Source organism: Rutidosis leptorrhynchoides, chromosome 2 (assembly GCF_046630445.1).
Source record: "Rutidosis leptorrhynchoides isolate AG116_Rl617_1_P2 chromosome 2, CSIRO_AGI_Rlap_v1, whole genome shotgun sequence".
Lineage (NCBI taxonomy): Eukaryota > Viridiplantae > Streptophyta > Magnoliopsida > Asterales > Asteraceae > Rutidosis > Rutidosis leptorrhynchoides.
The window spans coordinates 492,965,021-493,037,109 of record NC_092334.1 but is presented as its reverse complement, the minus strand read 5'-3'; the positions used below and the strand labels follow the sequence as shown (position 1 = coordinate 493,037,109).

General features: G+C 32.2%; 1 pseudogene; it reads left to right on the top strand.

Moving 5' to 3' along the window:
* The first annotated feature begins 33,428 nt into the window (after positions 1 to 33,428).
* On the top strand, positions 33,429 to 70,293 carry LOC139889472 (protein PAF1 homolog; annotated as a pseudogene).
* The last annotated feature ends 1,796 nt before the right edge of the window (positions 70,294 to 72,089 follow it).

Sequence of the window (72,089 nt, the reverse complement as noted above, 5' to 3'; positions counted from 1 at the left end):
ATCGAGAGAATGATTTTATACACAGGTTATGTGTATGTTATTTTTGTGGACGAGATATGTGTACGGTTACTAAGATTTATGAAAAATGATTTCGTACACGAGAAAGGTGTACTGTATTTAAAAGATATCGCATGTACATTACAGGTGGGTATAGAATTAGGGCCCATTTGTACCATGCAGCATTTAAATCTTGTGGTCTATCAAAATGATGAATTTTATTGTTTTATGATAAACTTATGAACTCACCAACCGTTTGGTTGACACTTTAAAGCATGTTTATTCTCAGGTATGAAAGAAATCTTCCGCTATGCATTTGCTCATATTACATGGAGTCGTTCATGGTATATAGAGGTCAGAACCTCGCAATGGGACCAACTGTTGAAGACTTCATCCAGATGGATTAGGACGGGTCACTACAGAACTCACCAACCTTTTGGTTGACACTTGAAAGCATGTTTATTCTCCGGTATGAAAGAAATCTTCCGCTATGCATTTGCTCATTTTAAAGACATTACTTGGAGTCGATCATCGCAATGGGGCCAAATGTTGATGACTTCGTCCAGATGGATTAGGACGGGGTATGACATGTGGTATCAGAGCAGTGGTCTTAGTAAACCAGGTCTTGCATTAGTGTGTCTAACTGATAGTTGTTTAGATGCATTAGTGAGTCTAGACTTCGACCGTGTCTGCATGTCAAAAGTTTTGCTTATCATTTCGTGTCGAAAAGTACCTACTTATCATCCTTAGGAAATTATCTGCTCATTATTCTTAGTCTAGACACGTTTTACTGCATTGACTACATGAATAGTGTATAGACAAAATTCATATCTTAGCGTATCTGCTAATTCACATCTTAGCGTATCTGTTACTGTAAATTTTGCCCGACATATTCCGTAAATCCCTCCGTAATCTACGAAATCTTTTGTTCTATATATATAGATATTCTATGTAATTAGAATACCATTCGATAGCCGAAAATCATTTCATATCGAAAATCCTTTACCTAACCGTGTAATATGAATTCTGCAACCAGTTCAAGTTCCTCGGATTCCTATATGGATTTCCACTCAAGCTCCGGAAGCAGTGTAACCGGAATGGGTCAACCAATTAGCCATCATAAATTCAGGATGAATTGAGAATGAGTACAAAGTAAACTTAATCAATGGAGATGTGAAGAAGTGATCCCTCCCACCAACCATATTGCCCTCTTGGCAAAGAACCTGAAGCACTTACCGGCGAACCTGTTCGTAATACCATTTTCTCTCTCATTTCCCGAATATCTCACCATGATTATATACTATCTCAAAACCTTATTCACTCGCTCATTCCTACCGACAATCATCCCGGAGTAATAAGTCAACGAGCTTCGAGCCCGAGTTGTAGCCTTGAAAAATATGGTGCAAAATGTACCAGCTTCAGCAACATCACTGGCACCAACAGTACCACCATCAGCAACATTAATAGTACCATCACCACAGCCAACAGCAACATCCACATCACACGTCTCGACATCACAATCTATACCTCGAACATAAACATCATATTCACCATAGATACCAAGGAGTACCAACAACAATGAACGATGAAGTATTGATCCATAACTTCATTGAAGAAATATTCTGCGAAGAATATGTGGTTCCTAATAGTTTTAGAGATTACTTATTCTAGCTCAAACCAAAAATTATATGAGTTTAATGTCTTATTAACTCATTAAATCCATGATTATAGCTGAAGAAAATATATATGTATATATGTTTTCATAAAGATTGTAATTAAAAATTCTTTTGTATAAACTGTTAATGATGAAAATATTTTAACGGGTAGGTAATACCCAAGAAATATTTAGATTCCACATTAATAAGTTGTACTGTACGTTCTACAAATCCGATTCAATAGTCATTTACTATCCTACATACAACCACAGATATACGTATTCGTTCACTAAAGAATAACCATTTTCATCCCAATTCAACTTCATATTCGGATTTTGACCAATCAAAATTCAAGTCAAGATTTGAAAAGTGGCATAATGAAGAAAATAATGGACAAAATAAAATTTACTAGTAACCAATTAATTAATTACGTAAAAATTCCTTCATCATCTTCTAATCTTAAATATTTAAAAATTTTAAGATTATATATCGGACTGTTGGACTACTAACATTGGATTACTAACATTGGACAATTACAACGTATTAAAATATTGATTATAACGTATGAAACTAAACATTTCTTCAAGTTGCCACTAGATTTCATCTTAAACATCCTTTGCATCTTGACGATTACCATCAGCGTTTAATCATCTAAAAACACAATTCTCTTGAAACCACCTCGGATTGATAACCGATGATTCCATTATGGTAGCATTAAATGCAGAGGAAACAGCAAAAATTGTAGATGGTCTAAATGGCCAAAAGTTTGTTGATAAAGAATGAAGTGTTGGGAACGCTCGATAGAAAATTTGGTACAGAAAAGCGGATTATGCAAAACTATGAAGGAGACTGTGGGCAAATACAAGGACCAAACCCTATATTCAAAGAATCTAGGTAATTCTGGATTCGATAAAATCTTTAGAGAATATCTTACTCCGAAGTCATGTTAAAATCTTGCAAAAAATTTTCTTCATCAACTTTCGAACTTAGAAATTCCAAAATATCATCATAAATATCTTCGATATTTCTGAAGATATTTTCATAAATATTCTCGTCCGAAATTATATATCTCTTCATGCTATCTATATTACATCATAAAGGAAACTATTTTAGTTTCTAAGTTTCTTTAAAATTTGAGTTTAAATTATGAATGGTTTCTGGAGAAGTGTTGGGAATTGAAGCATGAGTTAATATAATATAATGACGCCCGGCCAACGTGGTTATATTACAGTAAGTCATGCTGAGTTTCTAATAGAACGTGATGATGGTACACAAAAGATCACACCCTCATCAAGTACCATGTTACATAACTCTTTCATTCTACTTAACCTCTAAAAACATCGAGAAAATATTTCTCTTGATGATTCGGTCTTTTCCGTGATTCTGGTAATTTAACAAGTCAAATCGTACTATTACCATTTCTTTCTTAGAACATTAGTCATGATCATTTAAAATTCAAAGATTTGATCTACGAATCCGAGACGTCTTGATCACTTTAAGTCAGGAAGAAAACAAAAGCATGAAGCTTTAAAATAGAAGAAAGTATAAGATTGGTGAAAATAATGGAACGGAAGAGACCCAGTTATAATGAAATATCAGACATAGTAATTGAGGCAGATTAACGCGTTTAATTAATAAGGATCCTGAATTCCTTAATTACCGAAGAATAAAATCTTATACAGATTTCAAATATTTTCATTCCTTGAATTCCAGAAATCCACCGTAACTACATCAAAAATTAAATCTCTATCTCAATCTTTTATGACAGCTTCACTCGAACGCTCCACATAATCGAATCTTTTTATTTATATTTATCAATAATGATAAAACCCTATTTTATCAACTCATATTCGTCATAAAAACATTTTTATTGTTAGCCATAACGACCACACTCAAATTTCGGGACAAAATTTCTTTAACGGGTAGGTACTATGACGACCCGAAAATTTTCGACCAAATTTAAACTTGATCTTTATAAGATTTCGACACAATAAGCAAAGTCTGTAATGTTGAGTCTCAAAAATTTTGAACTGTTTCATATATTCAATTGATCTTCGACCATTCCCGACGATTCACGAACTTGTACTTGTAAATAAATTATATATATATATATATATATATATATATATATATATATATATATATATATATATATATATACAAATATTATTTCTATATATAAATATTACCATATTGTAATATATATATATATATATATATATATATATATATATATATATATATATATATATATATATATATATATATATATATATATATATATATATATATATATATATATATATATATTAATTATGTGATAATTGTTATTATATAATATATTATGTAATTATTAAATATTACATAACTAATAATTTATAATGTTAAGTTAAAATATAAAGGTTATAAAAAATATTATTATTACTACTTTTATTATTACCATTAATAGTAATACCAATAGTATCATTTATATTAGTATTATTAGTAATATTATTATTATCATTATTAATTATTAATAAACCTAATGAAATTATCTGTATTGTTAATATCATTATATTATTATTATTATCAATATTTTTAAATGTATTATTATTATCTCATAAATAATAACAAGATTATTATAATTAATTAGTATTAGAATTATTGCTAATATATTTATATCATTTATAATTTACAAAAATAGAAAAGAAAAAGAAAAATATGTGCAAATCAGTTTCATATTACCATCAAATTGTATGAATTCTAATTTTCTGTCTTCGAATTGTTTACGAGTTAAATCACGAGATACACCACAAAAATCTGATAGAATCAAAATCAGAAATAATAATTCAATAAGATACAAAGATTGCTAGATATTAATCAGATACATAATCAAATTCTGTTGGGCATCAACATCAATTCATTTACTTTATATTTTCTTCAGTCCTTCTTGTACTTCTTGTCTGCAATTGATTCCAGTAGAATTCACAATATAACAAAATCAGTTGAGCGTCGAATCTACTTTTATTTTCCATCTTCTTCCTGAATGAAGAATCTACCACTGTCACTACACAACAATCGATCATATCAAGTTACAAATTTAATTATTCGATTACCAGCTAGCTATGTACAATGCTATTCCTTACAGCAATTCAAATAGAGGAGGAGAAATAAATCAAACAGACAGAAACAAATTTTGTTAGCTGTCAATAACAGTTAAAGCGTACGAATTTGTACAAGTCATAATCTGACTTATTTATCTTGTCTTCTTCTTCTTGTTTGAAGAACCCTGTCTGTGATCTGTTACATGTCGAATTCACGATTGTAATAAATTATTGTTATAGCATAAATCATTCATTACACTATAAAATCTAATTGCATGAACACAATTAACAAACCTTCTTGATACTCTCTTTCTCTGCTTCTCTCTTCCACCAAAGACCACCTTATTGTACAAACACAATCTATTTCTTGTTGATTACCGTTTCTGTTCTTTTTTTTTCTTTCTTTCTTCAATCTATACATATATCAATCGAGACTTAATTTATATTACTCTTCCTTCTTGTTTCGTTAGTTAGCAATCAAAAGATCATCACCAATGAAATTGCATTTGCTTCTGTTTCATCCTTCTGTCTCAAACAAATCTCGACCTATATCACCACTCATATTTATCTAGAACCCATTTATTTTATCGAAACCTACTACCTTTGGTTCTACTTCCTGTTTTGAGACCACCACTAACTGTCACCTTTGAACACCCGATCACCTCCATCTCTCTCTCCTCTTCTTGATTGTGAACCCCTATCAAAAACCCATTTCATCTCCTATTGTGATTCTTGCTGCTGCTATGGCTGTTTCCTTTCGAGAAAATGAGCAGTACGATGAAGATATATTAAAAATGAAAGGTGATATGCGTGTATATTAGACAACGATATTATTTCCTGGTTTTAACTCACTTGAGTGTCCTTCCTTTTTCTTTAGTAGTCGACCATTAATAAACAAACATCCTCACTTGTAATTACAGCCATATTCGTTTATACAACCGTGTCCTTTTTCCTCATTTGTTTAATGCAACCGAATGTCCCTCACTAGAATTATTAAAGGTGTGATATGATGATAAAGGCGATGTGATAATGATATTGAATTATGGATATTGGAGTGGTCGCTGGAATATTTCAAAAAGGCATCGCCCCTATAATTTTTTTTTCGAATCCTAAGCCAACAAAAGTGTTACTATGGGCCTCGTTCCACTAAGCATGTTACACAGCACATTTTGTATAGGAAGTGATTCTTGATCAAATAGTCTTTACAGATATTAGGATGCGATAATGATACATGGTTGATGATGAGGTGATGATGACTAGAGCATGCGTTTTTTTTGTTTTGTTATGTTTCTTCCATTCGATTCAGGTTACCAATTAAACATAGTTCCCGAATCCTTTCCCTTCTGATTGGGCTACCTTGTTGGGCCGTGATATATTGGGATATTTATCGGGCCACTTATTACAACATGGGCTTTGGGGTGTATTTGGGCCATTACCGATACTAATCTGGTCGATTAAATTAAAACAGACTGCTACAATTGTTGTAATCTGTTTCTATTGCTACTACTATTTAGATGAAGACATCGATAGTGATGATAGATACACGATGAAGGTGATGATGTTATAGATGATAATCATGATGTGATGATGAGCACGATTATGATTACGATTAGAGTTATGAAGATAATGATATAAGATGTTAGATGATATATGATTTTGATGATGAAAATGTTTAAGGTTAGATTATGTTAAGATGATGATGTGTAAATGATGAGAATGATTATGATACATGAACGATAATATATGATAATGATAAAGGAGGTGATTAAAAAGGTGTTTGGTTCGGGTCAATTGAATTTATGAAAGAGAAGACGGTTAATTACGGTTTAAGTATATTTAAGTTACAAATAATAACAAGAAGGATCGAGCAGAGCAGTTGGTTAGGTTATTATCGGCTTAGCGGGACGCGGGTTCAAACCCGGACTTGGGTATTTTTTTTGGGGCTACTCCTTTGAGGTAGTCATTAATAAAACTCTTATTATTATTTCATCATTATTTTCATTATTATTATTATTATTATTATTATTATTATTATTATTATTATTATTATTATTATTAACAATATTATTATTATGATTACAAATATAAAGATTATAGATATAAATATTACTATGAAATGATTAAAATTTCAATTAAGTTACAATATAATGAATTACTAATATTATTATTATCATTACTATAATACAAAAATTTTTTATCAAATAAACAATAGTTATATAAAAGTATAATTTATATATAAAACAAAACTATATTAATATTTTTATGATAAATATTAAGTATTTATTTAAATATATAAAATAAATATAGTTAATTAAGTGATGGAACATTTAATTTATTAATATAAAAAGTATATCACAAATAAAATACAAATTTGTTCGATTACCATTATATGTGTTAATATATATACAAATGATATAGGTTCGTGAATCCGAGGCCAACTCTTCATTGTTCAGTTCCGTCGTATGCATATTTTTACTACAAAATATCGTATTGTGAGATCATTTGATTCCCTTTTACTCTTTACATTTTTGGAACTGAGAATACATGCGCTACTTTTACAACTGCTTTATTAAATGTTTTTGAAATACATTTTGAACTGCGAATACATGAAATGCTTTTATAAATATTTGACGAGATAGACACAAGCAAAACATTCCTCGAATGAATTATGTGGACGTGATAATTGCCACCATTGAATTATGTGGACGTGATAATTGCCGCAATTGATATGAATATTTTTCCCCTGATTATTATTGCTTGGTAACCTAAGAATTAGGGAACATCACTAACTTTGAGAATTAGTGCACGCCTAATTGACGCGAATCCTAAAGGTAGCTACCGGATTTAACACCCTCACCCAGAATGTTCACTAGACAGAAGGGCTAGTGGGTGTGGTGTTTAGTACTTCGAAGTTTATATGAGTATTATACAGACGAGATGTTCTGTTTTGGGGATATTATTATGCGCATTGTATGTTAAGGTCAGTTACCAAGCCAAGCTATGAAAGCAATGAAAAGTGAATGTTATGTATAGAGAGAATGATTTTATACACAGGTTATGTGTATGTTATTTTTGTGCACGAGATATGTATACGGTTACTAAGATTTATGAAAGATGATTTTGTACACGAGAAAGGTGTGCTGTATTTAAAAGATATCGCATGTATATTATATGTGGGTATAGGATTCGGACCCATTTGTATCATGCAGCATTTAAATCTTGTGGTCTATTAAAATAGTGAATTTTATTATTTTAAGATATACCTATGAACTCACCGACCTTTTGGTTGACACTTGAAAGCATGTTTATTCTCAGGTATGAAAGAAATCTTCCGCTGTGCATTTGCTCATTTTAAAGACATTACTTGGAGTCGATCATCGCAATGGCACCAAATGTTGATGACTTCATCCAGATGGATTAGGACAGGGTATGACACCCGTCATCATCTCATCATCATCATCTTTGTTTCGTTATTAGTTCCCATCCTTATAACTCGTCATCAACATCATTCTACGATTTCATCATTATTCTTATATCGTATATACGTTCATCATCATCGTTGGCCTTAAAGATTGTATAAGTGTGTGTTGTCGTTAAATATGAAAGCAGAAATTGATAAATTGTAATCGTGGCCTATGCTGTCTCATGAATCCAGTAGCAGCCCAATACAACACAGATTAGTTGGCCCAATCATTTAGATATATTGAAGCCCAATATAGAATTTTAATAAGTCCAAATAAGATCTTGTGGCCTGTCTGGTTCTTTCCTGAGTTTGACCGGAAGTATTTAAAAGAAAGAAAAAAAATTACCGCAGCTAGTTAATCATCCATTATTCATCACCTTCATTAACATTATAACAATCTTCATCTTCATCATTCTTTTTCGTTTTCATCATCAACATGCTCGCTGCTACATCTCACCCTCACCATTACATAAATAAATAAATAAAAATTGAAAGAGTAGTAGTAGAAAGGTATTTACAGGTTATTGGTTTGGTTTGTTGTTGACATCAGTAACAACAATGAAGATGGTGTCGATGATGGTTGAAACAGAAATAGGGGACAAGTAAATCGCAATAGTGGTTCACGAAGGTGGTGATGAATAGTAGTGGGTATTCAAAGATGGTGGATTTTGGTGATGATTTCGATTGTAAACAGAAGAGTTATAACAACTGCACACTACAAGACATATTGCAGCAGTTAGCAGTGCATTTTGATTGGAGGTTTATGGCTGTTTTGGTGGTGAAACAGTGACGGTTAGGGTGGTTCATAACAGTTGAACAGAAATAGAAATAGAAAAAGAGTGGTAGAAAATGGTGATATAATAAAGAAGAGAAGAAGAGAAAAGGGAAGAGAGAGATAAAATGAGAGAGATAGAGAGTGAGAGAGAGGTGGTGATCGATCAAGGTGTGAAGTGGTGGTTGATGGTGGTCTAGGATGGTTGTATGATGGCCGTGATTTGTGGTGACAAGCAAGGAGAAACGAAAAAACTTTTGAAGGCAAGAAGGAAATATAATGAAGATGATGTACGTTATTTATGAGTGTATATATAGATATTTCATAGTCTTTTAGTTGTAAAGTTGGATTAAGTGAGGGGCTAGTGGAATTAAAAAAGAGACAGTAAAACGTCCGTGATTAAATAGTATTGCAACCATATCCTTGGATTTTCATTACCGACATCTTATTACGGTATTATTTCGTACCCCGTTGATAATTAGTGGCGAAAAAAGTACATAGAAAAATTCCAAAATTTTAAATTAATTATATTTATTTATTTTGGTCATTATGGTATAAAATTCAGTCATTATTTTGTTAAATAAAAATTACATCAACTGTCCCTCTCATTTTTGGGAAAAATATAAAAAGTGTTAAATTTTAATAACTAGGTCCTAAATACATTTTTAGTAAGCCTAAAATTTATAGAACTCATTTTTGAATCATCGTTTATTTTAAAATCATATAAGTTTGAATTTAAATTACTTAATATCAATCGGGACATCAAATGAGTATTACAATCATTTAATATTTATTTTTAATATACTTTATTTATATACATAGATATATTTTAAATAATAATTATTATAATATCCTATTTTTATTTTATTTTACATAATTAAATTTTAATAGCAATAACATATAATATTTCAAATTATATTTTCAATTACCATTTATATATATATATATATATATATATATATATATATATATATATATATATACACACACACACACACACATATCTATTTACAATTAATTGTTCGTGAATCGTCAAAACTGGTCGAAGGTAATTGAATACATAAACATAGTTTCAAAATTTTCGAGACTCAACATTATAGACTTTGCTTATCGTGTCGGAAATATACAAAGATCAAGTTTAAATTTGGTCAAAAAAATTCGGGTCGTCACAATTATTCCCTTGGTTTGGGCATGCTCAGCTGAAATGGCCTGGCTTTTCGTATCCATAACAAATAATCCTAGGATTATTTGTTTTGTTATTTTTATAGGTCATCGGTCCGTAGATGTCACATTTTGTTGCACCATGACCGATTCTGTTACACTTGGTACACACTACAACACAGTACTTCTCCGGATGGTATCCGTCACACCTTCTGAAATGACCCGTCCTAATCCATAAGCACGAATACATTACATTTGGTTACATCGCGAGGTATTTGACCTCTATATGATACATTTTACAAACATTGCATTCGTTTTTATAAGACAAACTTTCTTTACATCGAAAGTTGACATATATGCAAATCCTTATATAATATATCCACACTATGAATGACTTAATATTGATCTTGGTGAACTCAATGACTCGAATGCAACGTATTTTGAAATATGTCATGAATGACTCCAAGTAATATCTCTAAAATAAGTAAATGCACAGCGGAAGATTTCTTTGATACCTGAGAATAAACGTGCTTTAAAGTGTCAACCAAAAGGTTGGTGAGTTCATTAGTTTATCATAAACAATCATTTCTATTATTTTAATAGACCACGAGATTTTCATTTTCATTTCTAATAAATATAATCTCATAGAAGGCATTTCGCACAGCATAGAGGTAAAAATCATTCATATGGATTGAACACCTGGTAACCGACATTAACTTAATGCATAGAATATCCCCAAACAGAACCTCTCGTCTGTATAATAATCTCGAAGTACTAAAGCCATCCATAACCTGAATGGGGGATTGTTAGGCCCAATAGATCTATCTTTAGGATTCGCGTCAATTAGGGGCCATTTCCCTAATTCTTAGGTTACCAGACTTGAAGGGCGATATTCGGTTTAATAATCCAACCATATAATGTAGTTTTGATTACTTGTGTCTATTTCGTCAAACATTTATAAAAGCAGCGCATGTATTCTCAGTCCCAAAAATATATATTGCAAAAGCATAAAAAAATGGAGCAAATGAAAACTCACTATACTATATTTTGTAGTAAAAATACATATGACTACATTGAACAATGCAAGGTTAGCCTCGGATTCACGAACCTATATCATTTGTGTATATATATATATTAATACACATACTCGTAATCGAATAAGTTTATATATATAACTTATTAATGATGTTATTTTTATATTGATAATATATTTATATTTCATATATTCCTTTTATATAATAAAAAAATATATTTTTGTTATGTTATATGTGTTGAATATATATAATTATGTATTTCATTCGTTTATCCAAACAGTAGTTCTAATTATACTAAGTTAATATTAGTAATGATAAAAATAATGATAATAACCTTTTTAATATACTTACATTAATAATAATAGGTATACTATTTTTAAAATGATAATAATATTAATTTTTATGAAAGTACTAATAAATTGTATTATTTTTATAATAATATTAATAATTCTAATCATATTCATAATATTGATAATAATATTAAAATGGTAAGATTAATAATATTAGTATTTACTTTTAGTAATACTAATGATAATATTAACACTAATATAATATTACTAGTAATGATATTGATAATAATAATAGTAGTCATAATTGTAATTTTTACTTGTTAGTAATAATAAATGGTAACTTTTATTATTTTTATCATAATACTAATAATAAACCTAATAATAATAATAATAATAATAATAATAATAATAATAATAATAATAATAATAATAATAATAATAATAATAATAATTATAATTATAATAATAATAATAATAATAATAATAATAATAATAATAATAATAATAATACATATATTAGTAATAATAATAGTATTAATAATTATAATAATAACACTAATTGATAACGGTAATCATAATAATAACTCTAAGTTTCATTATAGATAATAATAATTCTAACAAATAATGATAATATTAACAAATATTAATTTTAATATCAATAACAACAATAATAAAAATAACATCAACAATAATAATAAACAAAATAAAAATAATAATAATTTTTAAAATGATAACTACCTCAAAAGCTCTTTCTAAAAAGAAAACGCCCCGAAATGGGCTCGAACCCCAGACCTCTCGCATACCCGACACACACCATAACCGTTCGACCGTTTTGATTTTTCTGAGATTATATCCATCTGTTTATTTATAACCCGTTATTAAATAGCTCCCTTTATCCTTCTTCATCACAGATCGACCAGGGAACTGGTAATTGTATCAACTATAATCGATTTGTCTTAATAATTATCAACGAACAATACCAATCTATATGGATCCTTGAATTTATAAAAAGAAAATAAAAAAAAAATTATATAATGCTTGCACAGCTGCTGTCGTAGCTTTAAAAAAAATAAAATCGATATCGAATTCAAGAATGTTTTGGACAATGTTTATAACATGAAATAGGTTGAAAATCATCATTAGAAACGTTCCAAATCCTCAATTGATTCTAAAACATCAAATTAAATTCGGATTTTGCTGAAGAACAAATGTTGACTTTTTGTTTCAAAAACGTTGACTCCGAAATTAGCGATCAATTGAAGGAATTAGAGGTTAAAAACTTACAGATAGTTCAGGTACATGATTCCTAACACATTAGCATTTATAGATTTTGATACTTGATCCAGAATTTAGCTTTCAATAAAAAAAACGTACAGAGGTATCCACCTCTTTCTCAGTTTTTCTGATTTTTCTTTCTGACTAAATGTAGTAGAAATCTTATATGGTTCTAATGAATGATTAATACAGTGACAGGATTTGATAGAATTTTGTTTGTTTCATGGATTCGACACTGAGTTCACGAGAAGAACAGAGAAGAAGGAAAAAATAAAATAAATAATATAGTTATGTAATTACGCGTAATCTCTGTTTATATATTATGTTTATTAACTTAAAAATATATTAAATATATAATAATATGTTAATATTAATATTTCTATTAATATTATTAATAATAATATGAATACTAATAATATTAGTAATATAATCAATAATAATATTAATGATAACTAAATTTAATAATATTAGTAAAATAATAATAATATTATTATTCATGATAATAATATTAATATGTATTATTTATGATAATTATAGTAATAATAACAATTTTTAATGATAATGATAATAATAATAATATAACAACTTATACCTATCAATATCATATATATGTATATATATTTGTATATTAATTATATAAAGAAATATAATAATAATAATTATATTAATAATAATAATAACATCAATAATAATACTTGTACATCTCAAGTTTTATCTATCTTTTTATAAATAATAATACAAATATTACTATTAACATTTATAATGAACTAAGGGTATTAGTATAACTTTTATATTTTAACTTGTAAATAAATTTAATCTGTAGAATTTACATCTTATTAAATATTTAATAATTACTAATTATATTATATATCCTATGACAACATTTATTAGATATTGAATATTTATATATCTTATATATTCTATAATATAATACCAATAATTAATAGGAATTCATATATATATACATATAGTTTCATAATAATATCATATACATGTTTATATATATTCATTTTAATTGTACTTAATTATTCTGTTTATTAATATTACATTTTTAATTCTAATTAATTAAAGTGTATTTTTATTTATGCAAAGTATTATATATACACACTTATATAAATATATTTACATATTTATTTACAGACAATAGTTCGTGAATCATCGAGAGTATTCGAAGGTCAATTGAATATATGAACATCGTTTCCAAAGTTTTCTAAACTCAATATTACAATCTTTGCTTATCGTATCGAAATCATATAAGGATTAAGTTTAAATTTGGTCGGAAATTTACGGGTCGTTACAGTACCTACCCGTTAAAGAAATTTTGCCCCGAAATTTGAGTGAGGTCGTCATAGCTAACAATAAAAATGTTTTCATGAAGAATATGAGTTGATATATAGAGGTTTATTCCCATTGAGTAATATGGATAAAATAATTCGATTACACGAAGTGTACGAGTGGAGCTATCACAAAAGAGTGGGATGAAGAAATAAAGATTCGTCTTTACTTTGACGTAGTCTTGGTTGAATTTAGAAAATAAGGTGCATCTTAACTTTTGACGTTGTCTTGGTTGAATTCCGGAATTCAAGGGATTTAGAGGAAATCTTGGTATTAAGATTTGGTTCTTCGGTAATTAAGAAAAATAGTATCTCTCTAATTAAATGCAGAAATTTGTATTGATTTCTTTATTAGATATTTCACTATAAATTAAATTCTTCCGTTCCATTACTTTTACCACTCCTATACTCAATTCCCCAAATTCAAAATATTGTAAAAATGCTTAATCCAGTTCTGATCCTTGTCCTTATCCTTATTATCGCAACAATCATTCTCCTTTTCTAACTTCCACCTGAGGAATCTATTTTCTTCTACTTCGCCCTTGGGGTTATAGTGTTTTTAATTCTCCCGTGTCTTTATATGGCTATACGCATTGATATACATGGTTTGTAATTTATGTGTTTATGATCGGCTTATATTTTCCTTTATATTTCGGAGCTCTATGCTTTTGTTTTCTCTTTTCGACTTTAAATCAAGCGAATAATGGTCCAGAATTCGTAGGTATGAAGTTTCGATTGATCATAATGTTCTAAGCAGGAAGGAACATAATAGCACGATTTGATTTGGTAAATTACCAGAATTAAGAGAAAAGATAGAACTATCAGGAAATTATGTTCTTGATATGATTATATATTAGATAGAATGTAAGAGTCGTGTAACATGGCATATGATGACGTTATAGTCTGTGAATCATCACGTTCCATTAGAAACATAGCATGACTTACTGTAATATAATCACGTTGATCAAATGTCATTATATTATACTAACTCATGCTTCAGTTCCCAACATTACTTCAAAATCATTCAAATTTTAAATTCAAAATTTTTCAGAATTTAGAAACTAAAACAGTTTCCTTTATAATGTAACGCAGATAGCGCGACGAGATAAATGATTTCAGATAAGAATAGTTATAAAAATATCTTCAGAAATAACGAGGATATTTATAATGAAAGATATGATGATATCTTAGAATTTCTAATATCGAAGCATGATGAAGAAGATTTGTTCGTAACAGTGTAAAGTCAGGAACAAGATATTTTGTTAATGACTCCAACAGATACTGAATCATTTGGATTCTTTATTGGCAGGTTTAGTCTTTGTGATTTATCCATAGCCTCCTTCATGGTTTGTTCAATCCGTTTTTCAGTTCCAACTTTTCTAAGCTTTGCCAACATATTATTCTTTATCATCAAATTTACGACGGTTAAGGTTGTTTACGATTGTCTATAGTTTATGCTGCTTCATTCAACTTTTTCAAACTTTAGAGAATTGATTCGTAGACTGGGTACTTTTCAGAATTTCAGAATAGAATATCATGATTCTAAGAGATAAATGTTATATGTATACATATTACTGTTGATGTAGAACGCTGCGAGATTCGGAATAATAATTGATAATTCTCAGTAGTTGGTATGATAATTATTGTTACAAGCTATAGATGAGTACATGATAGGGTTTCAATGAATGTAATGATTTTTTGAAAATTCAAAAATCGATGAAGTTGCTTGGTAAGTTTACTGTTATTGTGGTGGGATGTAAACGGTTCCCTGATAACGATGACGAAGGACAACTTATATATCAAAGTTATAATAAGGCTAATTCGAATGAAAAGTCGAAGTTGTCTTGCTGAAGCTGTGACAAAATAGGCTATTTTGAAAAAGAATTGCATTGTTATTTTCGGAAATAACAATGCCAAAGGAGCTAGTACAGATACGTGTTAAACGTTTACTTAGGTTCCGAGAATTTTTCAGGTGCATAACTATGTGCATAAATCTTTCCTTCCATAGATGAAGTGTGGTTGGTTCATCCTCTCGACTGAGGTGTTTTCAAGAATCATGAAAGATTTGAACGCAGATTGTAATCATCAAGATACAAATGAGGTTTAAGATGAAATCAAGTGGCAAACTTGAAGAATTGTTTAGTTTCATATGTTATAATCAATATTTTAATTCATTTTAATTGTCCAATGTTAGTAGTCCACAGTTAATAATTCAATAATTCATATACAGTTTAATATATAATATTCGAATTAATTAATACGCATCGTGACCCATTGTATACATGTCTCAGACTCGATCACAACTCAAAGTATATATATTATTATAGAGTCAACCTCAACCCTGTATAGCTAACTCGAGCATTACCGCATATAGAGTGTCTATGGTTATTCCAAATAATATATATATATATATATATATATATATATATATATATATATATATATATATATATATATACGTCGATATGATATGTCAAAACCTTGTATACGTGTCCCGATATTTAAAGTGCATAAAATAAATAACAGAAATTAAATGACGATAAATAAAATTACGAGAATATAAATTACGATAATTAAACTGCGATAAATAAAATTGCGATAAATAAAATGTAATCAGTTAGCTAGGAACAGTTAGCTAGGATTTCGTTAGCGTGGATTCTTAACAAAATTTCTCATAGTTAATTTGTTTGTTTCTATCAAATTTTATTTTGTCCAATATTTTCTTCTTTATGCCACTTGTTGGATTCTGATAGGTCAAAATCCAAATATGAAATTGAATGAAAATGGTTATTCTGTGGTGAACGGATTCGTATATCTGTGGATGTAAGTAGGATAGTAATGATTGTTGAATCAGATTCGAAGAATGTACAGTGTAACTTATTAATGTGCAATCTAAATATTCCTCGGGTATTACCTACCCGTTAAAATATTTTCACCATTAACAGTTTGTACAAAAGAATTTTTAATTACAATCTTTATGAAAACATATATACATATATATTTTCTTCAGATGTAATCATGGATTTAATGAGTTAATATGATATTAATCTCATTTGCTTTTCGGTTTGAGCTAGAATAAGTAATCTCTAAAACTTTTTGAAACCACATATTCTTCGTAGAATATTTCTTCAATGAAGTTATGGATCAATACTTCATCGTTCATTGTTGTTGGTACTCCTTGATATCTATGGTGCGTATGATGTTGATGTTCGAGGTATAGATTGTGATGTCGAGATGTGTAATGTAGATGTTGCTGTTGGTGGTGGTGATGGTACTGTTGGTGTTGTTGATTGTAGTACTGTTGTTGCTGGTGCTGCTGGTGGTGCTTGTAACCTTTGCACCATATTCTCCAAAGCCACTACCCGAGTGCAAAGTTCATTTACTTCTTCTATTACACCGGGATGATTGTTGGTTCGGACGAGCGGATAAATAAGATTTAGAATCTGAGATAGTATATAGTCATGACGAGATACCCTGGAAATAAGAGAGAAAATGGTATTGCGAACAGGTTCGCCGTTAAGTGCTTCAGGTTCTTCGCCAAGAGGTGAATTCGAATGATGGAAAGGACCACCTTCTTCTTCTCTCCAATGATTAAGTAGACTACGAACCCATCCCCAATTCATCTAGAACTGATGATGGCCAATTGGTTGATTCATTCCGGTTACACTGTCTTCGGAGATCCAGTGGAAATCCATATCAGAATAGCTGTCGTAATTCGAGGGACTTGAACTAGTTGTGAGTTCCATTTTGTATGGTTAGATAAAGGGTTTTCGATGTGAAATGATTTTTGGATGTCGGGTGATATTCTAATTACATAGAATACTTATATGTAGTACAGAAGATCCCGTAGATTACGGAGGGAATTAAGGAAACGTGTCGGACAAAGTTTAATGTGATGAGGTATGAATTTGTCTGTACACCATCTATGCATTAATTGTAATAAGACGTGTCGAGACTGAAAATGATAGGTAGATATTTTTCGATAGAGAACGGTAAGCAAAACTTTTGACATGCAGACCAGGTTCAAGTCCAGACTTATTACTATAACCTAACAACTACTAGGTCGAAGTCCAGACTCATTAATGCATGCTAACAACTACTAGTTAGACACACTAATGCAAGACCTGGTTCGCTACGACCACCGCTCTGATACCACATGAAACGACCCGTCCTAATCCATAAGAACGAATACATTACATTTGGTTACATCACGAGGTATTTGACCTCTATATGATACATTTTACAAACATTGCATTCGTTTTTATAAGACAAATTTTCTTTACATCAAAAGTTGACATATATGCAAATCCTTTTATAATATATCCACACTATGAATGACTTAATATTGATCTTGATGAACTCAATGACTCGAATGCAACGTCTATTGAAATATGTCATGAATGACTCCAAGTAATATCTCTAAAATGAGCAAATGCACAGCGAAAGATTTCTTTCATACCTGAGAATAAACATGCTTTAAAGTGTCAACCAAAAGGTTGGTGAGTTCATTAGTTTATCATAAACAATCATTTATATTATTTTAATAGACCACAAGATTTTCATTTTCATTTCTAATTAATATAATCTCATAGCAGGCATTTCGCACGGCATAGAGATAAAAATTATTCATATGGATTGAACACCTGGTAACCAACATTAACTTAATGAATAGAATATCCCCAAACAGAACCTCTCGTCTGTATAATAATCTCAAAGTACTAAAGCCATCCATAACCTGAATGGGGGATTGTTAGGCCCAATAGATCTATCTTTAGGATTCGCGTCAATTAGGTGTTATTTCCCTAATTCTTAGGTTACCAGACTTGAAGGGCGATATTCGGTTTAATAATCCAACCATATAATGTAGTTTTGATTACTTGTGTCTATTTCGTCAAACATTTATAAAAGCATCGCATGTATTCTCAGTCCCAAAAATATATATTACAAAAGCATTGAAAAAGGGAGCAAATGAAAACTCACTATACTGTATTTTGTAGTAAAAATACATATGATGACATTGAACAATGCAAGGTTGGCCTCGGATTCACGAACCTATATCATTTGTGTATATATATTAATACACATACTCGTAATCGAATAAGTTTATATATATAACTTATTAATGATGTTATTTTTATATTGATAATATATTTATATTTCATATATTCCTTTTATATAATAAAAAAATATATTTTTGTTATGTTATATGTGTTGAATATATATAACTATGTATTTCATTCGTTTATCCAAACAGTAGTTCTAATTATACTAAGTTAATATTAGTAATGATAAAAATAATGATAATAACCTTTTTAATATACTTATATTAATAATAATAGTTATACTATTTTTAAAATGATAATAATATTAATTTTTATGAAAGTACTAATAAATTGTATCATTTTTATAATAATATTAATAATTCTAATCATATTCATAATATTGATAATAATATTAAAATGGTAAGATTAATAATATTAGTATTTACTTTTAGTAATACTAATGATAATATTAACACTGATATAATATTACTAGTAATGATATTGATAATAATAATAATAATAATAATAATAGTAGTCATAATTGTAATTTTTACTTGTTAGTAATAATAAATGGTAACTTTTGCTATTTTTATCATAATACTAATAATAAACCTAATAATAATAATAATAATAATAATAATAATAATAATAATAATAATAATAATAATAATAATAATAATAATAATAATAATAATAATAATACATATATTAGTAATAATAATAGTATTAATAATTATAATAATAACACTAATTGATAATGGTAATCATAATAATAACTCTAAGTTTCATTATACATAATAATAATACTAACAAATAATGATAATATTAACAAATATTAATTTTAATATCAATAACAACAATAATAAAAATAACATCAACAATAATAATAAACAAAATAATAATAATAATAATAATAATAATAATAATAATAATAATAATAATAATAATAATAATAATAATTATTATTATAATAATAATAATAATTTTTAAAATGATAACTACCTCAAAAGCTCTTTCTAAAAAGAAAACGCCCCGAAACGGGCTCGAACCCCCGACCTCTCGCATACCCGACACACACCATAACCGTTCGACCGTTTTGATTTTTCTGAGATTATATCCATCTGTTTATTTATAACCCATTATTAAATAGCTCCCTTTTTCCTTCTTCATCACAGATCGACCAGGGAACCGATAATTATATCAACTATAATCGATTTGTCTTAATAATTATCAACGAACAATACCAATCTATATGGATCCTTGAATTTATAAAAAGAAAATAAAAAAAATTATATATGCTTGCACAGCTGCTGTCGCAGCTTTAAAAAAAATCGATATCGAATTCAAGAACGTTTTGGACAATGTTTATAACATGAAATAGGTTGAAAATCATCATTAGAAACGTTCCAAATCCTCAATTGATTCTAAAACATCGAATTAAATTCAAATTTTGCTGAAGAACAAATGTTGACTTTTTGTTTCAAAAACGTTGACTCCGAAATTAGCGATCAATTGAAGGAATTAGAAGTTAAAAACTTACAGATAGTTCATGTACATGATTCCTAACACATTAGCATTTATAAATTTTGATACTTGATCCAGAATTTAGCTTTCAATAAAAAAAAACGTACATAGGTATCCACCTCTTTCTCAGTTTTTCTTATTTTTCTTTCTGAATAAATGTAGTAGAAATCTTATATGGTTTTAACGAATGATTAATACAGCGACAGGATTTGATAGAATTTTGTTTGTTTCATGGATTGATTCGACACTGAGTTCACGAGAAGAACATAGAAGAAGGAAAAAATAAAATAAATAATACAGTGATGTAATTACACGTAATCTCTGTTTATATATTATGTTTATTAACTCAAAAATATATTAAATATATAATAATATGTTAATATTAATATTTCTATTAATATTATTAATAATAATATGAATACTAATAATATTAGTAATATAATCAATAATAATATTAATGATAACTAAATTTAATAATATTAGTAAAATAATAATAATAATAATATTCATGATAATAATATTAATTTGTATTATTTATGATAATTATAGTAATAATAACAATTTTTAATGATAATGATAATAATAATAATATAACAACTTATACCTATCAATATCATATATATGTATATATATTTGTATATTAATTATATAAAGAAACATAATAATAATAATTATAATAATAATAATAATAATAATAATAACATCAATAATAATACTCGTACATCTCAAGTTTTATCTATCTTTTTATAAATAATAATACAAATATTACTATTAACATTTATAATGAACTAAGGGTATTAGTATAACTTTTATATTTTAACTTTTAAATAAATTTAATTTGTAGAATTTTAATCTTATTAACTATTTAATAATTACTAATTATATTATATATCCTATGACAACATTTATTAGATATTGAATATTTATATATTTTATATAATTTATAATATAATACCAATTATTAATAGGAATTCATATATATATATATATATATATATATATATATATATATATATATATATATATATATATATATATATATACATATAGTTTCATAATAATATCATATACATGTTTATATATATTCATTTTAATTGTACTTAATTTTTCTATTTATTAATTTTACATTTTTAATTCTAATTAAGTAAAGTGTATTTTTATTTATGCAAAGTATTATATATACACACTTATATAATTATATTTACATATTTATTTACAGACAATAATTCGTGAATCATCGAGAGTAGTTGAAGGTCAATTGAATATATGAACATCATTTCCAAAGTTTTCTAAACTCAACATTACATACTTTGCTTATCGTATCAAAATCATATAAGGATTAAGTTTAAATTTGGTCAGAAATTTACGGGTCGTCACACCTTCTGCATTGAATCTTCTGATTGTTGTTAGCATTGTTGTTATTGAAATTGTTGTTGGGATTGTTGTTGTGGTTATTGTTGTTATTGGGACGTTTGTTGTAGTTATTATTGTTGGGACATTTGTTGTAGTTGTTGTTGGAATTGTGATTGTTGTTGTTGAGATTGATGTTGCGGTTGTTGGGATAGTTGTTGCGATTGTGGTTGTGATTGTTGTTGTTGTTGTATTGGTGACTCTTGTCACTATTTTCCTCCCACTTTCTCTTGACTTGTTTCATGTTGGCTTCTTCGGCCGTCTGGTCTTTAATTCTTCCTTCAATATGGTTCACTAGTTTGTGAGCCATTCAACTTGCCTTTTGTATGGAAGTGGGCTCGTTTGAACTCACATCCTACTGAATTCTTTCTGGTAGTCCTTTCAAAAATGCGTCGATCTGCTCTTCTTCATCTTCGAACACTCTTGGACACAATAGGCATAATTATGTGAATCATCGTTCGTATGTTGTAATATCAAATCCTTGCGTTTGTAATCCTCTAAGCTCTACCTTGAGCTTATTGACCTCGTTTCTGGGACGATACTGCTCATTCATCATGTGTTTGAATGCTGACCACGGTAGTGCGTAAGCAGCATCTTGTCCTACCTGCTCGAGATAGGTGTTCCATCAAGTTAACGCAGTACCTGTGAAGGTATGCGTAGCATACTTTACCCTGTCTTCTTCAGTACACTTACTTATGGTAAACACCGATTCGACCTTCTCGGTCCACCGTTTCAATCCGATTGGTCCTTTGATTCCATCGAATTCCAGAGGCTTACAGGCAGTGAATTCTTTGTAGGAGCATCCTACACGAGTTCTTGTGGCGTTAGCTCCATTGCTAGATTTAGAGTTATTGTTGTTTTGCATTACAATCTGTACTGCGACTATGTTCGCAGTTAGAAAGGTTCGGAATTCCTCTTCGCTCATATTCATGGTGTGTCGAGTAGTCGGTGCCATTTCCTTCAAAAATAGCCAAAAGAATTAAGTTAATCATATAGAATTTTAAGAGTAGTCAATAGTATTTCGTAGCATAATATGAACTCATTTATAAAAGCTTTTTCTTCATATTAGCGTTTTATAATTTATAATTCGGGTAATACCTACCCGTTAAGTTCATACTTAGTAGCTAATATATAATTCAACTACTACAATTCTATATGAAAAACTGATTACAATAATATTTCACGTTCAAACTTTAATACAATATTTTGCAAACATACAATACCGCTATTTTACATACAGGGTGAAATATAGCACACAATAACTTTAATACAAGGCAGTTGTGAAGATAATTCTAGTTAATACACAAGTCGTTCAGCAAAGGCAATAAAGACACGTAATTCATACGTCCAGAAACAAGTCATGCATTCGGGTTTTAGTAATACTATTTCCCATCCTTGGTCTTGTGGAAAATAACGGTTATGTGTGACGACTCGGAAATTTACGACCAAATTTAAACTTAATCTTAATGTGATTTTGACACAATAAGCAAAGTCTGTAATGTTAAGTCTCAAAAATTTTGAACTGTTTCATATATTCAATTGAACTTTGACCATTCCCAACGATTCACGAACAACTATTTGTAAATAGATGTGTGTGTGTGTGTGTGTATATATATATATATATATATATATAAATAATAATTGGATGTATAATTTGAAGTATTAAATGTTGTTGTTATTAAAAATAATTATGTAAAATAAAATGAATATGATATTATAATAATTATTATTTAAAACATATCTATATATCTATATATAAATAAAGGAATATTAAAAATAAATATTAATTGATTTTAATATTCGATTAATGTTTCGATTGATGTTAAGCCAATTAAATTCGAACTTATATGATTTTAAAATAAAAGGTGATTTAAAAATGAGTTCTATAAACTTTAGGCTTACTAAAAATGTATTTAGGATCTAGTTATTAAATTTTAAACTTTTTATATTTTACCTGGGTTCGAGTGCGGACAGTTGATTTAATTTTATATAATAATTTAAAACAATTAATGATCGTTTTTATAAAATAATGGTTAGAATAAATATCTATTTTAAGATTATTTTTAGGAAGACCTTTATCCGCCACTGATGATCAATGGAGCACAATTTTTAGTCCATGAATGAAATAGTAGATGATGGCTAAAAATTACACGTTTATATTCTTTGATTATTATAATATTATTATTAAATTATTAAATGCACACGTAATTTATGATTGATCAATAAGATGCAATGAATGAAACTTAAATCACTGTTTTTAATTGGTGTTGATTGAACTACATGGATCTATCTTTATGTATAATATCTCTCATCAATATATACATATCATATATGCATATCTATATTGCATTTTCATATACCAACCGAGAACAAACATTCTTCTTCTTCAACCATGTATCAACCCACCATCACGAACCATCCTTCACCCATCCCGGCGACAACCATCTTGGATGAAGAACCATTCACACACCATCACCAATCGACAATCTCCAAAAGCTCCATAACCAACCAACCACCATAACTCACTTCCACCTCATTGTTGATAAACCCATTACTTCTTTCTCTTCAAGAAACCCCGACACCCAAGTCATCCTCAACCACCCTAATCACTCCCATCATCAGACACCATTATTAATCACCAACTAACCGAGACCACCATAGAACTACCATCACCACCACACCTTCATCAAATCTCATGATCACTTTTTCTCTCTCTCCTCTTTCTCGCTTGCCTTTCTTAATCGTGAAACCACTAAAAACAATCACCTTCCGAATACAAACTGTAACCATATCAATCTATCTCGGTTTCAATTTAATCTCACAACCTCCATCAAGTTCTCTTGATCACCAAGTTTGACAGCCACCACCTTGGTTATCACCACCCTACCACGATCAAAACTGCCATCTCCCACGACCACTCTTATGCCACCGTTCATCTACCACCAGAGCTCCATCGCCTTCCACCATCGAAAGCGTTTACCACCAAAACCATCCCACGAAGACACCACCTACTGTTGCATTTTTCTTCGGTTCCTGTGCAACAATAACGAAGATGATGAAACTAAGATACATAGATGGTGTTGATGAAATGATAACTGCTGCCTTCCCTTTCATTTTCTGTTTGGTTCAAACTGCCATTTTACCCACAAGGACAACCAAATCACCACCACTAAGCGTTACCTTTTCCTTTTCTTTTTTTTTGGCGACAGATAACAAACATAAATTGCCCCACATGCCAACATTCGCTAGTGGAATTTCAAAGGTGAAATTTTAATACATTAAACTTATACTTAATTAAAGCAAGTAATGATGATGACAGTAAGTATGATGGTAGGGTACATGTATATTGAAAACGAATTTTTGAAGAGTTAGTTTACAAACTGGACTGCCGTATCATTTTATTGTATATAGTGGGCCGTATATATATTTTAAATGGATTTACAAGATGGGATTTGTCATTGGACCTAATAGCTTATTAGTTGGACTGCAAAATTATAGTTGGGTTTTGGATTTGGGCTAATGCTTTTCTGGATTACCTTCGAGACCCATTTAGGATGCTGTAGAAACATGTTATGTTTTAAAGATGATAAGATGACTATGAATATGATAAATTTCGTGTGATGATATGGTGAGTTGCTGATCATGATGGTATTCGATTATGATAATGATAGTGATGATGGATAAGATAGATACTAGATGATGATGTTATATTGATAACAAAGATGGTATGTATGATGATTAAGATAGACGATGTAGGATGATTAGGATAGGATTAAGATGGATCGATGATGAATGTTATGAATATTTATGATTATGATCTCATGTGGTATTGATGAAAGTGATGATGAACGAGGATGAAGATGATGATAAGGAACGAGAGTGAAATTGATGATGATATATTGATATAAAGATGATGATGGATGATCGAGTGATATGTTATTAGGATTATATCGAAGAAAAATATGTTGTTTTCAGCTACTAATTTAACTCATGAATCAAGTATTGGAAACAGGCAATATTATGGGTTAAATAGATTTAAGATATGAATATAAATAGAAAAGCTGAGATGGATGGATGGTTATGGGTGTTGTGAGTTAAGCAAGAGGTCTCGGGTTCAAGCCCGATCTGAGAAGTATTTTTTTTAGAAAAGCTTTGAGGTAGTTTTTTTTTTATTTCCTTATTATTATTATTATTATTATTATTATTATTATTATTATTATTATTATTATTATTATTATTATTATTATAACTATTATTATCATTAATATCACTTTTATTAATAACATTAATTACTATCAGGTATTATTATAAAGTATTATTAGTATTAAGAGTTATTATCAAAAATTATAATTTTCATTGTAAAAATAATACAACTTTTTATTTTATTATCATTATTGTTAAAATTATCATTTTTACTAAAACTATATTTTTATTAAAAATAACATTATTAATAAAATTATCATTTTTATTATTATTTGAATTGACATTATTGATATCATTATTATTAGCATTATAAAGAGATTACGACTTTCTTAATTATTAGTATTAGTATTATTTTACCAAATAACAATTGGTACATAACACTATATTCAAAACATATAACATATAGTTTATTAAAAATAACAAGTATATCACTAATAATATAAATTGTTCGATTTCAATTATATGTATTAATATATATATACCTGATATTGGTTCGTGAATCCGAGGCCAACCCTGCATTGTTCGGTATCGTCGTATGAATATTTTTACTACAAAATATTGTATTGTGAGTTTCATTTGCTCCCTTTTTTAAATGCTTTTGCAATATATATTTTTGGGACTGAGAATACATGCGCTGCTTTTATAAATATTTGACGAAATAGACACAAGTACTCAAAACTACATTCTATGTTGGATTATCGAACTGAATATGCCCCTTTTTAGCTTGGTAGCCTAAGAATTAGTGTTTATTATAATGGCCACTAATTGACGTGAATCCTAAAAATAGATCTATGGGCACTAACAAGCCCCAGTCAGAGAATTTGAACTGCTTTAGTACTTCGATTTATCATATCCGATGAGAGTCTTGGAATGATGGGGATATTCTATATGCATCCTATTAAGGTCGGTTACCAGGTGTTCATCATATGAATGGATTTTTACGGCAGTGAGCAGACCTGCATAGATTGTTTTCGAAATATGAGTATCTTGTGGTCCATAAAAATAATGGAAATGAATATTGATTATGATAAACTAATGAACTCACCAACCTTTTAGTTGACACTTTTAAGCATGTTTATTCTCAGGTATTAGAGAAATATTCCGCTGTGCATTTGCTCATTTTAGAGATATTACTTGGAGTCATTCATGACATATTTCAAAAGACGTTGCATTCGAGTCGTTGAGTTCATCAAGATTAATAATACGTCATTTATAGTTTGGATATATTATGAAAGGATATGCATATCTGTCAACTTTCGATGTAAGGGAAGTTTATCTTTTAAAAACGAATGCAATGTTTGTAAAATGTATCATATAGAGGTTAGAACCTCGCAATGAAACCAAATGTTGAAGACTTCATCCAGATGGATTAGAACGGGTCTTTACAGGTGGTATCAGAGCTGGTTTAACGCCGTTGGTGCGGGTTAGTCATAAAGGAGGTTCTCACAGTGTGACCTGTGACGAAGCATTGGCTCTTACTCCTTGCGATCCCTTACGAGGGTTGGCAGTAGCCGAGAGGAAGGCCCTAAAATCAGTATCTGAGGTACACTCAGTGGTCGCCGAATAGTTAAGGCACTGGGTGGGATGGTGGTTGTCCCCATATGAGTTGCAGGTGGTATCAGAGCGGTGGTCGTAGCGAACCAGGTCTTTCATTAGTGTGTCTAACTAGTAGTTGTTAGGATGCATTAATGAGTCTGGACTTCGGCCTAGTAGTTGTTAGGATACGTTAATAAGTCTGGGCTTGAACCTGGTCTGCATGTCAAAAATTTTTGCTTATCATTCCTAGTCAAAAATTACATGCTTATCATTCTTAAGTCCCGACACGGCTTATTGCAATGATTGCATAGATGGTGTACAGACAAATTCATATCTCATCACATTAAACCTTGTCTGACACATTTCTTTAATTCCCTCCGTAATATACGGAATCTTATGTACTATATATAAGTATTCTATGTAATTAGAATATCATTCGACATCAGAAAATCATTTCATATCGAAAACCCTTTACCTAACCGTACAAGACGGAACTCGCAACTAGTTCTAATTCCTCATATTCCGACAGCTATTCCGATATGGATTTCCACTCGAGCTCCGAAAGCAGTGTAACTGGAATGGAGCAACCAATCAGTCATCACCAATTCTGGATGAATTGGGGATGGGTTCGTAGTTGACTTAATCACTGGAGATAAGAAGAAGGTGATCCCTTCCATCCACCTTATTGCCCTCTTGGCGAAGAACCTGAAACACTTACCGGTGAACCAGTTCGAAACACCATTTTCACACTCATTTCCAGTGTATCTCGCCACGATTATATTCTAACTAAAATTCTAAACCTTATTCATCCACTCGTTCCGACCGACAATCATTCTGGTGTAATAGAAGAAGTCAATGAGCTTCGCGCACGGGTAGTGGCCTTGGAGATATGGTGCAAAGGTTACAAGCACTAGTAGCAACGCCAATAGTACCACCAACAGCAACATCTGCATCTCACACCTCAACATCACAATATGTACCTCGAACATCAACGTCATACGTACCATAGATACCAATAAGTACCAACAACAGTAACCGATGAAGTATTGATTCATAACTTCATTGGAGAAACATTCTACGGCGATTATGTAATTTCTAATGTTACAGATTATTCATTTCTAGTTCTGGACGAAAATCAAATGAGCTTAATATCATATTAACTCATTTAATCCATGATTACATCTGAAGAAAATATATATGTATATATGTTTTCAAAAAGCTTGTAATTAAAAATTCTTTTGTAGAAACTGTTAATGATGAAAATATTTTAATGGGTAGGTAATACCCGAGGAATATTTAGATTTCACATTAATAAGTTTCACTGTACATTCTGTGAATCTGATTCAACGGTCATTTACTATCCTACTTACATCCACAGATATACTTATCCTTCACCGCAGAATAACCATTTTCATTCAATTTCATATTTGAATTTTGATTTATCAGAATCCAACAAGTGGCATAATGAAGAAAACATCGGACGAAATAAAATTTGTTAGAAACAAACAAATTAACTATGAGAAATTTTGTTAAGAATCCACGCTAACAAAATCCTAGCTAACTGTTCCCAGCTAACTGTTAATTCCTTATTACATTTTATTTATCGCAATTTTAATTCTCGCAATTTTATTTATCGTTATTTAATTTCTGTTATTTATTTTACGCACTTTAAATATCGTCGAATAAATCGGGACACGTATACAAGGTTTTGACATATCATATCGACGTCATCTATATATATTATTTGGAATAACCATAGACACTCTATATATGGTAATGCTCGAGTTAGCTATACAGGGTTGAGGTTGATTCTAAAATAATATATATACCTTGAGTTGTGATCGAGTCTGAGACATGTATACAATGGGTCACTATACGTATCAATTAATTCGAATATTATATATTAAACTATATATGAATTATTGAATTACTAACTGTAGACTACCAACATTGGACAATTAAAATGAATTAAAATATTGATTATAATATATAAAACTAAACAATTCTTCAAGTTTACCACTTGATTTCATCTTAAACCTCGTTTGTATCTTGACGATTACAATCTGTGTTCAAACCTTTCATGATTCTTGAAAACACCTCAATCGAGAGGATGAACCAACCGCACTACATCTACAGAAGAAAAGATTGATGCATATAGTTATGCACCTAAAAAACACTCGGAACCTAAGTAAACGTTTAACACGTATCTGTGCTAGCTCCTTTGAAGTTGTTATTACCGAAAATAACTTTACAATCCCTTTCCAAAGTAGCAATTTTTATCACATCTCCAGCCAATCAACTTCAACTTTCATTCGGATTAGCCTTATTATAACCTTGATATATAAGTTTGTCTTTCATCATCATTACCGGAGAACCGTTTATATTCCACCCCATTAGCAGTAAACTTACCAGCAACTTCATTGATCTCTGACTTTTCAAAGAATCATTATATTTATTAAAACCTTATCATATACTCATCCACACCTTATAACATGAATGACCATACCAATTACCGGGAATTAGCAATCAGTATTTTAAAATCTCGCAGCATGCCTACATCAACAGTTATATGTATACGTATAACATTTATTTCTTAGAATTACGATCTTCCATTCTGAAATTTTGAAAAGCACCCAGTCTACGAATCAATACCCTGAAGCTTGAAAAAGCTGAATGAAGCAGTAGAAACTATAGACAACCGTAACAGTCAAAAGTTTGATGATAAAGAATAGTATGTTGGCAAAGTTCAGAAAAGTTAGAACTGGAAAACGGATTGAGCAAACCATGAAGGAGTCTGTGGACAAATCATACACGCTAAATCTGTCTTCAAAGAATCCAAATGATTCAATATCTGCTGAAGTCATTAACGAATACCTTACTCCTGACTCAACACTTTTACGGACAAATCTTCCTCATAATCCATCGATATTAGAAATTCTAAGATACCATCGTATCTTTCATTATAAATATCCTCGATATTTCTGAAAATATTTTCATAACTATTCTTATCTGAAATCATTTATCTCTTCGCAATATCAGTGTTACATCAGAAAGGAAACTATTTTAGTTTCTAAAATTCTGAAAAATTCGAATTTAAAATATGAATGATTTTGAAGTAGTGTTGGGAACTGAAGCATGAGTTATTATAATATAATGACACTTGAATAATGTGATTATATTACAGTAAGTCATGCTGAGTTTCTAATGAAACGTGGTGATTCACATATCATAATGTCATCATGTACCATGTTACACGACTCTTACATTCTACCAAATCTATAAACATATCAAGAACATAATTTCTTGATAGTTCTATCCTTTCTCTTGAATTTTGGTAATATAACCAATCAAAAATCGTGCTACTATGATTTCTCTCTTAGAACGTTAGTCATGTTCATTCGAAACTTCATACCTATTAAATCTGGACCATTATTCGCTTAACTTAAAGTCGGGAAGAGAAAACAAAAGTATGGAACTCTAAAATATAAAGAAAATAAAGAGGATGGATTTATAGTGAAATATCTGACAAAGCAATCGAGACAGATCATCGCATTTAACCAAAGAGAATTCTAATTTCCTTAATTACCAAAGAACCAAATCTTATTACGAAGATTTTCTCGAAATTCCTTGAATCCCGGAAATCAACCGTGACTACATCACCAGTTAAGACAAATCTGCATTTACTAATTTCACTCTTTTGCGATAGCTTCACTCATACGCTCACATAATCGAATCGTTTTATCTATATTAATCAAAAATGATAAAACTCTATTTATCAACTCATATTAGTCATGAAAACATTTTTATTGTTAGCCATGACCACCTTAATCAAATTTCGGGGCGAAATTTCTTTAACGGGTAGGTACTGTGACGACTCAGAAATTTCTGACCAAATTTAAACTTAATCTTTATATGAATTCGACACGATAAGCAAAGTCTGTAATGTTGAGTCTCAAAATTTTTGAACTATTTTTATGAATTCATTTGACCCTCGACTATTCCCGACGACTCACGATACGATTGCTTGTAAATAAATATGCATGTATTTAGAGGTGTATATATATATATATATATATATATATATATATATATATATATATATATATATATACACACACATATATATATACACATATATATATATACATATATATATATATATATATATATATATACATGTATATACAATAAAATGAAATATTATATATAGTAATTGTTAAAATAATTTTTTTTAAAAAAAATAATAATAATACATAAAAAGTATCTATATGTAAATAAAGTATGTAGAATATACAATTATCTGGTTTCGAAGATATTTAGTAAATGACGGTAACGCTCAATTATTATTCGATTGATAGTAAATGAGTTAAAAAGGAACTTACGTGATTTTAGAATAAACGATGATCTGAAAATAGGTTGTATCAATTTTAGCTTTATTAAAAACATATTTAGAATCTATTTTATTAATTTTAAAAATATTTAATTTTTAGTTGGGATCGAGCTCGAATGACAGGTCCATTTTTATGAACGATATTAAACAAGTTTAAGACTCGAACTTATGAGCAGTTGGAATTAAATATTGGTCTATAATTAAGTTATGTAAAGTTTAGATTTAGTAAAAATATTTTTACTTTGATGAGTTGAATTTTAATACTCCGTACAGATTATTTGGAATTAAAAATAAATAGTAGACGCACCTTTTTGATCAGGTTTCAAACATTTAATGGCCAAAATAAATAAATGGACTTAACTTAAAATTTTGAGATTTGTAGGAACAATTTTGTATTTTAACTGTTTAGCAAGGAGCATGATATACTACCCGAATTAACCGTCGGTACAATCAAACAAGAGTGTGACTGCTCCACTATTCTTATCACTGGCTTTATACACGAGAGTGTTTGCTTTCTATTATTTTATTTATTTATTATTATTATTATTATTATTATTATTATTATTATTATTATTATTATTATTATTATTATTATTATTATTATTATTATTATTATTATTATTATATAATATATAATATTATTAACTATTATTAATAGTATATGAGTTATACATAGATATATACTTGCATATGATCAGTGATTCCATTGTCTCCCTACAATCACAATCACCTTGTGTTATTCTCTTGATCGGCCACCGGATAACCATCAAAACCCGCCACCTTGTACCACCTTCGGCCGTCACCTGCAAACACAACCGGCCACACTACCACCCTGCAACACCCACTAATCATCGGCTATGTCCACTACCATGGGCCACCGCCGGAACACCCACCACCATCCGTCGCCACCTCACCATCGCCGGAACCAACTCAAACAAATACCACCATTAATTTTCGGTTTTACTCCATCGTGAACACACCACTCAACCTCACCACCATCGAACTGCCTCATTTCTGTTTCTATTTCAACTTCATTTCGGGTTGAACTAGTTTGTAATGATACGGTGTTAATTATAAAAATGAAGAAGATAATGTCAAAATGAAGGTGATGAAAAGATGAAGTTGAAGATGAACAGTGAAGATGAGGCACGAGGAAGATGATGTATAGTAATCTTAATATGATGATGACGACAGTGCATATTGATGATGATGAAGTAATGTAACGATAATTATGATGATGGTCTCCGTGATGAGTCACGATGTTGATTAAAGATAATGAGGAATGGGAATATAGAAAAAACGATAAAGATGATGATGATGTTACGATGATGTACATGATGATGATAGAATGGGTGATGATAAAGATGATAATACGGGATGATGAATGATGATAATGTTGAAGATGATGAATAGTAATGGGTCACGATGAAATCGTGATTTTATGTCGATGATCAAGATGATGTTATGATATGATGAAGATGATGAAACGAATATGATGATGAACGAGGTCGGTGATGATATCACGATGATTATACGATGATGATAATCAATAAATGGAAGGTGATGACGACTAAAATCGTGATTATGTGATGATGAATATGTTCGGTAATGATGATGATGATTATTAGAATAAAGATGATGATCATGATATGCGTAATATAGAATGATGATGATGATTATGTTTACCGATGATGAAAGATATGATGATGATGTTAAAGCCGGATAATATGATACCGTATGATAAAGACGCGATTATGATAAAAACATAAAAGATTCGAGTATGGTATGATGATGATGATGATGAGGGACTATGATGATGATGATATGGTATGGATCATGATAAGTTGATGAGGGTACAATGATAATGAACTAAAGCTTGTCTAGTCTCTGTTCCAATTCCATCGCACAAATGTTATTTTAGGTATAATATAATTATAATTATTATTATAATAATAATATTATTATTATTACTATTATTATTATTATTACTACCACCACTACTACTACTACTACTACTACTACTACTACTACTACTACTACTACTACTACTGTTATTATTATTACTATTATTATTATTATTATTATTATTATTATTATTATTATTATTATTATTATTATTATTATTATTATTATTATTATTGTACTAATACCAATCTCGATATCATAAGTATTATATTATAAATATCATTAATACAAATATAATTAAGATTACGAATGTTAAGATAAAAAAGATTAAGGTTGTGATCATGAATATAGTTAAAGTAATTACTACTGAGAAGTACAATTATAAGTACGTTTATGAGTAAAGATGAATATAAATACAATTAAGGCGTGATTAAATAAAATTATCATTTTTATTAAGATTATCATTATTATTAAGAATAACATGTTTATTAAAATCATCATTTAAATTATTATTAGTATTATCATTAAAACTATCATTTTTATTAAAAATAATCTTTTTTATTAAATTTATCATTATTAGTAAAATTATCAATATATATAAAATTATCATTTTTATTAAACTTATCATTATTATTATTATTAAAAGTATCTTTACTATTATTATTTTTTTATCATTATTATTATTATTATCATTAAACATGATTTTATTATTATATTTAAAATTATTATTTTTATTATTATTATCATTATTTTTATTATCATTATTATAAGTGTCATTATTTTTAATATATTATTATTATCATTATTGTTATTACAATAAAAATTAATAATATAAAAACATACTTAATAAAACTATATTATAATTAATTATTTAATGTATACAAAATAAATGTAATTATTTAGGTTATTAATGAAACACATAATTAAAATAACAATTATAGCACTAACAATATATAATTTTGTCCGATTACGATTATATGTATTAATATATATACCTGATATAGGTTCGTGAATCTGAGGTCAACACTGCATTGTTCGGTATCGTCGTATGAATATTTTTACTACAAAATATTGTATTATGAGTTTCATTTGCACCCTTTTTAAATGCTTTTGCAATATATATTTTTGGGACTGAGAATACATGCGCTGCTTTTATAAATGTTTGACGAAATAGACACAAGTACTCAAAACTACATTCTATGTTGGATTATCGAACCGAATATGCCCCTTTTTAGCTTGGTAGCCTAAGAATTAGTGTTTATTATAATTGCCACTAATTGACGCGAATCCTAAAGATAGATCTATGGGCACTAACAAGCTCCAGTCAGAGAATTTGAACTGCTTTAGTACTTCGATTTATCATATCCGATGAGAGTCCCGGAATGATGGGGATATTCTATATGCATCCATGTTAAGGTCGGTTACCAGGTGTTCATCATATGAATAGATTTTTACAGCAGTGAGCAGACCTGCACAGATTGTTTTCGAAATATGAGTATCTTGTGGTCTATAAAAATAATGGAAATGAATATTGATTTTGATAAACTAATGAACTCACCAATTTTTTGGTTGACACTTTTAAGCATGTTTATTCTCAGGTATGAGAGAAATCTTCCGCTGTGCATTTGCTCATTTTAGAGATATTACTTGGAGTCATTCATGACATATTTCAAAAGACGTTGTATTTGAGTCGTTGAGTTCATCAAGATTAATAATAAGTCATTTATAGTTTGGATATATTATGAAAGGATATGCATATCTGTCAACTTTCGATGTAAGGGAAGTTTGTCTTTTAAAAACGAATGCAATGTTTGTAAAATGTATCATATAGAGGTCAGAACCTCGCAATGAAACCAAATGTTGAAGACTTCGTCCAGATGGATTAGGACGGATCTTTACATTTATAAGTATATACAAAAAAAAAAAAAAAAACCCTTTAATTTTACTATTTTCTCAAATCTAAATTACAGTGTGCCCAAGAATGAAATATTAAGTATTGCTCTCGAAGATGAAAAACTTTTGCAGGAAGATGTTTTGGTGACACCTATTAAGAAAGACGGATTAAAGAGGAAAGAACGGCCTACGGATAAAGGCATGTCGTGGTTGTTAAAAACGCAATATATATCTCCTATTAGCACCGATGCCACCTGACAGGTTGGTATACTACTTCTTATCTCGACTATTTTGTAATAAACTAGTTGTGGAGCCCTCGCTTCGCGCCGGGGGCTCCGTTTTGAATGCGAGTTTAAAAAAAAGTCTTGATCCATTTTGTAAAAAAGAATTTGTTTCGACATAACATTGAAGGGTTGTTCCGTTTGTGAAAGTTGCTTCTTTTAGCGTTCGGGTTTTATTTAAAAAAAAAAAGTTAGTAAAGTGGGGTTCGATTTGTATTTTAATAAAAGGTAGTGGGTTAAGTTTATGAAATTTGAAAAAACTTTACGTATAAAGTGGGGGTTCGATTTGTATTTTAATAAAAGTTAAGGGGTTAAGTTTGTAAAAATTGAATATTAGAAAAAAAAAAGTTAGTAAAATGGGGGTTCGATTTGTATTTTAATAAAAGTTAGGAGGTTAAGCTTGTAAAATTTGAGAAAAAATATACGTATAAAGGGGGTTCGATTTGTATTTAAATGAAAGTTAGGGGTTAAGTTTGTGGAAAGTGGAAAAATGAATAGTACTATTTATTCTCACTTTACCTTTTAGATATAGGTATATAATATGTGATTTTGTGACATTTATTTGATTCGATACAATCTATAGTCTTTGACTGAAAAGAAAGCAAAAGAACCTCGAGAAATATGTGGACGTAACATACTTGACAGTCTGGATAGCTGGTAAATTATTATATATGAATAATATTTTCAACTTTCTATATATGAAGAAATTGCAGACTAGATTTGGTGAATTAAGTAGCTGTTAGTACAATATATGGTCATTAAGTTTTATGTTAATTATAACAGGGAAAGGAAAATTCAGGGTATCCGGTCTTCATTTGAGGCATGTAAATTGCATCCTGTTCATGCTAATAAAAACAATCTACAGCCAGTTGAGATTTTACCGCTATTCCCTGATTTTGAACGGTGAGTTCTGTTTTTATTGTTGGAAATTTTGGTAAAACAAATGGGTTTTACAAACTTTGGACACATATTAATATATCATAACGTAATATATATTAGTAGATATTTAGTGGGTTTTTGTAGTCCTTGATGAGGACTTTAAAACAAGCTAAAGTATGTCTAAAACGGATTAAATGTGAATGAGATATCGAATCTCAAAGATGCGTGTGTGGTACAATGTGGTCAGTTTTCTTTTTGTTGTAAGTTCGATTACAGTCATGACCCATTACAACTTCACTTATTGGTTATGTCACTAGAATGATTAAATGATTTGTTTAAGAATTACTCTTATCATCAAATCATTAGTGACAATAATTGAATATTATAATAAGTGTTAGGTGTTACCAATTGTTGATTGTTTTCTATATAAGGGATCTTGGGGTACATAATGACATACACCCAAACATAAAAAACATAAAGAAAACACACACTCACACAAGTGCTAAAGCTTTCCTTCTCAGTTCAACTTGGTATCTACTTACGACGAATTTTCAGGCAAGTTCAAGTTCGGCAGTACGCTGCTTCGAACCGGTGTACCCTGGGAACAGACGAAGAATCTGTTTAAGGTAATTGTGTCAAACGCAAGCCCGGTTCAACCCTTAAATTCGGTTTGATCGTTTTACGTTTCAGTTTCTGATTATATTTATAGTATGTTCGTATATGAATATTATGAATATGAATATTATGCTTAAGGTAATCTGTTGCAATGTGTTTATGTGTTTCCAGTTTCACATATATACAGTTTCATATATATATATATATATATATATATATATATATATATATATATATATATATATATATATATATATATATATATAACAATCTTAAACAGACTCGATACGAAACTGATTTGGTTATGAAACCCACGGGTTACTTGATTACAATCTTTCAGTTTGTAATCCTGATATGTGATGCTATTTTATTGAACTATTATTAATTATTAATTATAATAGATTAATAGATTATAATAGATTTGAATATAATATAGGTAGTGGACAAGTAGCGAATAAAAACTGACGAGTATTTGATTCACTAGTTCGTTGACTTATTTGTGATGATATAATCAAACAATTTATTTATATTATAAATAATAGGTGGGATTATGATTCATCATGAATTTGTTTTATTTATATTATAAATAATAGGTGGGACCTTTGAATATTATTTTAAGAAAAGTTTATATTTTACATTTATCCGATGCGATCAAATTTGGTTTACTGTTACATCCATATATTTTCATGATACACACGTGATGTATATCTTGTTACCCAAGTTCAGAATATATACAAATATTGGTAATATGAATTGTAAGGATATGAAGATCGTTTTAGACTTGATATCATAGTATGAATAATTATGAATACCGTTTACTGATTCTATATGTTGTTCGCAAATTTAATCATAATCATATGATAATTTAAACTCGAGAATGATTAAATTTGCCTTTTATGTATACACTTACTATGCATATCAATACCTTATATTGATTCTGTTACGGGTTTTTAGAATCATATATGTTATATATAAACATATTAGATATGAGCATGGTCATGTTACCTAATTATGGTTCAATACTTTATATTGCATAGTAAGTATTTGATAATAAATTCAATGAGAATTTATAGTGTATTTAGAGAGCCATATATTCATATTACTCTGTATGCATATTCATAGACATTGGGTCTATATTTTTGGCCTGATTATGGTTCTATAATTTTATATGTTCTAATTTGTGCATAATTGTTGCCATATTATTAACGAGAAATTGTTATAATTCTCTGCTGGAATTTGTTGATTAAGATATGGAACTCTTACAAACTATATAAATATTTATTAGAGTTGATAATATAGTTGTTTTACAAGTGTTGATTATAGTCGTTATTTATACCACTATATAATTGCATTTGTATCAATAAATGTAGTTGTATGTTGATATGCATAATTAATTGATGCTTATTTAATTTTGTTCGATCATTTATTCGAATGCAATCTCAACCGTTCAACACTCAAGGATTATGAACTCTACTACTACTGTTACTACCATGATTGTTGCACCGTTTCTAACGGGGTACTTACTCATGTTAGGTAACCTGAAAAGTTCACGCGTGTGAACTTTAAACGTTGGCAGTAAAAGATGTTCTTTTAGCTGACCACGCTGAACCTTGCGAGGTTCTTGGCTGAACCTTGCGAATCATGATGCTCAAATTGTGAGCGCGGTTCAGGTTTGGAATCATTCAGATTACTTGTGCGCAAGTCGATCGTTCTATAACGTGTATTCGAACAGTCTTCGGACTGATTTCGAACTGTATTTTGATCTGTTTCCAGACAGTATTTGACACTGGTTATAGACTGTCTTCGGGACAGTATTCGGACAGTTTTAGACTGTTATTTAACCGGTTTTGTTGAAACGGTTTAGTTTAATCGTTTAGCATAAACCTTTTGGTTTTAACATGTTTGGTTTACATGTTTGTGTTTAAACCTGCTTGGTTTAACAGTAGGGTTGAAACCTGTTCGGTTTACCCGTTTGAGTTGAAACGGTTTTAAGGTGATACCTGTTTGGTGTAACATCCCGCCTTTTTCCGTTTACCTTTCCGTTATACTATTTTAAACTCCGTTATATGTTTATAACATCTCCCGTTAATATGCGTTTTAAATTATCTCGTTAGGTAATTCACGCACCCGAATGGAACTAGAGGGACCAAACTTGCCCAAGTGCCAAACATTTGACTAGGTCAAATGGTCGACACTCCATCTCCTCCACCCATTATTTTCCATTTTCATTTTCACTTTTCATTTAATACTTTCAACTTTTCTCTCAATCTTCATCTTCAAGAATCATCATCTAAATCCAAGCTAGCGGGTGTCTTGCAAAACAAATTACATATTTGGAATCCTTGCAACTTCCTCTTCGATTCCATACCGATTTCATTACATTTGGGTAACTTTCTAAAATCACTAGATTTTATGTTCTTGATGTTTTTAAGTTATAAAGTTGTTAATTAGTGTCTATGGCTCAAGTCTAGCATGATTATATGATTTATATGCTCGATTTAGTTATTTGAAGTAACTAGCTTGAATATGAACTTTGGTGTGTTTGATTGGTGATTTGGTTGCTTGAATGTTGTTAAATGTTATAAATGCATGTATTAAATATGTTCCTAGTATCACTAGCTTCAATTTGATGTGTATGTTGTTTGAGAAAGCTCCATAAACTTGATTAGTGAATTTGGTGAATTTGAGTTAGGGTTTGATAAGCTTGAAATGAATATTTGATGAATTGAATGCCATTAATTATTGTTGGTAAGTATTTAGTTGTATTGTATGCTTGATTATCTACAAAACAGCGTGTTGTATGTATTCATTAAATGCCCAAATCATAAATGTGCACCTATAAAATTTGAAGCATTAAATGTGTGCATTGATTGATCTTTTGATTTGAAAAGTCGGTCATTGCAAATAATGTTTTCGGTTGGTGAAACGTGTTTAGTTGTATTCCTTGTCAAAAGAGCTTTCCAACGATATAAGGTGCGAGTTCTAAGTGGTTACGGGTTGTGTTTTGTGCATGAAAAGATTTTGGTTTGGACTTAGAAAAACTGAAACTGGCCAGGTACCAGCTCCCGTGTATTGTCGCGGCGCGACAATTTGGGGCCGCGGCGCGGCATAAGTCGTGTCCAGTTTCTGACCTCCATGTCCAATATACGGAAAATGTTTGGCATGCTACGGACCTCCAATTCACATGCAACTTGTTCTAACATGCTTATATATGAATAATTAGCACAGAAAAATAGTTCGGGACTCGACCCGAACTTGTTGACTTTTTCGTTGACTTTGACCCGACCAAAGTTTGACTTTTTATCAAACTTAACCAAATGATTATGCAACCTTCCTAACTTGTTTCTATACTTGTATCTTGCATGAAACTTGACAATTTGTTTCACATGCTACATAATCGAGTCATAACGAGCCATAGGACTAATTGAACATCTTGGACCAATCGTGACTATCGTTATTGATACAACCTATTTGTTTAGGTCAAGACTAGCATTGTTCTTTGCACACGTTACTTGTCGAAGTACTTATTTGCTCTTGCGCTCAAGGTGAGATCATAGTCCCACTTTTTACTCTTTTGAACTTACTTTTGGGATGAGAAAACATAAACGCTTCTTTTAACCAAGTGAACACAAGTACATGAAAACAAACATTCTACATACGAGTTTAGAACGAAAATCCTCAATTCAATTATCATTAGTTACACTTGACAGTGTAAGCGAGAACTTATGTTATATGGCCATATGGGTTTGACAAACCCTCATTCGGACGGTTCGCTACCGTTATTCGGATGAAATATATTTTCGGGAAACGGTGTATGTTCTAACACTATTGTGATGGGGTACTAAGGATGGAAACGTTAAGCTTTGATAATTGGGTGCTCGTGAATATTAACTTTTAGAATGTATTACTATTTATCAGTGATGCAAATCTTGTGGTTCGACTTACTTTTACTCACTTACTTACTTAAACCTATGATTTCACCAACATTTTCGTTGATAGATTTCTATGTTTTTCTCAGGTACTTGAACATTAGGTGATACATGCTTCCGCTCGTTCTTTTTGATACTTGCTTTGAATGTCGAGTATACTTGCATATGTGGAGCGTCTTTTGACTACTTTAAACTGTGTCGCACGTGTTTCATTTGTACTTTAAACATCGTTATGTACTAGTTATGGAAACTACTTTTGTAAACTTTGAAACATCCACACTTATGAAATGAATGCGACATATTTTCGGTCAAACTTTGTTTTAAAGACTTATGACCATGTAATGGGACCTACGTAGATGGCGCCGTCAATTGACGATTTGTCGGGGTCGCTACAGATGGTATCAGAGCCTTGGTTGTAGGGATTTAGAGTTCATTGGTGTCAACCCCGAGTCATAGGGTACATTGGTGAGTCATATAGACTTAGAGTAGGAATTACTTGACTACTTGTGCATTATACTCAAACTCTTCTATCATATCTAATTCTTATTCAATCTTAATCTCACGTTACTTGATTTAATTGACGCGCCACCTTGACTATATGAAATAGTGTTGAATGCACATATGAATTAGGGTAGTATAATTTCCGGGATTATATTACGGTGACTCATATGAACGTTCCGACATTATGACATAAAGAATTTAAGGCGAGTCAAGGAAAAATTTTCTCTCTATCTTTATTCCATATCACGGTTAGTATTATTTAGAATACTAACCAACGGTATTCTTTTGTTTTGAAGGAACAATGCCTCCTCGTCGTGTACCATGCCATGAGACTCCCGAACAAGCGCTACAACGAATGGTGGCCACCGCCGTAGAGGCGGCCATGGCCGGTCACTCCTCCAACAACAACAATAACAACAACCACAACAACAACCAAGGAGCCAGTAACTCTAGCGAAGGGTGCTCCTACAAGGCTTTTATGGGGTGCAAACCTCACACCTATGATGGAATCGGGGGACCGGTTACTCTTACTCGATGGTTCGAACAAACGGAGGCCGTCTTTAGCATAAGCGGTTGTCGGGACCAAGACAAGGTCAAATACTCCACTCACACTTTCGTCGGTGTTGCCCTCACGTGGTGGAACACCTATGTTCAATCGGTGGGTACCGATGAAGCTCATGCCCTCTCTTGGGCCGATTTAAGGGAAAAGATGATTGTTGAATATTTCCCTCGCGAAGAAACTCGAAAGCTCGAACAAGAGCTAAGAGCTTTAAAGGCGGTCGGGAACGATCTCAAAGCTTATAATCAACATTTCGCCGAATTATCCTTGATGTGTCCTAATCTCGGTGAACCCCGAATCTCAAAGGGTTGAACTCTATATGGATGGTCTTCCAAAGAGCATCAAACAATGTGTGATGTCCTCCAAACCCGCTAATCATCAAGCCGCTTTGAACATGGCCCGCCAATTTATTGAAACGGTTGATGAAATCGTAGTGCCGGCTCCTAAGGCCGAGGACAAATCGGGTGGCAACAAAAGGAAATGGGAAGCCACTCCATCAAGCAACTACAACAACAACACCTTCACCAAAAAAGCCTTTCACCAACGACGGCAAGAAAGGTTATGCCGGAACTCAACCTTTTTGCAACAAATGTCACAAGCACCACTCGGGTGAATGTGGAAAGCTAATTTGTCACCGATGCCAAGGAGTTGGTCACAAGGCCAACAATTGCACAAGCGCCGCCCCCGTCGCTCGAAAGGGGCCTAATCCTTCAAAGACGGTCACTTGTTACGAATGTGGCCAAACGGGCCATTATAGGAACGAATGCCCGAAGAAGAAATCCAACCCCAACATACGCGGCCGAGCCTTCAACATTAACACCGAGGAAGCCCGAGATGACAATGAACTAGTCACGGGTACGTTTCTTCTCAACAACTCTTATGTTACTTGCTTATTTGATTCGGGTGCCGATAAATGTTTCGTGTCCAAGACTTTGGCTCCTAACCTTTGCACTCCACCACACCCCTTAGATACCACTTATACCATTGAAGTGGCCAACGGGAAACTATTGAGTGCCGACACATATTACCGGGGGTGTACGTTAAACATTTTGGGTAATGAATTTGAAATTGACTTGATACCCATGGGACTAGGGAGTTTTGATGTAATAATCGGTATGAATTGGATGGTCAAAAATAAATCTCACATTCTTTGCGATCTTCACGCAATCCGAATTCCTATCAAGAATGGTGAACCATTGATTGTCTATGGCGACAAGAATTGCACCGGACTCCATCTCGTTTTGTGCCTTAAAGTTAGAAAATTACTCCGTAAGGGTTGTTTCGCGATCCTTGCTCATGTTAAGAAAGTCGAGGCCGATGAAAAGCGCATCGATCATGTGCCAATTGTTAGTGACTTTTCTGATGTATTTCCCGATGAATTACCGGGTCTTCCACCTCATCGACCGGTCAAATTTTAAATCGATCTTATTCCGGGAGCCGCACCCATAGCACGTGCACCATATAGACTCGCTCCATCCGAATTGCAAGAATTGCAAAGTCAAATTCAAGAACTACTTGACCGTGGTTTTATCCAACCTAGCCATTCACCATGGGGCGCTCCGATTTTATTCATTAAGAAGAAAGATGGATCCCTACGAATGTGCATTGATTATCGTGAACTAAACAAATTGACGGTTAAGAACCGATATCCTCTTCCTCGCATCGATGACCTCTTTGATCAACTACAAGGGTCTTGTGTATATTCGAAAATCGATCTCCGCTCGGGTTATCATCAATTAAGGGTTAAGGGGGAAGATGTCTCCAAAACCGCTTTCCGAACTCGTTATGGTAGTTATGAATTCCTTGTCATGCCATTTGGTCTCACTAACGCACCGGTGGTGTTCATGGATCTTATGAACCGCGTGTGCAAACCGTATCTTGACAAATTCGTTATTGTGTTCATCGATGACATCTTGGTCTATTCTAAAAGCGAAGAAGAACACGAGGAACACCTCCGACTTGTGCTTGAACTTTTAAGACAAGAACGACTCTATGCCAAATTCTCCAAGTGTGAATTTTGGTTGAAGGAAGTTCAATTTCTTGGTCATGTTGTAAGTGACCAAGGTATTAAAGTCGATCCATCAAAAATCAAAGCCATTAGTAAATGGGAGACTCCTACTACTCCTACTCACATTCGTCAATTCTTGGGTCTCGCCGGATACTATCGTAGATTCATCAAAGATTTCTCTTTGGTCGCTCGTCCCCTAACCGCGTTAACTCACAAGGGAAGAAAATTCGTTTGGGCAACCGAACAAGAATCCGCATTTCAAATCTTGAAAACGAAGCTAACCACCGCTCCTGTCTTGTCACTTCCCGAAGGCAACGATGATTTTGTTGTGTATTGCAACGCCTCAAAACATGGTTTTGGGTGTGTGTTGATGCAATGAACGAAAGTCATTTCTTATGCTTCTCGACAACTCAAAATTCATGAACGAAACTACACGACACATGATCTCGAGCTCGGAGCCGTTGTCTTTGCACTTAAAATGTGGAGACACTATCTTTATGGAACTAAGAGTACTATCTTTACCGATCACAAAAGTCTTCAACACATCTTCGATCAAAAGCAACTAAACATGAGACAACGAAGGTGGATTGAAACCTTAAACGATTACGGTTGCGAGCTTCGTTACCACTCCGGAAAGGCAAATGTAGTGGCCGATGCCTTAAGTCGAAAGGAAAGAGCGGTGCCTCTTCGTGTCCGAGCTTTAAACATCACCATCTACACCAACCTTAATAGCCAAATTCGTGTAGCCCAAGAGGAGGCTCTTAAGGATGAAAACATTGCACACGAACTTTTAAACATTCTCGTCTCTCGATTTAAAGGTAAGGAGACCGGACTTCGATATTACACTGGAAGAATTTGGGTGCCTAGGTATGGCGATTTACGAAACCTCATCTTAGATGAAGCCTACAAATCACGATACTCGATTCATCCTGGTGCCAATAAGATGTACCATGACCTTAAAGAACAATATTGGTGGCCGAACATTAAAAAGGACGTTGCTACTTACGTTGCCAAGTGTTTAACTTGCTCTAAAGTCAAAGCCGAACACCAAAGACCGTCCGGGTTACTTCAACAACCCGAAATCCCGCAATGGAAGTGGGAAAGGATAACGATGGATTTTATCACCAAGCTACCAAAAACGTCGGGCGGTTATGATACTATTTGGGTTATTGTTGACCGTCTCACCAAATCCGCACACTTCCTTGCCATGAAAGAAACGGACAAAATGGAGAAACTTGCACAACTTTACATCAAGGAGATCGTAGCCCGACACGGTGTACCTTTATCGATTATCTCTGACCGAGACGGCCGTTTTGTTTCTAGATTTTGGCATACCTTGCAAGAAGCGTTGGGAACGCGTTTAGACATGAGCACCGCATATCATCCTCAAACCGATGGACAAAGCGAACGCACAATTCAAACCTTGGAAGACATGTTACGAGCTTGCGTGGTTGATTTTGGAAAAGCTTGGGACAAGCACTTACCTCTCGCCGAGTTCTCTTACAACAATAGTTATCACGCGAGTATTAAAGCCGCACCTTTTGAAGCGCTATATGGCCGAAAATGTCGTTCACCTCTTTGTTGGGCCGAGGTAGGCGACGTGTAAATCACCGGACCCGAACTCATTCACGAAACCACCGAGAAGATCGTACAAATCCGAGATAGGCTTCGGACGGCCTGGAGTCGTCAAAAGTGCTATACCGACAAAAGACGCAACGACCTCGAATTTCAAGTCGGTGACCGCGTCATGTTAAAGGTCACACCTTGGAAAGGTGTCATTCGTTTTGGAAACGTGGGAAACTAAATCCGCGGTATGTTGGTCCTTTCGAAATCTTAGAGCGTGTTGGAACTGTTGCTTATCGTTTGGATCTTCCGCCTCAACTAAGCTCCGTCCATCCTACTTTTCATGTATCGAACTTGAAGAAGTGCCTTGCCGAACCCGATATCGTCGTCCCTCTCGAGGAACTTGCTATTAATGACAAACTCCATTTTGTGGAGGAACCGGTTGAGATTGTGGACGTCTCTGATAAGAAACTAAAGCAAAGCCGAATTCCGATTGTTAAGGTCCGATGGAACGCCAAAAGAGGACCCGAGTTTACTTGGGAAAGGCGAGATCAAATGCAAAGGAAATACCCTCATCTATTCCCGGTTCCGGAAACGTCAGATTTCGAGGAAGGAAGAACGACTACCACGCCTGCTTAAATTTCGGGACGAAATTTCTTTTAAGGAGTAGGTAATGTAACATCCCGCCTTTTTCCGTTTACCTTTCCGTTATACTATTTTAAACTCCGTTATATGTTTATAACATCTCCCGTTAATATGCGTTTTAAATTATCTCGTCAGGTAATTCACGCTCCCGAATGGAACTAGAGGGGCCAAACTTGCCCAAGTGCCAAACATTTGACTAGGTCAAATGGTCAACACTCCATCTCCTCCACCCATTATTTTCCATTTTCATTTTCACTTTTCATTTAATACTTTCAACTATTCTCTCAATCTTCATCTTCAAGAATCATCATCTAAATTCAAGCTAGCGGGTGTCTTGCAAAACAAATTACATATTTGGAATCCTTGCAACTTCCTCTTCGATTCCATACCAATTTTATTACATTTGGGTAACTTTCTAAAATCACTAGATTTTGTGTTCTTGATGTTTTTAAGTTATAAAGTTGTTAATTAGTGTCTATGGCTCAAGTCTAACATGATTATATGATTTATATGCTCGATTTAGTTATTTGAAGTAACTAGCTTGAATATGAACTTTGGTGTGTTTGATTAGTGATTTGGTTGCTTGAATGTTGTTAAATGTTATAAATGCATGTATTAAATGTGTTCCTAGTATCACTAGCTTCAATTTGATGTGTAGGTTGTTTGAGAAAGCTCCATAAACTTGATTAGTGAATTTGGTGAATTTGAGTTAGGGTTTGATAAGCTTGAAATGAATATTTGATGAATTGAATGCCATTAATTATTGTTGGTAAGTATTTAGTTGTATTGTATGCTTGATTATCTACAAAACAGCGTGTTGTATGTATTCATTAAATGCCCAAATCATAAATGTGCACCTATAAAATTTGAAGCATTAAATGTGTGCATTGATTGATCTTTTGATTTGAAAATTCGGTCATTGCAAATAATGTTTTCGGTTGGTGAAACGTGTTTAGTTGTATTCCTTGTCAAAAGAGCTTTCCAACGATATAAGGTGCGAGTTCTAAGTGGTTACGGGTTGTGTTTTGTGCATGAAAAGATTTTGGTTTGGACTTAGAAAAACTGAAACTGGCCAGGTACCAGCTCCCGTGTATTGTCGCGGCGCGACAATTTGGGGCCGCGGCGCGGCATAAGCCGTGTCCAGTTTCTGACCTCCATGTCCAATATACGGAAAATGTTTGGCATGCTACGGACCTCCAATTCACATGCAACTTGTTCTAACATGCTTATATATGAATAATTAGCACAGAAAAATAGTTCGGGACTCGACCCGAACATGTTGACTTTTTCGTTGACTTTGACCCGACCAAAGTTTGACTTTTTGTCAAACTTAACCAAATGATTATGCAACCTTCCTAACTTGTTTCTATACTTGTATCTTGCATGAAACTTGACAATTTGTTTCACATGCTACATAATCGAGTCATAACGAGCCATAGGACTAATTGAACATCTTGGACCAATCGTGACTATCGTTATTGATACAACCTATTTGTTTAGGTCAAGACTAGCATTGTTCTTTGCACACGTTACTTGTCGAAGTACTTATTTGCTCTTGCGCTCAAGGTGAGATCATAGTCCCACTTTTTACTCTTTTGAACTTACTTTTGGGATGAGAAAACATAAACGCTTCTTTTAACCAAGTGAACACAAGTACATGAAAACAAACATTCTACATACGAGTTTAGAACGAAAATCCTCAATTCGATTATCATTAGTTACACTTGACGGTGTAAGCGAGAACTTATGTTATATGGCCATATGGGTTTGACAAACCCTCATTCGGACGGTTCGCTACTGTTATTCGGATGAAATATATTTTCGGGAAACGGTGTATGTTCTAACACTATTGTGATGGGGTACTAAGGATGGAAACGTTAAACTTTGATAATTGGGTGCTCGTGAATATTAACTTTTAGAATGTATTACTATTTATCAATGATGCAAATCTTATGGTTCGACTTACTTTTACTCACTTACTTACTTAAACCTATGATTTCACCAACGTTTTCGTTGACGGATTTCTATGTTTTTCTTAGGTCCTTGAACATTAGGTGATACATGCTTCCGCTCGTTTTTATTTATACTTGCTTTGGATGTCGAGTATACTTGCATATGTGGAGCGTCTTTTGACTATTTTAAAATGTGTCGCACGTGTTTCATTTGTACTTTAAACATCGTTATGTACTAGTTATGGAAACTACTTTTGTAAACTTTGAAACATCTACACTTATGAAATGAATGCGACATATTTTCGGTCAAACTTTGTTTTAAAGACTTATGACCATGTAATGGGACCTACGTAGACGGCGCCGTCAATTGACGATTTGTCGGGGTCACTACATTTGGTTACCCGTTTGAGTTTAAACCCGTAGAAACGTATTTGATTTACCCGGTTGGGTTTAAACCTATTTGGTTTACTTGTTTAGAGTGAACCTGCTCGGTTTACCTATTTGGTTGAAACCTGATTGGTTTAACCTAGTTGAGTTGAAACATGTTTGGTTTAACTTAGCTTGTTCACGGTAAAATGAAACTTTTATTTGGGTTGAAAACCCAAATTAATTTAGTTCACGCGGTATTTGCTGACTGAAATATTCTGTTTCGCTAAAACAGTTTATTTTAGTGATGATCCTGAAAAAATTGACTTCTAGATAGGAACTCACATTGAATAATGTGTTGTATGTTCCTAAGATTCGTAAGGAATCTGGTGTCCGGATGTTTGTTGAACAAGTTTGACGTTTAATATAAAAATAAAAATGGAAAATATGTTCAAAAGGTCATGTTGACCAAGAGTGAATGAATATCTAAAAGGGTTGTGCCCTATAAATGTAAAACCTGTGTTGAAGCCAAATTAACAAGATCATCCTTCAAATCGGTTGAACGAATAACCGAACCCCTTGATATGATTCACACTGATGTGTGTGATTTGAAATCCATTCCAACGAGGAATGGTAACAAGTACTTCATTACGTTTATCGATGATAACACGAAGTATTGTTATGTTTAGTTATAAAAAGTAAAGATGAAGCAATTGAGAAATTTATTGCTTATAAAAATGAAGTTGAGAATCAACTTGAACGGAAAATCAAGGCTGTCCGCAGTGATAGAGGTGGCGAATATGTTGCACCTTTTGCTGAATATTGTGCGCAAAGTGGCATTATACATGAATTCACTGCACCTTACTCACCCCAATCAAATGGCACTGCTGAAAGAAAGAATAGAACCTTGAAAGAAATGGTGAATGCCATGTTGGTGAGTTCGGGTGTAAGCCAGTCAATGTGGGGGGATGCCATCCTATCAGAAAACTATCTTTTAAATAAGATACCCCAAAAGAAAAAGGATGAAACCCCATACGAGTTATGGTGGAAACGAAAACCATCATATGAGTACCTCAAAGTGTGGGGGTGCCTAGCAAAGGTAGCTGTTCGACTACCTAAGGCACAAAAGATAGGGTCAAAGACTGTTGACTGCATATTTATTGAATATGCTGAACACAATACGGCTTATCGGTTCCTTGTGCATGAATCCAAGATTTCGGATATACATAAAGGTTCGATCATGGAATCGAGAAATGCTTCGTTCTTTGAAAATGTATTTCCGTGCATTGCGAATGAACATGTTGAAGTTGAGACACCTCATGAACAAGTTCATGAGGAACTAGTAGAATCTGAGGAAGAAGAGCTTGAGCTGAGACGAAGCAAAAGAGCAAGGACAGAAAAATCATTCGGTCCTGATTTTCACACTTACATGGTTGAAAATGAACCTACAACTTACCGCGAAGCGGTGTCTTCCTCTGAAGGACCTCAATGGAAGGAGGCCATTAAAAGTGAAATAGATTCTATTTTACAAAACCATACATGGGAGTTAGTGGATCTTCCTCCAGGATGCAAGCCACTAGGTTATCGGTGGATCTTCAAGAAGAAGTTAAAGCCAGATGGTACCATTGATAAGTATAATGCAAGGTTGGTGATCAAAGGTTATAGACAACGAGAAGGTCTAGATTACTTTGATACATATTCGCCGATAACACGAATAACCTCAATCAGGTTAGTACTTACCATTGTCGCCATTAGAAACTTGGAAGTACATCAAATGGATGTGAAAACCGCTTTCCTAAATGAAAATCTCGAAGAAGAGATTTACATGGAACAACATGCGGGGTTTAAAGCGCCTGGACAAGAAAGGAAAGTTTGTAAACTCGTTAAGTCCTTGTATGGACTAAAACAAGCTCCCAAACAATGGCACCAGAAGTTTGATCATGTCATGCTTGATTTAGGATTTAAGATCAATGAATGTGACAAGTGTGTTTATGTGAAAGACACACCAGATGGATATGTTATCCTTTGTCTATATGTAGATGATATGCTCATTGCTGGTAGTAATGAGAAGATGATTAAATCTACAAAAGACATGTTAAAATCGAAGTTTGACATGAAAGACATGGGTTTGGCAGATGTGATATTGGGAATAAAAATCACACGAACCCAAAGTGGACTTGTTCTAAGTCAAACCCATTATGTGGATAAAATTCTTGAGAAGTTCAATGCAAATGACTCTAATGTAGCTAGAACTCCCATTGACACGAGTCAACATCTAGCTAAGAACAGAGGAGAACCTGTTAACCAATTAGAGTACTCAAGAATTGTTGGCAGCTTAATGTATCTAATGAGTTGTACTCGACCCGACTTAGCATATGCTGTAAGCAAGCTAAGTAGATACACGAGTAATCCAAGTACGTCTCACTGGAGGTGTATGACAAGGTTACTCCGGTACTTAAGATACACTAGGGATTACGGGCTGCATTATAATAGATATCCTGCAGTGATCGAAGGTCATTGTGATGCAAACTGGATATCTGATACAAATGATTCCAGAGCAACAAGTGGATATGTATTCACACTTGGAGGTGCTGCTATATCGTGGAAATCGTCTAAACAAACGGTTATTGCTAGATCCACGATGGAATCAGAATTCGTCGCTTTAGACAAAGCTGGTGAAGAGACAGAATGGCTACGTCAATTCGTTGAAGATATACCAAGATGGCCTAAGCCGGTGTCGGCCATAAGTATACATTGTGATAGCCAATCGGCGATTGGTAGAGCTCATAGCACAATGTATAATGGTAAGAATAGACATATACGACGTAGACATAATACAGTACGACAACTAATCTCTACAGGAATTATCACTATTGACTATGTGAAGTCAAAGGATAATATTGCGGATCCGCTGACAAAAGGCTTAAGCAGAGAGTTAGTGTGTAAGTCGTGTGTGGGAATGGGACTAAAGCCCATGAAAGGCTAAGTTTATATGAAGGAAAACCTAACTCAGTTGACTGGAGATCCCAAGATCTGAGTTCAATAGGACAACCTACTTGTATGAACTGGCGAAGTCACTGTGAGGGAGTTAATTACTAAACTAGCAACCCCTACACCTTTTAAAGGGAGTTTACTAATTAAGAGTAGACTTCCTAGTCCATTCCTAAAAGTGACAAGTAAGAGGATAAGCATATGGCTTTTAATGATTCAACTGAAATAACCATGCGTGTTTAATCAGTAGCCACGCTGTGGTGAATCACCTATGTGATAGAGAAGTGGGGTCGCTTCGAAGGGTATTGTTGGGGTACAATATTTGATAAGCTCTCGCAGAACCAGGCGAATGTTCATGACCATAACGAACATAACTATGAGGACTTGACTTTGTCAGGGAGAGTCTTGTGTGAAGCGTATTGTCGCCTACACAAACGGCAGACGAGTTCAAAGACATCGCCGTCTACTCAGAGCCAGTAGACTAAGTGTCACACCCCCAGTTAGGGCCTGGGTGAAATGTGACTTAATATCAAATCAACCAACATATTATAATATACGAGAACAATACTAAATGATAAAACAAACTTTATTGAGCACGCAGCGGAAAATGAAACGTAGTTACAATGATAGGAATAACAATAATGGAAATGTTCACATGCAGAAGTAATAAATGCGATATCTCTTGATCCTATGTCCAAGTAACATCACATAAGCAGTAAGTATAAGAGCTTGAATCAAACAGCACCTGAGACAAAACATGCTAAAGTGTCAACCAAAAGGTTGAGTGAAGTTCATAGGTTTAACAAATAAGTTTGACCGTTTGTTTTAGACCACAAGATTTAATTTGTAAGGTTGATCTCCCGCAGGATCAAAAAGTTATGCCAGTGCGTGATATTTAGACTAAACGTTCAAGTTTGCCCCATGACAAGTTAGTTCTACTTGTCGGTTTAATTTCATTATCAAGCAATACAAAGATAACATCAAATGTATCGGGGACGTTACTCCCGATAGGCCTACCCCCAATAACTAAGCATGCCGCAGCACCTAAAAATATCACTGTAGGGACTTAGTCGGACATAGCCGGGTATAGCATAGTTTTAGTTGGTACTTGTGTCTAAATTGTAAATAGTAAAAGCAGCATGTGTCTCACCCCAATAAGTATAAAAAGTAAATTGAGCTCAAGTAAAGTGGGGCTATAAAAATCACCTTAGTAATTCGATGAAGTAAGGTAGTCCTTAAAGAGAATGTATGGATGATCGAAGCACAAGATAAGTCAACCTAAGAATAAGTTGAGAATAGTTTAGATGTTTTGCCCGTATGAAGATAAGTTTAAGTATTTTCGTGTGTAGTAAGTTTAAAGATTGTTTATCGTTTTGGAAAGGCTTTTGCATATTAGACAAGCTTCCAATCTACCCACTTTCAATTTAAAATGGACTTTTCAGGTCATTAGGTTTCTGAGCACTAGGATCCGTTAAATTGGTCAATCCAGACCCTCCACCTAAGACTTTCGAGCTTCCATCCACATCGAGAAAGTTTAAGATCTATACAAGTCTAATATACCGATCCAATATGTTTTTAGGTGTGTATAGGAATACAACACTTTAGTTATTTTACTTATAAGTGTTTCAATATATATAAATATTATATATATGTAAGGATACATATATATATTTATTTTAAATTTTGTTTTAGATCAATAATAGCATCAATTAATTATCTAATAATATTAACAAGTGTAATATTGATTTAATATCAGTAGGTAATATGTATAAAACATAATAAAAATTTTTATACACATTAATATTAAGTTTTGTGTATTAAATAACACTTTTTATTATTGTTTTAATAGCTAAAATGTAAATAAATAGGTAAACAAATTAAACATCACATTTTATATTTTTCTTATGTTCTACTGATCAAAATAAGCTTAAGAAAAATTTATAGATTTTTGTTATGGTGTTTAAGTATTTATTTTCCATTTTCCTTTCGGTTTGTAATAATACAAAGTTTATAAAGAATTAATTATTAAATAAACCAAATTAATTCAACCAATATTTTTTCTATGCTTATAATTTTACAACAAAGTCAGAAAAATTATTTATACATTTATATAAATAGTTTAACTATTTAATCATACTATTGTGTAGTTTTTAGTTTTAATAAAAAAAATTAAATAGAAATACATAACCATTAATTCTACAAATATTTTTATAACTTTATTAATAGTTATTAAGTAGTTTTTAATAGTTATCATGGTTAAAAACCTGCTGTAACATGTAATTTCATTTTATTATAAAAAACAGTTTAATCGGGTACTGTAGCGTTTTCAGAAGAAAATTCAAATTAAATATTAAACATGCGAATTTAATTATAAAAAAAATTTATAATTACCCTTACATATGATATAGAAAGCGACTAAAATAAAATTTTACAAAAAAATTCGTTTACTATTTAATAAAAATCATTTATGTATTTCGGTTTATAAAAAAAATCAGTTTTTGATTTTTAATAAATACTATTCCGACTTTATAATTCATGAAACTAATTTTTATAGACATTAGGATACTTAACACTAATTATCATGTATTTACATTTTTTATTAAAATTAATTTCGTATTTAATTAGTTTTTAACATAAAAACTAGCATAAAACTATATAAAAACTTAATAAAAACTATATAAATTAATTAGGGGACTTACAAAAAAATAGTTGCTGAGACTTGTTAGAGTTTCTTTCAAGTTGAGAGTGTGTTTTGAGGTGTGAGTTGAAATGAAACAAATGGGTGCTATTTATAGTGAAAATAAAGTTGATAAAATGAGTTTTATAATTTTTTTTTAGTCAACAATAGGTGGTACTAGTTTATACCTTATTTTTAGTCAACATAAGGATGTAATGGTTTAAGATTCTTTAGTCTCATTATTATTACTATTATTATTTTTACATTTACTACATTGATAAGTATTATTTTCTTTTTACTAATTCATGACTTGTATATATTTAGTTCCCAATTGTTTTATTATTTATATAAATGTCACTTTTTATTTATTACTTACAGGTTATTAGTTATAATATTACATAAATGCATAAATTTTAATTAGTAGCGAGTGTCGACTAACAGTTTATTATTTTCATCTTTTATTAACTTGTCAATTATTGCACAAAGTTAATTAATATGTTTTCTAACTCTTAACACTTAACAATTGTTGATTAAAGTTTGATCATTAAGTTTTAATTATATTGTTTGGGCATTTAATATTGAAAAAATATAGAATGGAAAAATGAGGGTCGTTATAGTACCTCCCCGTTATTGAAAACTTCGTCCCGAAGTTTTTAGGTAGTTTTCTCGTTTGCATCAGCAGTTGAGAAGAGATGGGGATATTTCCGTTTCATATGGTCTTTGCGTTCCCAGGTATATTCGGGGCCTCTACGCGAATTCCACCGGACTTTAACGATAGGTATATTGCTTTTACGCGTTTGTTTGACCTCTCCTTCCATGATTTCTATAGGTTCTTCAACGAAGTGCATTTGCTCATCAATGCGGACATCATCCAGAGGAATAACGAGTGTGTCATCGGCAAGACACCGTTTAAGATTTGAGACATGAAACACATCATGTACTTGACTAAGTTCGGTTGGCAGTTCTAATCGGTATGCCACGGGACCGACTCTTTCAGTGATTGTGAATGGTCCAACATATCGTGGACTGAGTTTACTTCGCTTACCGAAGCGGACAACACCTTTCCAAGGGGATACTTTCAACATGACTTTATCTCCAACTTGGTATTCGATGTCTTTTCGTTTCTTATTGGCATAGCTTTTCTGTCGGCTACGGGCAGTTTCTAAACGTTGCTTGATTTGAACAATCTTTTCGGTAGTTTCGTGAATAATTTCAGGACCAGTTAAATGTCTGTCCTCAAGTTCATCCCAACACAAAGGGGATCTACACTTCCGTCCATATAAAGCTTCAAAAGGTGCAGCCTTAATGCTGGAGTGATAACTGTTATTATAAGAAAATTCAACCAAAGGTAGATGTCTATCCCATCCTTTGCCGAAATCGATTGCACAAGCACGTAGCATATCCTCCATAGTTTGAATGGTTCGTTCACTTTGACCATCGGTTTGCGGATGATAAGCTGTACTCATGTCGAGTTGAGTTCCAAGAGCAGATTGTAAAGTTTTCCAAAATCTAGAAACAAATCGACTATCGCGATCAGAAATGATCGAGATAGGAACACCATGACGTGAGACGATTTCTTTAATATAAAGCTGTGCTAATCTATCCATCTTGTCGGTTTCCTTGATCGGTATGAAATGTGCAGATTTAGTAAGACGATCAACTACGACCCAAATAGTATCGTTACCGTTCGAAGTCTTAGGTAACTTAGTAACGAAGTCCATAGTGATACCTTCCCACTTCCACTGCGGAATGTCGGGTTGTGTCAACAGACCAGAAGGCTTTTGATGTTCGGCCTTGACTTTCAAACAAGTGAGACACTTACTAACATAAGTAGCAATATCGGCTTTCATGTTAGGCCACCAGTAGAATTCCTTCACATCGTGATACATCTTACTGGAACCGGGATGGATAGAATATCTAGTCTTATGTGCTTCATCCAAGACTAGTTCGCGAAGATTACCAAAACGAGGAACCCAGATTCTATTACCAAAGTACCGTGTACCATTAGCTTTCACTTGAAGTTGGTTCTCAAAACCAATAGGTCCTTCACCTTCGATAAGTGTCGGTCTAATAGCTTCCAATTGAGCTTCACAGATTCGTGAAATAAGATTCGATTTGATTTTTAGGTTTAAAGCACGAACACGTTTAATATCGTCTTTTCGACTAAGGGCATCGGCAACTACATTCGCCTTGCCAGGATGATATTTCAGCTCACAATAATAATCGTTCAATGTCTCGAGCCATCGACTTTGCCTCATATTCAGCTGTTTTTGATCAAAGATGTGTCGAAGACTTTTATGGTCAGTGTACACCGTAAAGTGATTACCATAGAGATAATGTCTCCATATCTTTAATGCAAATACCACGGCACCTAACTCTAGGTCATGTGTGGTATAGTTTACTTCATGTTTCTTCAACTGTCTAGATGCATAGGCGATAACCTTCTCTCGTTGCATTAAAACACAACCAAAGCCATGCTTTGAGGCATCGCAGTAAACAACAAAGTCGTCGGTACCTTCAGGTAAAGAAAGAATCGGGGCTGTGGTCAACTTCTCCTTCAGAATCTTGAAAGCAGATTCCTGTTCTTCGGACCACTCAAATTTCTTCTCTTTTTGAGTCAGCTTTGTAAGAGGTTTGGCAATGAGAGAAAAATCTTTTATAAACCTTCGATAGTAACCGGCAAGTCCCAAAAATTGACGAATATGCTTTGCAGTCTTTGGTATCTCCCAGTTCTGAATAGCAGTAATCTTAGCTGGATCGACATGTATTCCGTTTCTATCAACAACATGTCCGAGAAATTGTACGGTTTTGAGCCAAAACTCGCACTTAGAAAATTTAGCATAAAGTTGTTCCTTTCGTAAGAGTTCAAGAATCATGCGCAAATGTTGCTCATGCTCTTTCTCATTCTTCGAATAGATCAAGATGTCGTCAATGAATACGATGACAAATTTGTCAAGATACGGTTTACAAACACGATTCATGAGGTCCATGAACACGGCAGGAGCATTAGTTAAACCAAAAGGCATGACACAGAATTCATAGTGCCCATAACGAGTGCGAAAAGCAGTCTTAGGAATATCGGATTCCTTGACCTTGAGTTGGTGATAACCGGATCTTAAATCAATCTTTGAATAAACACTTTACCCTTGAAGTTGGTCAAATAGATCATCAATACGTGGCAACGGATAACGGTTCTTGATAGTAAGCTTGTTAAGTTCGCGGTAATCAATGCACATCCTTAATGTACCATCCTTCTTTTTAACAAACAGAATAGGAGCTCCCCAAGGGGACGAGCTTGGACGAATGAAACCTTTATCCAATAGTTCTTGGAGTTGGTTGGATAATTCCTTCATTTCGGAAGGTGCTAAACGGTATGGTGCTTTAGCAACAGGAGCAGCACCAGGAGTTAAATCAATTTGGAATTCAACTTGTCGAGGAGGTGGAATACCCGGAAGATCTTCGGGAAACACATCGGGAAAGTCTTTAACTACTGGTACATCTTCAATTCGCTTCTCTTTCGATTCAATCAGATTAACGTGGGCTAGAATAGCTGGATAACCTTTCATAAGGTATTTGCGGGTTTTAATACAGGAGATAATATTGAGATTGGAACCACTCTTTTTACCTTGGATAATAAGAGTCTCTCCATTTCCTAATGGAACATGAACGGTTTTATCGTAACACATGATCGCAGCTCTTAATGGACCTAACCAATCCATTCCAACTACGACATCGAAACTTCCTAGCTCGACCGGCAAAAGGTCTATCTTAAATTCTTTGCTGGCTAAGATTAGGTTGCAGTTTTTATAAATTTTATCAACTTTCATGATCTTTCCATTGGCTACTTCTACTAATCGTTTAGTTTCTAAGGGTTGAGGCTTTTCAGTAAATAGGGTACAAAATTCATTAGATACGTAACTTCGGTCGGCACCAGTATCGAATAAAATAGTTGCGTAGCAATTATTGACGAGATACGTAAACGTGATGACCTCATCTTCATCTCGGGCTTCAGCAGCAGTAATAACAAATGCACGACCCTTTGCAGCAGTAGTATTGGCTCCAGTAGCAGGATTATCTCTCTTCTTAGGGCAATTTGGACTAATGTGTCCCTTTTCCCCACAAGTATAACAAGTAGGAGGAGCTTTGGCAGGAACAATAGATTTATTCTTTGGAGGAGTCCTACACGTCTTAGCTACGTGTCCCACTTTCTTACACAACGAACAAGTGGCAGTGCACTGCCCCGGGTGATGCCTTTCATAACGAACACAAAAAGGATAAGTGCCCTTATAATTCGTCCTTGTACTATCCATAAGCTTTTTACTAACATTCTGAGTTGAACCTTGAGACGGCTCAAACTTCCTCTTACCATCATTACCCTTGGTTTCAACTTTCTTATTGGCCGACGCCCTTCTTCTCTTGGCCAACATGAGATTTTGTGCCATGAGAATCACAGCATCCAAAGTAACCTTCTCAGCAGCAATAACATTCCCTTGAACATCCTCGGGAAGACCTTCAATATACCGCTCAATTCTTCTAGCTTCAGTAGGAAACATTTCAGGACATAGAGTAGAAAGCTCCAGATAACGATTGGTATAATTCTCAATGTCAGTACCCTTGACCCTGAGTTCCCAGAACTCAGCTTCAAGCTTCTGAACTTGACTCCTTGGGCAGAATTTGTTGACCATCATACTTTTGAGTTCGTCCCATGGAATTGCATTAGCATTATCAATTCCTACGGACTTGGCATAAGCAGTCCACCAAGTTAAAGCATTACCACCCAACGAGCTAGTGGCATACTTTACTCGATCATCATCACCACAGTTGCAAATACGGAAAATAGATTCCATCTTTTCGAACCAACGAACTAGTTCGACAGCTTCTTCGTTTCCCTTAAAAGCGGGAGGGTGACAGTTTGTAAAGTCCTTGTAGGAACAAGGTTTTGGTTGAGTATTAGCATGATTAGCTTGGGCGTTGCCTTGGGCAGCAGCGAGTAACTGTTGGAATTGCTCAGTAGTTAACACAACGTTGTTAACGGTAGGTGCAGCTGAACGAACCATGATGTCACTACATAAAAGTGAACATATGTTTGATAAGTTTAACAAGTTATAAGTTTGAGTAATCACAAGTATGAATAAACTAAAGTATTGATATCGCATGATATTAATAAAAAACTTTATATTATTAGAACGAGGCATTAAATAAGCCTTTATTACACGATTCGGAAATAGAAATTGTTTAAGGCACAGCCTTTACATAGATGGAAAATAGGAAAAATAACTAGGAAATATTAAGATTGAAGTAGTCTTCATATTTCGTCTCCAACCTTCTTCATAAACTCCTCAACTTTCTCATTTTTCGTCTTTTGTTTCTCATAGAGATACTCGAAGTTGTCATAAAGGTTGGTAACACGACTGTTTACGGCATTAGTGTTGTACTCTCTTATGGCAAGTTGTTCGTCGACTCGACCTTTCTCCATTTTCATTCGGACATCAACATCCTCCTTGAGGTAAGCAAGTGATTGCTTTCCCCAGCGAGTGTTGCGTTCTTCCTCGCACTTTAGCATCAGCAACTCCTTTCTTAGCTCGACGTTTTCTTTCATAAGTTTCTTCATTCGACGATCCACTCTTTCCATGTGGCGAAGTAGACCTCCAATGTTTCTCTCGGTATCGTTTCGTAATCTCATGATTTCATACTTAGGACCATCATAAAAAGGAGATCGGGCTCTCTTCCTTGATGGACCAACTTCTTCATGCCGTTTTCCCTTATCTTGGGTTCTCGGAGTTGGGTAGTATTGAGGAGACCCATGTGAATCTAAAATAGTATTCGGGCTATAATTCAGCGGTGGTGAAGCAGGACTATAAAGAGGACTTCGAACTGGTCTCGAAGTTGAAGAGTGTCCAACACCTACTTCGGTGGTAGGGTTATGAGTTGCTTTGTTGGGCTTGTTAACGTTTGAGCTTGACATCCTATCATTAGGAAAGAGACCTTGATTAGAATCTTTGAGTCAAGTTTATTAAAGCATAATTGTTAAGATTATACGACAATCCTAAGTGCTTTAAGTCTAAGGCAGGAAAGGTTATAGTTTCCTAGATTGCTAAGGCACCCTAGCTAACAAGTAAGGCACACATAAAAATGCAATCCTGGTTCTCTATAACAGCCTGGTTTGCTCTGATACCAATCTGTCACACCCCCAGTTAGGGCCTGGGTGAAATGTGACTTAATATCAAATCAACCAACATATTATAATATACGAGAACAATACTAAATGATAAAACAAACTTTATTGAGCACGCAGCGGAAAATGAAACGTAGTTACAATGATAGGAATAACAATAATGGAAATGTTCACATGCAGAAGTAATAAATGCGATATCTCTTGATCCTATGTCCAAGTAATATCACATAAGCAGTAAGTATAAGAGCTTGAATCAAACAGCACCTGAGACAAAACATGCTAAAGTGTCAACCAAAAGGTTGAGTGAAGTTCATAGGTTTAACAAATAAGTTTGACCGTTTGTTTTAGACCACAAGATTTAATTTGTAAGGTTGATCTCCCGCAGGATCAAAAAGTTATGCCAGTGCGTGATATTTAGACTAAACGTTCAAGTTTGCCCCATGACAAGTTAGTTCTACTTGTCGGTTTAATTTCATTATCAAGCAATACAAAGATAACATCAAATGTATCGGGGACGTTACTCCCGATAGGCCTATCCCCAATAACTAAGCATGCCGCAGCACCTAAAAATATCACTGTAGGGACTTAGTCGGACATAGCCGGGTATAGCATAGTTTTAGTTGGTACTTGTGTCTAAATTGTAAATAGTAAAAGCAGCATGTGTCTCACCCCAATAAGTATAAAAAGTAAATTGAGCTCAAGTAAAGTGGGGCTATAAAAATCACCTTAGTAATTCGATGAAGTAAGGTAGTCCTTAAAGAGAATGTATGGATGATCGAAGCACAAGATAAGTCAACCTAAGAATAAGTTGAGAATAGTTTAGATGTTTTGCCCGTATGAAGATAAGTTTAAGTATTTTCGTGTGTAGTAAGTTTAAAGATTGTTTATCGTTTTGGAAAGGCTTTTGCATATTAGACAAGCTTCCAATCTACCCACTTTCAATTTAAAATGGACTTTTCAGGTCATTAGGTTTCTGAGCACTAGGATCCGTTAAATTGGTCAATCCAGACCCTCCACCTAAGACTTTCGAGCTTCCATCCACATCGAGAAAGTTTAAGATCTATACAAGTCTAATATACCGATCCAATATGTTTTTAGGTGTGTATAGGAATACAACACTTTAGTTATTTTACTTATAAGTGTTTCAATATATATAAATATTATATATATGTAAGGATACATATATATATTTATTTTAAATTTTGTTTTAGATCAATAATAGCATCAATTAATTATCTAATAATATTAACAAGTGTAATATTGATTTAATATCAGTAGGTAATATGTATAAAACATAATAAAAATTTTTATACACATTAATATTAAGTTTTGTGTATTAAATAACACTTTTTATTATTGTTTTAATAGCTAAAATGTAAATAAATAGGTAAACAAATTAAACATCACATTTTATATTTTTCTTATGTTCTACTGATCAAAATAAGCTTAAGAAAAATTTATAGATTTTTGTTATGGTGTTTAAGTATTTATTTTCCATTTTCCTTTCGGTTTGTAATAATACAAAGTTTATAAAGAATTAATTATTAAATGAACCAAATTAATTCAACCAATATTTTTTCTATGCTTATAATGTTACAACAAAGTCAGAAAAATTATTTATACATTTATATAAATAGTTTAACTATTTAATCATACTATTGTGTAGTTTTTAGTTTTAATAAAAAAAATTAAATAGAAATACATAACCATTAATTCTACAAATATTTTTATAAATTTATTAATAGTTATTAAGTAGTTTTTAATAGTTATCATGGTTAAAAACCTGCTGTAACATGTAATTTCATTTTATTATAAAAAAACAGTTTAATCGGGTACTGTAGCGTTTTCAGAAGAAAATTCAAATTAAATATTAAACATGCGAATTTAATTATAAAAAAAATTTATAATTACCCTTACATATGATATAGCAAGCGACTAAAATAAAATTTTACAAAAAAATTCGTTTACTATTTAATAAAAATCATTTATGTATTTCGGTTTATAAAAAAAATCAGTTTTTGATTTTTAATAAATACTATTCCGACTTTATAATTCATGAAACTAATTTTTATAGACATTAGGATACTTAACACTAATTATCATGTATTTACATTTTTTATTAAAATTAATTTCGTATTTAATTAGTTTTTAACATAAAAACTAGCATAAAACTATATAAAAACTTAATAAAAACTATATAAATTAATTAGGGGACTTACAAAAAAATAGTTGCTGAGACTTGGGAGAGTTTCTTTCAAGTTGAGAGTGTGTTTTGAGGTGTGAGTTGAAATGAAACAAATGGGTGCTATTTATAGTGAAAATAAAGTTGATAAAATGAGTTTTATAATTTTTTTTTAGTCAACAATAGGTGGTACTAGTTTATACCTTATTTTTAGTCAACATAAGGATGTAATGGTTTAAGATTCTTTAGTCTCATTATTATTACTATTATTATTTTTACATTTACTACATTGATAAGTATTATTTTCTTTTTACTAATTCATGACTTGTATATATTTAGTTCCCAATTGTTTTATTATTTATATAAATGTCACTTTTTATTTATTACTTACAGGTTATTAGTTATAATATTACATAAATGCATAAATTTTAATTAGTAGCGAGTGTCGACTAACAGTTTATTATTTTCATCTTTTATTAACTTGTCAATTATTGCACAAAGTTAATTAATATGTTTTCTAACTCTTAACACTTAACAATTGTTGATTAAAGTTTGATCATTAACTTTTAATTATATTGTTTGGGCATTTAATATTGAAAAAATATAGAATGGAAAAATGAGGGTCGTTATACTAAGTGCGTTTCATAAGCGAAGGTTCAAAGGGTAACACCTACCTATCGTATGCAAGATTCAACTGCTGAAATTTAATCGGAAGATTGTTGTTTCTGAGAGCGATCTCCATTCATGTGGGGGATTGTTGGAAATTTTGGTAAAACAAATGGGTTTTACAAACTTTGAACACATATTAATATATCATAACGTAATATATATTAGTAGATATTTAGTGGGTTTTTGTAGTCCTTGATGAGGACTTTAAAACAAGCTAAAGTGTGTCCAAAACGGATCAAATGTAAATGAGATATCGAATCTCAAAGATGCGTGTGTGGTACAATGTGGTCAGTTTTCTTTTTGTTGTAAGTTCGATTACAGTCATGACCCATTACAACTTCACTTATTGGTTATGTCACTAGAATGATTAAATGATTTGTTTAAGAATTACTCTTAACATCAAATCATTAGTGACAATAATTGAATATTATAATAAGTGTTAGGTGTTACCAATTGTTGATTGTTTTCTATATAAGGGATCTTGGGGTACATAATGACATACACCCAAACATAAAAAACATAAAGAAAACACACACTCACACAAGTGCTAAAGCTTTCCTTCTCAGTTCAACTTGGTATCTACTTACGACGAATTTTCAGGCAAGTTCAAGTTCGGCAGTACGCTGCTTCGAACCGGTGTACCCTGGGAACAGACGAAGAATCTGTTTAAGGTAATTGTGTCAAACACAAGCCCGGTTCAACCCTTAAATTCGGTTTGATCGTTTTACGTTTCAGTTTCTGATTATATTTATAGTATGTTCCTATATGAATATTATGAATATGAATATTATGCTTAAGGTAATCTGTTGCAATGTGTTTATGTGTTTCCAGTTTCACATATATACAGTTTCATATATATATATATATATATATATATATATATATATATATATATATATATATATATATATATATATATATATATATATATATATATATATATCATTTATTGCCATTAATTTGTTTTGTACATTGTGATAGATAAATAAAAGATCTATTAGATGTTAACAAAATATAAAGAATACGTAGGAAGTAATCACTACTACATTCCGGCAGAGGCGTAGCTATGTAGAGCCCAGGGTGGGCACGGGACACCACTGAAATACGCGATATAGTGGAAATTTTTTTGAGTTTTTAACTTGTGACACCAATGAATAGTGTAAATTTTTTTGAGTGACACCACTGAAATAAGACATCTAGTAGAATTTTTTTTGAATTTTAACCGGTGACACCACTGACCACCAATCCTGGCTCGCCCCTGCATTCCGGCACAATTAGACGTGTGGAAAAACCTTTTTAGACGTGTTGAACAACACGTCTACATGTGACGGATTCAATTGAGTGGTGACATATAGTGCGGTTCAAGGAACCGCTCTAAACTCTCAAGTAGACGTGTTGTCAAATCGTTACATTAGGCTGTTCCGTTATGTCTTTTAGACGTGTTCCGTTATTTACAATTAGACGTGTTCCGTTAGTTGCAATTAGACGTGTTCCGTTAGTTGCAATTAGACGTGTTCCGTTATGTTCCGTTAGTTGCAATTAGACGTGTTCATCTTGCAATTAGACGTGTTCTCGGTAATTGTTAACCATAGTTAAAATCTTAAATATTTCATATAATATCCACCAAATACCAGATAATTCTCTAGAGCCAAATAAATTAAAATATCAAATATGTCAAATAATACAAACAAAATACCAAATGCACTAAATATACCAAATCAAATTTACTACAAAACCAAACTATATATATAAATATGATATGTATAAGTATCTTTAAAGTATTTACAAAAAAAATTCTTAGATGTAATTTACAATAAAGGAAACTCTAAACTAAAAAACACAACTATAAGGTAGATATAGTTGTTCTTTAGCACTCATCCAACATGCCTTTACCTCTACCTCTACCTCTACCTCTACTCTAGCTGCAGAATCTCATCTAAACCTTTACCTCTAGCAGCCGCAGTCTAACAAATCAACAACATCCTCCAGAATTCTGCAACTCATTAATCTCAACACCTGTACAATTAAGTACATCTTTAAAATTTATATTTAGGGTTTATAGTACTTTTACTCGATCATTCTTAACATATGTATTCTTCGTATCCAAAAATGAGTTTGATTCCTTCTTATAGCATACAATGGTTAGTTTTGTTGCTGGTACTTATGCGAAACTAGCCGGTCCTTGCTTAACGAACCAACACAGTATTATAACCAATCTACCTTAAACATAAATCATGAACTCCATATCGAAACCTAAGTGGCTGTCAAACAAAAAAATAATCAACTGAAAATTAAATATGGTACAAAACTAAAGATGTACTTACAGAGATACATGGTGTGATTTCAGCGAGTAGCACAATTGCGCACAGCAGAATGTGAACGAAAGAACAATAAGAACATGAATCTATACTTTGAATCAACCAAATATCATGAAATCAACCAAATATAGAAAGGTTGATAATAACTGATAACTTACTTGCAAATGACTTTTCACTACATCATTAGTGAGATCATCAGCAGGCATAAGCTCTCGAATTTTCGTAGCGGTGCCTACTGCAATAATATCAGAACCAAACTTAATTTAGAATTACAAAATTAAATGTGTTTGATAGTTTGAATAAATTGACACGATATGTTCTAAATTGAATCTCTAATCGTAGTATGCTTCATAACCTTGCAATTTGTAATTCATGTTTTATAAAAACTGCATCATTTGACAAGAATTTAAATACACTTCCATAGGTTTTCAATTTAGTACCAAATGGCTTGCATCAAATACGTTGGCTTGGCATAATTCATCATCACGATTGTGCAAAGTATATGCAAACACATTATAAACGAATTCAAATCGGACTGATTAAGCAATATAATTCAACATATGACAAAATCTAATTTGTAAAACTGAATCACATTCCAGAGCACTTGTAATGATTTTAGGTCACCATCTCGAGACCAAGAGCAAAACCCTAAGACTGTCAATTAGCGTCGATGGTGTTCGGTGTTCGTAGCCACTACAATTAACGAAATGAAAGGGCTAAATAACCACAAATCAAGTAATAATCAAACCCTAAAGTTGACCTAGAATCTAGTTGAACCCAAAGTCAGGAAATATGTTTGCCACGATTAAATTTTATGTAATCATATGTTCTTTGTCATCCACGTCGATTTAGTTTTCTCGAGTTTATGGGCACCATAAAAAGTATACTTCAATAGCCAACACTTTCTATTGTTGACAATATATATATATATATATATATATATATATATATATATATATACACACACACACACACACACACATTAAATTAAAAAGGCAATGAATTTACAAACAACAACAAAACTTACCTTTGATATTTGGTGAACCGCCATGTGACAAAGAAACATCATAAACTGCTGAAGCTAATCCATCTGAAATTCCAGAAATTCTCTTTAGGGCTTGTCTGCGTGACATGGAAGGGAGCGTACAGTTCCTACCAGTAGCACCACTACCGGAAGAATAGACAAAGCTATCGGTTATCTTCTTCTTCCTTTTCTTATGGGCCATAGTCTCAGCAAACAACTGTCAAATAACACAAAGGCCAAACTCAACACCGCGAAAATACGAACACAGCAAAACACAAACTCCAAAAACCAAATCGCCATCACACAATCATATATATTATCAATGGTAAAAAGGTAAGCAATCTAAAGAACAATAACAATTTATAAGGGACATGCAGTACCAAAACTTCAAGTAGAAAAGCAAATATATATAGCCTCACATTACCACAACTATATAACTATTTAAAACAACCATAAAAAAAACAACCTGAAGCACTCATGAACCAACTAACCACCAAAATAAGCTGGAAAGAAGCTGCAGAAATCAAGAGAAGGTACCTTATTATTCCAACAGACTGCAATATGATTCGAAGGTCAATAGTAGAACTGAAAGTGTAAGGGGAATGTGTTTGGTTTTTTACAGAATTCGAGTGAGTTCATTTATGTTGAACTTTCTCTCCAAAGTCCAAAGTGCTCCTCCTAAAACAAAAGAAAATAACAAACAGTTGGCATTAGGCAAGTTAAAGGAAAACATAATTACCTCCAATTCTAAGCAAGGAAAGTTAAGTTGTTAACCACTTTATAAAGAGCAAAACAACCCCTTAATACTTCAAAGCTGACAAATGACATGGTATTTCTCATAATCTGGACACAAATCTCTAACCTACCAAAGGCCATATATCAAGCATTCAATAAGAATTTTTTTTTTTTTTTTTTTTTTTTTTTTTTTTCCATTCAGAGCATGGCTTATATCATGAAACTACATAATTTGAACCAATCAACCATCTGAAGCACTAAATAAGGGGATTATTTTCTTGATATATTTGGCCAAAAAGACGCTAAATTCTTTTAGAATATCGACGGTTAAATATCGATGACATAAACACAAACACTTGGAGTGCATAACTAACTAAAAACGTTTTAGAAAGATGTTTTGATCCGTATTTCTTGTTGATAACTACATGTTCATAATTGTAAGAAATAAAGGAGCAACTCGTTACAGCAAAACATATAAAAATGTTTGACTTTACGTTGGCTAATGATATACAGATATAGATTACAATATCAAATATATGTCAAATAACAACAATAGTTGTTGGATGATATTTATCATACATTTTGCCTATTACGACATCAATTCGGTAACGTGAAATCAAATCAATCAGAACAAGTTTGTCAAGCAAATAACTTTAAGTTTCATGTAAGCCGCATAAACTGAAACTATCATCGACTTAATAAATTATAAAATATAAACCCTAACCTCTAAAATCACATCAATTTTCTGACCAAGAAATCAGAGCAACAAAACATTCCGTTCCTAATCGTCGAACCTAGTAGGTTGAGGACCTTTTAAACCGCCAATTTCACCTCTGGTAAAAAAAACAATTCATCGTCAATTTCACCAAGATAATTAGACGTGTTCGCATATTTGTTAGACAATTTGAGGTGTTCCTGGTAAAAGTTATTAAATGTTATTAGACGTGGTTACCAATTAGAGGTGTTATACTTATTTAGACGTGTCGTGGGTTTCTAATTAGACCTGTTGTTACTATTATTTAGACGTGTTCCGTGTGTGTTTTTTTTCTTCTAAAAACCTTAATTAGACGTGTTTCGTTTAATAAATTAGACGTGTTATGCATTGAACACGTCTAAATAAAGGGCTCTAAATGTAGTAGTGAATATTAGATCACAAATGGTAAGTCACAGCTTTTAATTACCGACTTATTTTGGTAGGTGGAATGATCAATTTGTAGTCGCAACTTTTGACGGGGGACCTACCGCTGATTCAGAAAGCTATAATAAAATGGACAAGTCTGTTCGAGAAGCACATGAATCTCAGGTAATAAGTTGGGCTACAAATAAAGTGTTTAAATTTGACAAATTGGTCCCTGTAATTGACTTTTTGTTCTATCGCAGGCCATTTTGAAAAGTTTTGTGACAAGCACCTCAGGTTCCGCTAAACCCGAAATTTTTTTGGCTTATATGGTTCCTACGGTTGGTGAGGTAAATTACAAATTAGCTCTTGTAAAGTCAAATTTTAAAAAAGAAGAGTTACTAGCATGTTATTATCTTCTTTTTTTTCTCTGGTAACATAGGTATCTAACATTTTTTAACTGACTATCTATATTTATTCTAGCCCTTACATTTAATGCATACTGACTTACTGGTTTCAGTTATCCAAGGATATGTATGATGAAAACGAAGTTATTTCTTACACATGGGTTCGCGAGTATCACTGGGATGTACGTAACAAATATTGCTTCTTTTTTTTTAAAAAACATAAAAAATGTTAGGGCGTTCTGCAACAGAAACTGATGTGGCCTAATTTGGCAGGTTCGGGGTGAGGATGCAAATGATCCTACAAATTACCTTGTGACGTTTGGTGGATCCGAGGCTCGCTACATGGTAAAATAAATTTATCGAAATCTAAACTTTGTTACAATATATGTATCATATCGTGTGTTAATTCCTAATTGTTTGTTACACAGCCTCTGCCGACAAAACTAATGTTAACGAAAAAGAGAGCGAGGGAAGGAAAAACAACTGATGAAGTTGAACATTTCCCGGTACCAAGAAGTGTTACCGTAAGACAAAGACCAGCCGTTTCAGTACAGATGAATGAAACAGAGGTAGGTTTGCGCAAATGATATGTTATGCTTGATGTTTCTCGTTCCGTGTTTTATAATTTTGTATGGTTTATTCAGAGGAGTTCAAATTTTAGGCGTCATGCACAAATGGAGATCGAGGATGAACAAGAAGCATGGAAGTATGTATGATACATAATAAACATGGGATACACACAAAATACAGTTGTTTAGGAATGGATATAGTTTTTTTTTTTTTTTTTTTTTTTTTTGGGCATTACAATTTTTTTTGTGTTGGATGTTGTAATTTGGCAATGTTTAAAAAGGTGTACATTAAGCAGATGCATTTTTAGAGGGACAGATAGAAGCATGGAAGTTAGCCATTTTAGTGGGATACCTAATGTGATTTATTTATAAATAAACTAATAACCGTGATCACATATATTAATCTATATGCTACAAGCATGGAAGTTAGCCATTTAAGATTTGGGTTTCCTTTTTGTTTTGTCGTGCTTGCTTCTCGAGGTCTAGCTACAAATGTACAAGTGCAGCTCGATCAAGTCAAACTTTTATCAAATTCAGGCTCGTGATCGAGTTTATTAACCGAGCTTGAAATATGTTTCATATGAGCAACTAATGTATATTTGTATAAATATAAATACAGAATCTGAAGTTTGCAAATGACATTATGTTGTTGATGTTTTCTGAAAAGAACTTGACTTGAGCTCATATTTCCATCTATCTAATCTCGACTTTGATATATTGACATTTCGGTATTGTGGAATTATATCAATTTGTATTTTGATTTGAAAACTAGTGAAATGACCCGTGGAACCACGGGTTTGGTTAAACGAAATAGTTTAATGAAATGTTTTTAGAAATTAAGTGAATGTAAATGTTAAAGTCGTTTAGTTTAATGACCCGTAAAACCACGAATTCTGACTAAGAAACTTGTCGTTGTTTTTATAAACATATAGATACATGTATTTTCACATACATATGTAAAGTAATTAATCCCGTAAAGAGAATCAATATTTGAATATTAATAATATAATAATAATTATTATAATTATAATAATAATAATTAATAATAATAATAATAATAATAATAATAATAATAATAATAATAATAATAATAATAATAAAATTTGCTTAAAAATTGAGTATTTATATTTTTAATAATAATTATAACTAATAATAAATGCCTTTATATCTTAATCATAATAATTAAATTATAATTAATTGTAAAAATTAACTTTTAATTGTAAATTAAATTGATTTATGATGTCATTCAAGTGGGTTAGATTTTTTTCTATTTTTATTTTGATTTTTTTCAATGAAGAAAAATGACTATTTATGATGTCATCATTATAGCCTTTTAATATTAACTATAGATAAGCGTGTGTTGAAATAAGTCTTTGCATGTCATACTAATTTTAATCTTCGTTATGCCCGCTATGATTTGTCTTAGTCGTATTCCATTTTTCTTTCTTATATGACAGGTGACCAATTGGGAGTTAAGGGAAGAGTGTAGAGCGAAATGAACTTGGCACCTTTACTTTAGAGATTTTTGTTTCAACATTTGGTACTTTATTTTGGCTTATTAACATTTTTTGAATATGTGGGTTAACTTTGGTTTCATTTTGAATGAAATTAACGTTCTTTTGTCTTTTAAGTTCCTTTTTATATATAGGGCCAACAACCATAGCCATTTGCACCACCGTTCCCGTGGCGGTTTGGCTATCGTTCTTTAGGGTTTTTTCAATTCGTGCAGCTCGTGTTACGCTTCTCCTTTGCCGAAACTTTGACTTCTTTTTCTCCAGCGGTGGTTGGTGGTCCACCACCCTATTGGTGGTGGCCACTAACAGTTTCTTGTGAAGGAGAGCAACCCTGTAAGATCCAAATTATTTTTATACAGCAGTGTAAATATGGTACTTAGAGTGTGGGTATCAATGTGTAATTAAACTGGGTCAGAATCCGTTCAGAACACTAGTGCGCGCCGCGC